The sequence below is a fragment of the Papaver somniferum genome, chromosome 10, assembly GCF_003573695.1.
Source record: "Papaver somniferum cultivar HN1 chromosome 10, ASM357369v1, whole genome shotgun sequence".
Taxonomy (NCBI): Eukaryota; Viridiplantae; Streptophyta; class Magnoliopsida; order Ranunculales; family Papaveraceae; genus Papaver; species Papaver somniferum.
The window spans coordinates 27,154,789-27,226,877 of record NC_039367.1 but is presented as its reverse complement, the minus strand read 5'-3'; the positions used below and the strand labels follow the sequence as shown (position 1 = coordinate 27,226,877).

At 35.6% G+C, this 72,089-nt stretch overlaps 3 protein-coding genes and 1 long non-coding RNA gene across 10 annotated transcripts; 3 read left to right on the top strand and 1 right to left on the bottom strand.

Moving 5' to 3' along the window:
• Positions 1 to 6,237: 6,237 nt before the first annotated feature.
• Positions 6,238 to 7,176, top strand: LOC113318865 (SKP1-like protein 1). Its single transcript, XM_026567144.1, has one exon. It carries the CDS (start codon positions 6,503 to 6,505, stop codon positions 6,977 to 6,979), a length of 477 nt encoding a protein of 158 aa, XP_026422929.1. The 5' UTR covers positions 6,238 to 6,502; the 3' UTR covers positions 6,980 to 7,176.
• Positions 7,177 to 25,333: 18,157 nt separating this feature from the next.
• On the top strand, positions 25,334 to 29,748 carry LOC113317710. Of its 7 annotated transcripts, XR_003343881.1 has the most exons (10): positions 25,334 to 25,685; positions 25,808 to 25,844; positions 25,977 to 26,014; positions 26,996 to 27,296; positions 27,383 to 27,443; positions 27,596 to 27,705; positions 28,437 to 28,557; positions 28,734 to 28,921; positions 29,168 to 29,244; positions 29,416 to 29,748. It is a non-coding gene; the product is annotated as an uncharacterized LOC113317710 (long non-coding RNA). The 7 variants fall into 7 exon arrangements; XR_003343882.1 differs by lacking the exon at positions 28,437 to 28,557; XR_003343880.1 differs by having other exon boundaries at positions 28,437 to 28,921.
• An 18,501-nt stretch (positions 29,749 to 48,249) lies between these two features.
• LOC113319694 (F-box/FBD/LRR-repeat protein At1g78750-like) lies at positions 48,250 to 49,780 on the top strand. Its single transcript, XM_026567936.1, has 2 exons — positions 48,250 to 48,396; positions 48,743 to 49,780. Exon 2 carries the CDS (start codon positions 48,892 to 48,894, stop codon positions 49,714 to 49,716), a length of 825 nt encoding a protein of 274 aa, XP_026423721.1. The 5' UTR covers positions 48,250 to 48,396; positions 48,743 to 48,891; the 3' UTR covers positions 49,717 to 49,780.
• An 8,858-nt stretch (positions 49,781 to 58,638) lies between these two features.
• Positions 58,639 to 61,801, bottom strand: LOC113315168 (serine/threonine-protein kinase D6PK-like). Its single transcript, XM_026563469.1, has 2 exons — positions 60,847 to 61,801; positions 58,639 to 59,630 (listed from the first exon to the last, which is right to left on the bottom strand). Exons 1-2 carry the CDS (start codon positions 61,632 to 61,634, stop codon positions 58,754 to 58,756), a joined length of 1,665 nt encoding a protein of 554 aa, XP_026419254.1. The 5' UTR covers positions 61,635 to 61,801; the 3' UTR covers positions 58,639 to 58,753.
• Between the last annotated feature and the right edge of the window lie 10,288 nt (positions 61,802 to 72,089).

The window sequence follows — 72,089 nt, the reverse complement described above, 5'->3', positions numbered from 1 at the left end:
ATGTCGTGGACTTCCTCAAGGCCATTCCCATTAGTGGGATAAATAAAGAAGTTGGGCCTCGACAATTCATCTCCATACTCAAATATTGACATCTAGTTGTGACCATGCCATGGATGTCTTCCGCGATCATGTTATACATTGTGTTAAAGAAATAGAGCTAAATTCAGGCACGATTTAGCTACAGATGTCCTGGAAGACATGTGTTACATAACAGGTGTCGCTGCAAGAAAGGAGGTGTCTTTGGTTTTTTTGTTTAATAACGAAAGCGCCTAGAAACCCGCTGATATTTTAGAGTATAATTGGGAGAATGGGAAAGATATGTGTTTTGATGTCATAAGAGTTTTACCTATCACGAGTGGCAGGACTCGCAACCGCACACAGGGTCACGCAGTTTCACCTGCAGTCACTCATAAATGCAATAAATATCTTGACAAATGTATTGCCCATAGATTTGATGTGTTATCTTTTCTAACATTAGTTGAACTCGGGGCTGAAAAAATTTCATTTCTGAAGATATTGAGAAACTTCTTAGCAAACAATGATGCCAATCATAAAATAGGCGGTTCTCTTTTAAATAGGCTAGGTATTGTTATTCAAAAAGGTGTTAGTTCCCAGCTTGTTGCTCGGATACCCACCGCCGATGTGTAAAGCACATCTCTTTGTGTTCTAATAAAATGACCTAAGTGGCAATAATAATAATGTAGAATATATTGGGACAATTGGATCGCTATGATACCAATTATTGCGCTAAAACCCGCGGAAGCGTTAAGTCTTCACAACTGCTACGATATTCCAATATTTCCTATAACACAATTGAAAAAGCGGGGGTCTAACAACCACCCCCAATATTTCGTTAGGCAATCTGTATGGACTAGCTCCAATATAATTCCAAGAGAATCAACTAGAGAGTTAGACTTAATCAAGGAAATATATTCAAGAGTTATATCTTTGTTTCTCAATGTAATTAGCAAATCAAACAGATAGAATCTGTGAGCCTGATTATTATGAGAAACAACTTGAATGGTACCAAAGATCAATGTTCAAGTGTCAATCAATTCCAATAAACAACCAAATGTTGGATTTACCAATTGATTGAACTACGCACAACTTATGATATTTAAATTATTAATGCGGAAAAGAAATAACGTAGACACCAGAAGTTTTGTTTACAAGGAAACCGCAAATGCAGAAAAATCTCGGGACCTAGTCCAGATTTGGAAACCACAGTGTATTAAGCCGCTGCAGACTCTAGACTACTACAAGTTTACTTCAGACTGGAATGTATTTGATCCCTAACCAATATCACACTGATTAAGGTACAGTCGAGTTCCTTACGCCTATGAATCCCAGCAGGAATCTACGCACTTGATTCCCTTTGATGATCTCACCCATAACTAAGAGTTGATATGACTCAAAGTTGAAGACTTAATAAACAAATCTGTCTCCCACAGAAAATTATATTTTGATAGATAAATCTGTCTCCCACAAATACCTACGACGTTTTTTCTGTATTTTGATAAATCAAGGTGAACATGAACCAATTGATAATCCGGTCTTATAAGAATGGCCTAGAAATATCAATCACCTCACAATAACTTAACTATATATGGTAGTAGGAATGAGACGAAGATCTTTGTGATTACTTTTTATATCTTACCTATGGGAGAAATCTCGAGAAAATCTTAGAGAAGATAGTACTCACTACGATAGAACAAGTAAGATCAGAGCATGTAACTACAAAGAAAATAGTTGGTCTGGCTTCAGAATCCCAATAAAGTCTTTAAGTCGTTAACCTATAATGGATTTAAAAAAAACCTAGGTTAAAGGAGAATCTACTCTAGTCGCACTTAATATCACACATGAGGTGTGGAAATTAGGTTCCCAGTTGCTAGAGTTCTCCCTTATATAGTCTTCAAATCAGGGTTTGATAACTTTGGAACAAAGCAATCAATATTCACCGTTATATGCACTTAGCTTGTTACACACAAATGAAATATACCTTCATTTAGATATGGTTAACCGCACCTAAACGTGTATATTGAGTTGGCTCAATAACAGTTAACCGAAGTTATCCATATGAACACTTTTGTATTAACCATGTTCATCTTAACACTTCTAGATCAATTGATAATCAAATGAATCTAATTGTGTACTCATGGAGTTGTTCAATTGTTTATATTTTCATAGAAGTATACAACACAAAATTGAAATAAAATCGGATTGATTCAAAAGAATCAATTCATGAATATTTTAGCCACGGTTTGCAAAGATTGCATTCCTTAATATACAAATGTATTTATTCTTGAGTATGAAATCATACTTAAATGATTTTAGAACTTGAACCACCTAAGTTTGTAAACTTAAGTTCTGGACATTGGTCACGAGCCGACATTTTGCAAACGGTTACGCAAACGTTAGCTCCGGACAGAACTTAGTTGAAACCGTTTGCTAACAGGTACGCGAACTTGGTTCCCGGACTTTAACAGTTAAATCAGTTTGTAAACGGGTATGCAAACTTAAGTACTCTGACTTAAACAGTTGAATAAGTTTGCGAACGAGTATGCAAACTTAACTTCCGGTCCTGAATTCCAACAAAATAGTCCGTACAATTAGTGCACAAACCATAATGTGTTAGACATGGGTTTTAGATCTTAACTCTCATTTCAATCATTGAAACATTCTTAGAAGACGACAATAGCTGTCTCACACAAACTATTAGCTTATAAGCAATTTTCAAGTGATATCGAATGATCAACATGAAACATTCCGAGTCTACATCAAATGACTATCTCACACAAATTATGTAAGATGTTACTAGGTGATTTTCACATTATCATCTTTTTACTTTCGTCAAGAATAATGATGAACGTAGTTAAAGCTAAAATCTTTCCAACACATATTTAGAGAAAGATATAAGTGAGTTAAACTCAGCTTGAAACATCAAATGCGTATAATGTAAAGTCTATATAGCCATACGAATTTGTCTCAATAGGAGATAGAATAGAATAGACTTCTGAGTGATAGATGAGTTCAAGTCTCCACATACCTTTTGTTGATAAAGTTCCACAAGATCCCCTTAGTAGTTCTTCGTCTCCAATCAATGAACGTCGTGAATTCTAAAGATCAACTACACATTTTATTTTAATCCGAGACATAGCTGTAAGTAGACTAGAAATCAGGACTTATAATTTTGACACCTAAACTTGACAAAGAGCTTGAGATAGCAACGCTTGCGAGTTCAACCGAGCAGTGCTCTAACAACTAGGATCTGTTATACGTTATTATGGAAATACTTGTGATCAACCACACCAGACACTAGGATCAGTTACAATAGTTAAAAGGATCGGTTATGTATTCCCATGGTATTGCTTATGATCGGCATACCAGTTACCAGGACCGGTGACTGGTAACCAATTACCAGGATCGATTACACAACACTTGTGATCGATCACACCAATTACTAAGATAGGTTATACCGATTAATAAAAACCAGTCATACCAAATCATAAGTCAGGGATTGTGATTATTATAACGAGATACATAACCAAGTTTAAGATCGATTCTACCATCTCACACAAATTGGTCATCCAAAGATTTGCAATGAATAACCGAACCAATAAGCCTAATAATTTCCCTTTCGATTCACGAAATAATTTCATGAATTACTTCCTTTAAACAAATGTAAAAAATTGTCTCCTATGATGAAATCTTAACCATAATCCATTCACATAATCATAACAGTATATACAAGAGATAAGTGTTATACTTCGCAGTCTAATTCCATAATACTATGGTCATACAATTATGACCATGTCACATCACTAGAGTATTATACAATATATACATCCTCGCAGTTATGCTTTCAATATAGCACGACTTGAAAGATACATTAGGAATGAAACATTTCAAGTAAATATTACTAACCTCAAGTGGAATGATGATGTCTCCGTCGTAGTCCGTTACTTCTTCACATTCTTTAGGTCTTCAGAGTAATACTTGTATGTATCAACATTCCTAGACTTTCTAGTCTAACCTAAACGAAGTTGACTCTAGTAAATAAACAAGCGACTTTAGATGAGTTTTGACACACTAAAATATGACAACCAAACTTGACATACCAATGCTTGGTGAGTTCAACCGAGCTATGCTCTAACACATAGGTTGTATGTTAATCAATGAAAGTAGATATATTCATCCTTGTTTGTTGGATACGACTTGATTGAGTCCTGGATATTGATCTTTCGAATCGTCCAAGTACTCTCACATATAATCAGGTTCACGGATTTGCTTCTGTAAACTTTTTGATTGTGATCGGAAGAGATATAAGCTCTTCATATAATTCCTTAAATGAGATTCATTAAGTTGAACTCTCGGAATTATATTTGAGTTTAGTCCATATTGGTTTCTTAAGAAAAAGTTGGTGGTGTAATAAAAGTTTAGTCCATACAGGTTGACAATAAAACATAAGAATTGTATTCATGTCTAAATCATGTCGACATCCAGACCTTTCCTATTTAGCGAACCCTAATTCCAAACTCACACAAAACCTTGAAGTAATATATGAACATGAAGGATCGGTTTTCCTCCGGTTCTACCATGACTCCTAACATAGGTTAAGATCGGTTCTACAGAGTCACCAAATATAGGTAGGGATCGGTTCTACCATGACTCCCAACAACAGATAAGATCATTTCTACCAAGTATCCCAATATATATAAGGACTGGTTATACCAAAACTCTCAACAATAGTTAAGATACCATGTATCCCAAAATGGGTAATGATCAGTTCTACCAAGGCTCTCAATATAAGTCAAGATCGGTTCTACCGCATATCCTAAACTAGGTAAAGATTGGTTTTACCATATCTTTCAACATAAGTCAAGATCGGTTTTACCAAAGATATTACCTTGGTTTGAATTGGTCATCCAATAGATCTTCAATGAAAATCGGACCAAAATGCCTATTGATTTCCTTTCGATTACGAAACAAGTTTCGTATATGTACTTCCTTTAAACATATATAATCAAACATAGTTTCCTAGTATGAAATCACACCTATATCCAATACACAATCAAGTAACGAGATACATAAATTATGTCGATGTCACATTTACGAAGTTCAAAAGATAAACATTATACTTCGTATCAAATATTCTTCCTTGACATTTTGACCATAATAAAATGACCAAGTAAATACTAGAGAATTAAATATAACCTTGCATGTTATGTTTTGAATTTTAAACGACTTGAAAGCAACGATATGAATGGAAACAAGTCAAGTCAGTATCATAGTACCTCAAGTGGAAGGATGATGTCTTCGTTGTAGTCGATAAGTCTTCATAATCTTCAGGTCTTCACGGTAATACTTGTATATCTCAACATTCCTAGACTTTATAGTCTAACCTAAACGAAGTTGACTTTAGTACATTTAATCAAGCGACTCTAACTGAGTTTCATATTAAAATACTAAAATATGACAACCAACCTTGACATACCAACGCTTGGTGGGTTCAATCGAGCAATGCTCTAACACCACTAGACTCATGTTAGAAAGGAAGTCAGTCAAAACTGAGAAAACTGATTCTGCAACAGAAACTTATAATGATAATACAACAATGAAAGTCATAGTCAACGACAATATCTACGTGATTGCAACTAGAAGAACTTGTCACGAAGACCCAAGCCATTTGAGCAGTCTTCTCGAGTCATGAGCAGTCCATTCACGTCCAGTTATCTCGAATTTAACTCATTCCAGACATCTTATTGAACAAGTGTCGAAGCAACTGTCCCAAACAAAACTGCTAGTACCAGTCAAAAATATTTGTGACCTTTCAACTCCAGATTCATGCTTAAATCAATCCAGAGATATACCCACCAGAATTGCACAGAGTAACAATAAGCCAAGACCCGAAACAAAGATATCAAACGTAAACATCAACAACAGTGCAAAGACAAGTTTTAGAGAATCTTCTTAAGGATTACTCTTCCAATAAACCTTAAGAAAATGGGCAAAATGTAGTGCCAAACTATCTAAGGAACTTGTGGTCAAAAATTATGGCGAAAATAACTTAGTCAGATACAACCATGTATAGGACATCATACCTCTTTACTACTTCTTATCTTAACTAGTCAGCCCTAAGGGCTCTACTGTAGCTTGATGTACATCCTTTTTCCCTTAAAAGAGAAAGTGAGACATGTTTGTAGGCTTCCTTATTCTCTACTAACCTTGGAATTCACTAGGATGTGGTTGTTGGATTTTCCACAACTACAATGACAATTATCTTCCAAAACAAATTTTGGTCCTCCTGTGGCAACTATCACTGTGATTCCCTATTAGCCTGAGTTTCTAGAAGGTCCGGTTTTAATAGCTTTCCTAATGTGAGTTGCACTATTGTTTCATCCATCGCATATAAATACGCACCACATCCGTCTAATTTTTCACAATTCATCAACTCAAAGAGGTCTGTGCATTCAACACTGTGTATTTTGTTTATCTATCTATCATGTCGAAGATGATATCACTAAGAAGTTCGGACGGCGATATTTTTGAAATAGATGAAATCAGCGCACACCAATCACTGACCATTAAGCATATGATCGAAGATGGTTGCGCTGATGATGCAATCCCTTTGCATAACGTAACTAGCAAAATCTTGGAAAAGGTTATCGAATACTGCAACAAGCACGGCGAGAGTACTACTGCCGGCGGTGACTCCATTATTAGTAAGGCCGATAAGGAGGCTTTGGAAAAGTGGGACAAGGAGTTTGTGAAACTCGATCAAGCAATACTTTCCGGTCTAATCAAGGCTGCAAATTATCTGAACATAAAAAGCTTGCTAGACTTGACTTGTATTACAATTGCAGACATGATAAGAGGTAAAACTGTAGAAGAGATTCGAAAGACGTTCAACATTAGGAACGACTTCACCCCTGAGGAAGAAGAAGCGGTTCGTCGCGAAAATCAATGGACTTTCAATTAGGTGAAATAATCAGCAGCCGGACTACTTCTCCATCTTGATGTGTTATTATTTATCTATTTTCCTTTCCAAAGTAAATGGTGCCATACTGCACACCTGGTGTTCGATAAATTGCCTGAAAGAACAGCATAGAGGTTAAATGTTCTTATAGCTTTCCTTGCATATTTTTATATAAATTGGTTTGATTTTAGTTTCGTTTAGACTTGAGAAACTCTATCTTGTGGGATGTTGAGATGCCATTTTTACTTATGGAAACTTGGTAGCATGTTTAGCTCCTAACCTTAAACTCATTCTTTGGTGTAGCCACATAACATGCATAGGATTGAGCATTTCAGATGGCTGTAAATTTCGAAATTGGACGATTCATCATTCTTTTGAGTAAACAAGAATAATATAGTATGTAGTAGTAATTTCCATTAGCTGTTTTGTTTTCTTACGAAACTTAGGTGACAATGAACTCCAAGGCTTTCACATGAAGATCAAGATAATTTAGTGGAATGGTTATTGAACAGCAAGAAAGTCTTCTCAAGACTCGAGCAATAGATCTGCTATCATCAAATTTCCCTCCTAAGATTGCTAGTTTCACTTGGTTGTTGTTTCAGAAAAATCTTGCAACAAGAGAGTAGATCCATAGGAAAATTGTAGTCCCAGATAATTGTGCCTTTTGGGGTGTTCCTGAAACTTCAAGTCATTTGATTTTGCCTCTTGTGGTGTCTGGCACTTCTTCCTGAAGCAACAAGTGGTTGCTTTTGTCTGCCGCAGAGGCGAGAGACATAGCTGCTGCTTCCTGTGCTACTCAGCCGTATGGTTAAAGACAATAGATATAAATGTACTGCACGCTGACTGCTAATATCCTGGAACTACCATATTTTCATAAGAAAATGTATGTACTATCAGTCTTAATTCATCTGAGCAGCAATTTTCAGTAAAACTTATGTTGGCTCACAATTACAAGTTTGATAAGCTCGCGACTTATCAAATACGGATCATGGTGAAAGTGGACTGATACAAACTAACAGATGAAAGGGTCAAGACCAGGCTAGAAACAACATTCACTTCATCGTTCATAAAAATCCACTTCATTACATTATCCATGTATTATAATGGATTGTAAGAACATTCATTCATAGCTAATAACTACTCACTAACAAACACAAGCTATGTGATATAGAATTATAGAAAAGGTTACCCAAACCACTTAATATCTCTTATAGGATGAACTAAATACCGGACATATTGAAGACATTTGCCATTAACCGTGCAAATCAGCCGATTCTTCAAACTTCCGGTACTTGCTCTAACTGAACGTATTTAGGGACCTCTAACTGAGCCGAAACGGTAGATATGTCCTCGTTGTGGTAAGATTTGCAGACGAAGTAAAGGACAGTGTGAACCACAAGCAGGAAATGAATGCAAATAGCCACCAACAGATGAAAACCAATTCCCACAACTAGTTTACCCACCAAACACATGTTATCATCTCCATAAACAAACAGGTAATAAGTGAAAGATATACCAGTAAATGCGATTCCAAGCAAACCAAAGACAGCACGAGAAACCCATTATTTGCCATCAATGAGTGTCATACTCTTCCCCAAGGCTTCTCTACCATAGCAATCCTCTTCTAATACTGTAATCACTGTTGCGATATTAAACAACCATCGCGTAAGTTAATTCGGTGAAGAAAGGAATAGCCAAACAAATTATAAATAAGAATAATTTATAATCCTTTCTTGTGATCACGTAAGCTAACACAGCTCTAATCCTTTGTTCCTCGGATCGAAACAAGACAAACAAGTAACCCAGAACCAGAGAGGTGCATACAACCAAGAACAAGAAGCACCATAAGAATGTGACCATAAGTCTCCCCCATAACTCTAGAGGTGTACCAGTAACCTTCTCATAAGTGATATCTTTGGAGGTATAGAAACAAGCAACGCTATATATGATACTTGAAGTTGAATAGAGAGTAAAAATAACCAGCGTGAATAAATTAAGGATTTGGGCTATAGTTAAGCCATAATCGAGCCATCCAGGAGTTTCTTCTTTCGAGTAAGTTGAGATTCTTATTTCAGACAAGTAAGCGAAGGCTAAAGGGAGAAGAATGGTTAAGGTGATTTGTGCAAAGATTTTCTTGTTTGATGCTGTGAGTTTGTATGCTTCCTTGTAGATGCCAAAGAAGCCCATTGATTTGTTTGCTGGTTCTTTCTTCATGATTCTTCTTCAATCCTAGAGAGTAAGACAGACAGAGAGGATTGTTGAAGAGAGAGTGATGAATTGGAGATATTAGAATTGGATGAATAAAGAATGGGTGGAGTGGATGATATAATGCGATGACGAAATCGTGAAACTGAGAATAAAATGACTTTCACTCTGGGTGCGGACTACTTTTGACTTTAATTTTACTACTTACAGTACAGTTCCTATTCACACTGCAACAGAAGAAAGTACTGCCATTGCCATTTGCAGTGAAACCTCCAAACGCGTAGGTACGCGGAGAAATTTCTCTGAAATTACTTTATTTTTATCTTAAGAGTGAAGAAATGCCATCAGATGGAAACCTCCCATATACGTGAGCTGAGACATTTCTAAGAAATTTCTTTCTTTTTATCCAAAATAGTCAAGAGTTGATGGAACTTGTCTGATTCCCTTTATAAGTAGGTGCAACAAGTATTCCTTGACCTTGCATTCAATTTCCATGTAGGTAAGAGGGTTTGGAATGGCACCTAACTGTAACCGCATCTCGTCGAAACGTCAAAAGCAATCTTCACAGAGACCATGTTTGGCTTAGGTTGTCAGCATAACAAGTGATCAACACCACTACATTCTTCTCCTTGGCTCTTCTGTATGAGGATTCCAAATACATATGGATTAAGGCATTATATATAACCCGGCAACAAGCATTCTATTGAGGCACAACCGTACAGATCTGGGAAAATAGTTGGCTACCGGAAGTTCCTCTTAAGGATGTCTACCCTCTTCCATATAATGCGGGCAGGTGACAGAATAAAAATGTATGTGATGCGTCTCGTTTGCAAAATGGTTCCCTGAATTGGAATTTGAATATCCGTCCCTAGCTAGAAGAGTGTTGTTGACTTGCCCCTTCAAATGTTAATGGTTGAGAATTTCCAGGAGAATTACCCAACCACAGCAAAGCTAGCTACCCATTCTCGAGGACATTTTACTGTGCTAGGCTAAACATAAACAAAAATAAAGCATATGAGTATTGGCACAATAAACTAAACCTTCCATGTTGTTTTGGGTCTCTGCACGTAAAAGAATCTGATACTTGGATTTTTCACCCATTTCATAATCGCTCATCTTCAACGAAGTATCTTTGGGGTGCGGAATTGGTGTACTTTATTATTTTTTGATTTTTTCCTTCGGATGCCTGAAGGCCCTGGACTGATGTTGTTTAATTTTTTGAAGTTCAAATTTGGGTGAAACCGTAAAACAAATAGGATAGGATATTTTTGGTCACCATGATTGAAATATCTGGTCCCAAATTTTAGACCCCTTGTAACAATCATCTTCCTTGGCCTGAGTTTTTTTTTTAGAAGGTGCGGTTTTAATAGGATTTCCTGATGTGAGTTGAACTTAAGGGTGCACACGGTACGGTTCGGGTCGGTTATTGCCGAGGCCGAGTACTTGTACCTCCCTAGCCTTGGTTCTCATATTTTGGACAGGTACATGTACCTGTGTCTTCGGTTCCGGTACCATTCGGGACAAGTACGGTACCAGGCACGGTTCGGTACCAGTCGGGACTTTTCTTGCTGATTCTCGAACACAATTTCTTGTTGTACTTCACATCAACAGTAGCAGCTTCATCATCTTCTCATACCCAGGTTCAAATCCATTTAATCTTCTTCCTGCGATTTCATCCATCAAACACATTTATCAATCGAAATCCATTATTTATCAACCATATTTCTTCATCTGGAATCTCAGAAAACCCTGAATTTGAGTTCAAAACCGAGTTTTTCACAAAATACAAAGGCGGCGTTACACGGTTTGTATACGTAAAAATGAGGCAAAATATATTTTGGATCATTTTATAGGATATTGTTTCATTGATTGTAAGCTTTATAACTAGCCATCATTTCTCTAGTTCTGACTTGAATTGATGGTCTCATTATCCAAATCGAGTTTTTCACAAAATACAAAGGCTGCGGTACACGGTCTGTATCCGCAAAAATGAGGCAAAATATATTTTGGTTCATTTTATAAGATATTGTTCCATTGATTGTAAGCTATCATCAAGAACACCTTCAGCAATTTCAAAGTCAAACCATAACCATCTTGAATCTGTTGCATATCCACCGTCTTATTATTCTATCAATCCACCACCAACCCTTCTTCTCGATTTCACAGATCCAATTCAAAACCCCATCGACAGACTTCAATCCATCATCTCTTCTCTGTAAGTTCCATTCATTCAAAACCCTTGAATCATCCACGGCAGAAACAGATCCAGCTTCTTCATCTATGAATCGCACCATCAACAAGACCTTATTCCATTTCGATCTGCTTCTACTCTCGTATTTAACCTTGAACAATCATCCCTAGCTAATTTTTCTATATAATTAAATCTCTAAATCTAATGGTCAGTATTAGTCGGTACAAACGGACAGGACGGGGCATGCATAGAACCGTGTACCTGTACCTCCAGAGGTCGGTTCCCAATTTTTGGACCGGTACCTGTACCTCCTTCCTCGATTCGGTACAAAACCAGGTACGGTTCCACTGGTTCCGACACGGTTCGGTTTTTCGGCTCGGTTCCTGTGCACCCTTGGTTGAACAACTATTATTTCGGGATGAGCGTGGACTTTTTCTCTCTCTAGGCGAAAAATCGGGCAAAAAACATGTCAACTCACTATCCTCCGATTTCCTCAAGAAATCGTTCGAAGTTCAATCGAGACGAAGATTTCAACTTTCATGATAATAGTTATCGTTTAGAAATTTAGTCAATCAGATGAGTGATAAGTTTATGTGGTGAATTCATTTAGATTAGCTTTTGATTTGTCAAAGTTTTATCAGTTCGATTTTTTTGGGTTTTTGAAATTTGATTTGAAATAGGTTTTTCAATCTGGATTTCTTTTCAGCCTAATTCTTAGGAGCTTTGGGAAAGATTTCCTTAGGAGCTTTTTCAAAGATTTCCGTCGTAAAATCTTTGGATTACCCTTACCGGGTTCCATGGCTGAGTCTGCTTAGCAATTGGCTAGCAAATGCAGAATTTTAAATTATGATATGTCTCCACTTGATCGAAGTAGATCTACACGTGTAAGATTTTCTAAAAGGTGGAACAATATTCTATTGAGAATAGATTGCATGCGGTGGAGATTTTGCAGGTCAATAATCATGAGCTTCTGCAGGATTCTGATTTTACCTAGTTTAGATAAAGTTTTGGTTTTGTTTCTTGTACGCAATATGGGTTTTTGCTTGTATATTATAGAAGAAGTTTTCTTCCATGCAGCAAAGGAAGAAGAAATAGAGAGCATTAGAGTTTTTTGTTATACAAGTATAAAAGAAATTGGGAAAGAAGTTTTTTTTTGTCTCATAACCACTTATTCTCTATTTGCTCTACACACACTGTGTTTTGATTTTATCAATAGTGTATCACAGAAGATGGATGATCCAATTATCCCTGAAGGTTTAAGCACAATAGCAAAGTTAATGGAACAACATGCAAATCTCAATGATTTAGGGAACCGTAAATTATTAAAATTCATAAAGAAAGCTTCTGCATGCATTAGAAAAAATGAATCTTTGGAACCAGTGGGAAAGGTATTTCCAGAAGAAAGATTATATAGTTCTAACACATGGCATGATCAAGTGAAAAGGGAACTGAAGAGCAAACGGCACTTGCAATTTAAACTTGAAGTAAGAGAAACAAAAACAAAACACCTGTATTTCTTTTCTTTTGAGGATCCTGAAGAATTTGCAAAGGTGGTAATGTCAGATGCTTAAGACACTCTGATCTTAACTTCACCAAATATGTGTTTTGGACAGCTTTTAAATTTAGTAGCTTTATATCTGGAAGAGTTTATATGGCTAGGAAATTTGCTAAAAAACTAGGTAAAATGCTGATAATGATTGGTCCACACAATGGAGAATATAAAATTTTGGTCATAGTAGACTTGGGTAAGCCACTAGTTAAAAGAGTTGATATGATCATGGAAGATTTGGGAAGGTCTTCCAGCAAAAGTATGTATAAAATGCATGTGGATAGCTCATCTTGCTGACTATGATTGCAAAAACCAAGCTCCTAAAGTTCGTACTGTTTTGGGGACAAAACAAGAAGCGAAAGTATACTTAGAGCTGAAGAAAAATAAGGCTAAACAATGGAAGAAGACTGATCAATTTTCAACTGAGTTTATTAATTTGATAGATAAGGATGCAGTTACTAAATTAAATGGAAAGAGACAAAGAATGGAGATTGATTGGCAATGCCCAAACCCAGGGATGAAGGCTAGAGAAGTAACAATTAAAGAGACTGAAGATAACGGTAAACAAAAATAAGTGTTAGAGAATAAAACTGAAACAGAAGATATGGTGAAAAATAAGGAAAAAGAGATGTACTTGCAGAAGCTCATAGAAGGAAAGTTATATCTTCAGGGGTATGCTTGGTTATTGGCTGAGTACAAAGATCTGGGCAGAGCTACACCAAGTGAGATGTCTTTACAGCTCTTACATCATATGAAGGGGATGCGGAACCTAAAAACTCAACACCATTAGCAGCTGCAGAGGATGTTTTAAATGAAGATGATATCGTCTCTGAGAAGGTTCAGGATCTAAATAATATTAAGTACCAAAAGCTCACTTTCGGTTAGTTTTTATTTTTTTTCTTTTTGATCTTCCTGTTTTGTGGTGTGATATTTTTTCTTTGTGATTGGGCGTTTATCGCATGATGTTTTGGTAGAACTAGTCATTTACTTTCTCCTATAGTTTTTTGTTTGTGTGTTATTCCTCGAATAGGTTCTCAGAGTCTAGTTATTCTAAACATGATTATTTTATCTTGGAATGCTCAGGGTTGCAATAACCTAAAAAATTTCAATCATCTTCGGTTTCTAATTCATAAACACAAACCCCATACGGTTTTTATTTCTGAAACAAAAATGTCACTTGAAAAAATGAAAATGTCGGCTGGAAACTGAATTTTAAGAACTGGATTATTATCCATCAATAGGAAAATCAAGAGGTCAGATTGTTGCTTGGTTTTAAATTTAGAGGTTCAATTAAGGGAAATTCAATTAAACATAATTACTGTCACTTTCAAGGTTAGAGGGGTGTTGTGTTATACATCTTGTATGTATGGTGCTCTAAGTTCTCAGGGTAAAGAAAATCAATGGGAATACATTCAATCTTTAGCATCTCAAATTAATCGTCCCTGGATGATTGTTGGTGATGTAAATTTTGTTTTACATAACAGTGAAAAAGAAGGGGGAAATGAATATACTTCTAGTGTTGCCTCGGTCATTCAATATGTAATCCAAACTGTTAGTCTTATAGATTTGAAGTTTACAGGTGATCCTTTTACTTGGTCCAATCAAAGAGAAGGAGTGGAAAATATTAGAGAAAGGGTTGATAGGAGTCTTGTAAATATGAACTGGTTTGAATGTTTTCCCGATGCTTTGGTTCATCACCTTACAAGGACTGCCTCTGATCACAATCCTTTACTTATAGAATTTGATCCAATTAGAGTCAAACAGGACATGCCTTATAAAACTTTTAGAGGATGAATGGAACATAAGGAGTATAGAACTTTCATAGAGAATGCTTGGAATGTTCATAAGTTGCAAAATAATGATAATTTACAGGATTTGTTGAAAGTTCTTGCTGCGGATTTAAAAACTAGAATTATTTTTTTTTCAAAAATGTTAGAGCACTGCTTGGTAAAACTCGCAAGCGTTGCTATCTCAAGCTTGTTTATCAAGTTTATTGATCAAAACTTTAAGTCTTGATTTCTAGTCTACTTATAGCTATGTCTCGGACTAGGGTAGAATATGTAGTTGAGCTTTAGACTTCACGACGTTCATCAAGTGAATATGAAGAACTACTAAGGAGAGATTATGGAACTTCATCAACAAAAGGTATTTGGAGACTGAAACTCATGTATCACTCCGAAGTCTATTTTTACTCTATCTCCTATTTGAGACAAAAGTAGTATAGCTATATAGACTTCATATTCTACACATTTGATATTTCAAGTTGAGTTTAACTCGCTTACATATTTCTTGAAATATGTATTGGTAAGATTTCGCTTTAGACAAGTTCATTTTATATACTTGAAGAAAGTCAAAATATGATCATGTGAAAATCCCCTGGTAACATCTTACATCATTTGTGTGAGACATTCATTTGATGTAGACTCGGAATGTTTCGTATTGATCATTCGATCACTTGAAAATTGCTTTGAAGATAATAGTTTGTGTGAGACAGCTATTGTCTTTTTCTAATAATGTTTCAACGATTGAAATGGGAGTATAGAACACTTAACCATGATTGGATTATAAGCACATTACGCGTACTTGCATATGTGTTGATCCAAGACTGGAATGTAGTATGCATACCCGTATACGTACTGGCGAGGTCAGGTAAAGTCCGGGAGCTAGAGTATGCATACCTGTACGCGTACTGGCGAAGTCAGTTGATGTCCGGGTACCATAGTATGCTTGCCTGTACACGTACTGGATTCAACTAAAGCTTGGAAGTGTACGACAGTATGCGTACCCGTTTTCATATACTGGCGAACACAGTCCAAGTCCGTCTACTTAAGTATACGTACCCGTTTGCATACTTGAGTGAGTTATGTTCTAGAATCGGTTGTGTCATGAACAAATACTGTTAGAGCATTTCTCGGTCGAACTCGCATGCGTTGCTACCTCAAGCATGTTTGTCAATATTAGTGATAGAAATATAAGTCTTGATTTCAATTCTACTATAGCTAAGGTATCGGACTAGGATAGAAAGTGTAGTTGAGCTCAATAACTCCATGGAAATCATCATACAAGACGAAGTACTACTCAAGGAACTGGTGGATCTTCATCGACTAAAAGGTATGTGGATACTTGAACTTATCTATCACTCAAAAGTCTATTTATCTCATATCTTGAGACAAAAGTCGTTTTGCTATATAGACTTTGATTATACACATTTGGTATTTCGAGACGAGTATATCTTGTTTATCTATTTCTCGAAATTTGTGTTGGTAAGTGCTCGCTTTAGCCAAATTCAATCTTTACCTAGTGACGAAAGTCATGTTATGTTTCAATCACTTTGAAAAGTGTTCTAACGAAAAATAGTCTGTGAATAACAACTATATGATAACGTCCTCTGAGAATGTTTTTATGAGTGAAATGAGAGTTTATATAATATAACCATTGGTGGATATAATCATTGTTGTGGAAAAGCATACGTATAAGACATATTCCTTGAAGCGAAGTTTGCGAACTTTGTTGATCAAGAGAACCGGAATAGTGGTGTGAGCTAAGTCCGCAAACTGGCGGAAGTTCTCGACCCGAGAAAATCTGCTGGAGTTTGTGAACTCCTTCCGGGAACTTAAGTCCGCGAACCCAGACCATGAACTTGAGATGGTTATATCAAAAAACAGTTGTTCTTGAACTCATGTAAAAATAAACTAAGGAATTCTTTTGCAAACCGTGGCTATAAAGTTCATGAACCGATTCGAGTGAATCAAATCGTTTTTGCTTCGATTGTGTCTTGTGTAGTTACATAAAGATCTAATCAATTGAACAACTCTCTAACTAGTTCATTTGAGTCATTTGAACTAGTTATGGTGAAGAAAAATATGGTTGATATGAAATTTCTCATATGGATAACCATCTGGTTAACTATTGTTGAACCAACAAATGTACATGTTTGGGTACAGATACACAAGCCTAGAAACGTGCATTTCATTTGTGTATAACAAGTTAAGTTTTTGATCTAACGGTTGAGAAATATTAGCTTAAATCTAATCAGGTTTTCATCCAACGGTGAATATTGAATGCTTTGTTACCAAGCTAACATTGATTACAAACCCTGATTTGAAAGACTATACAAGGGAAAACTCTAGCAACCGGGAAACCTAATCCCCACACCTTACGTGTGATACTAGATGCATAAGTTAGAGCCGATTATCCTTTAACCTTTGGTTTCTTCTCTAAACCAGGTTAACGACTTAAAAACTTCATTGGGATTGTGAAGCCAGACCGATACTACTTTCTCGTAGTTGTGTGATCTGATGTTGTTGTTTCTATCGTACGAGTACAATCGTAAGAATTGGCTTGAGATTGATATCTTCATTGGGAAGGTGATTCAGATATTGATAGAGATGTTGATGAGGAAGTCTCTGAGTATGTGAAGGTTTTGAATTCGTTAGAAGAAGATGACAACTTCTCATGTCACTTCTTTTCTGACTCCTATCTGTCGTGAAAACAAGAAATTGAGAAGGTGTTAGGAAGGTTTTTATGTTTCGAATCGTTCCAACGAATCGATCATCAAGGATTCTGAGGAAAACCTACGTATGAAGTAAATTGAATATGATAATCTTTATCAAAAGTACAGTAAAACTTCGATAAATTAATAACATTGGGACCAAAGAAAATTATTATTTTAGCGAATTTATTAATTAACGAGTTAAAATTTAGCTTATACAAACCTAGTTGGGACCAGAAAATTTTATTATTTTAGCGAAGTAATTAATTTATCGAGGATTAATTTATCAAAGTTCTAGTGAATTGTTTGTTGAAAGAGAAACTTGCCGAATCTTAAGCAAAGATTAACTCTCAACAAACAAGTTTTGACGACAGAGAAAGCGCTTATCTCACTCGAGAAAAATGCCTTGAGGCTGATTTAGTTGCTGCTCTTGATAAAATCAAGATGTTGGAAGATGACTTGAAAAATTTCAATACTAGTTCAAGCAAATTAACACTATGCTAGGAGCAAGTAAAAATCATCGTGATACACGAGGATTGGGCTATATGGGAATACATGCTCCAAGTATTAGCAAAGAGATAAAATTTGTCAAGGCTAGTGATTCTTCTCAAAAAAATGTTTCCACTGATGGCAAAGTGAAATACCTAAACCGACAATTAAGGTTCAAAAGAGCAAAGTATATCAACCTCCAAAGTCATCACACACGGATTGAAGTAAGAACATTCCTTATGTTTGCCACTAATGCGGAAATAAAGGTCACCTGGAAAGGAGGTGTCGTTTTCGTATAAGGAATGAGAAATGTCACGTTTGCTACTTATGTTTATCAATCTCAATAGACTTTTCTGTATAAGACAGATTTTTTTATCAAGTCTTCAACTTTGGGTCTTAGCAACCTTAGTTGTGGGTGAGATCAGCTAAGGGAATCAAGTGCGTAGAGTCTTGTCGGGATTCAGATACGTAAGGAGCGCAACTGTACCTTGATCAGTGTGAGATTGATTACGGATAAGCTACATTACAGTCTAAAGTTAACTTGTAGTAAGCTAGTCTGTCTTAATACAGTGTGGTGTTCAAAGATGGACTAGGTCCCGGGGTTTTTCTGCATTTGTGGTTTCCTCGTTAATAAAATTCTGGTGTATGTGTTATTTTTTTCCGCATTATATTTTCTATATAATTGAAATATCACAGGTTGTGCGTAAGTTCAATCTGAAAAAGCGGGGGTCCAACAACCACACCCAATATTTCGCTTAGCAATCTGTATGGACAAACTCCAATATACTTTCTAGAGAATCAACGAGACAATCAAACTCAATCTAGATTAAAGGTATATCAAAGAGTTTATATCTCAATCTCTCGATTTGATCTTTACTCAAGCAAATAGAAATCTGCACGTCTTTATCAAAGAGAGATAACTTGGATGGTACCAAAGACCAATATCCAAGTGTCAACCAATTTAAATCAAAAAGTATCAATCAATTTAAATCAACAACCAATTTAATCTTTTTTTGTTGTTACTGGTGTATCCGCCTATCGGAGAGGAGAGTAATCTAATTAGGTGAAATCTCTTACGGCCGCTCAGTTTAAAGTCTTCTTAGGGATTGAGAAGCTCTAGCGCGAACCGTTGGTGGGAAACTAGATAATTACAGTTTATCTTTGTTTTCGATTGATTTGATTGACTAACGGTGGTTGAAATCTGATTGCACCTAGTTTGTTTATTCTTGATAATCTGATTGCACCTAGTTCGGATTAAAGGTGTTGTTGTCTTAATCTTAATCGGTTACCTTTGGGTGATTGAACATAAGATATATTTAGACCTGACGAAGGAGTTTATGTTGAGATAAACGGAAGAGCCTTTGTCCGACTCATATCACTTGGTTGAATAGAGTTGATACCAAACATATTTCTTGTTCCTTTATTGTTTGGAATACGAACCAAAGAGATTGATCCAAGTACGTGACTTATTCATAAGTTGGAGGCGTGGGAATACAGACAGAACTAGGTGAACTATAAAGTTAATTACTTGGTCTCAACTATACGAAGTTAGGTGTAATTTTGTGTAGCGGCTTAATCCTGAGAGTATTCAATTCTGGACTAGGTTCCGGGATTTTTCTGCATTTGCGGTTTCCTCGTTGACAAAATCTTGATGTGTCATTTACTTTTATATTCCACATTATAATTGTTTTATTATAATTAAAGTAAATTACACAAACGTTAATTCCTATTTACTTAATAAGCAATCCTATTGTGTTTGATTAAGTCCGAACCTTTATATCAAATAAACATACTTCGTTGTTGTATTGTCTCGATCTCGTATCCATAGAAGATCACACGAAGTGTGAACCGATTAGTTTTATTGTCTCGACTCAGTCCATAGACAATCACTTTTGGATAAATGACTTATAGGTAGGAAAAGTTTTAGCTTGAGGTATATTTGGGTACCCTCACCTTTTCAAGTACGAACATTACCGTTAGCATCTCTACCCCATACCCAATGTTAGAGCATTGCTCGGTCGAACTCGCATGCGTTGCTATCTCAAGCATGTTTGTCAATATTAGTGATTAATAGCTGATAGACACATTTATGTGTCTAATTTGTCTCAATTGTATGTATTGTTAGTACTCGATTTTCTATTTATTTTGTTATTTTATGTCTTTGTAGGTATTTTTAGAGAAATAAGCTCTTGCGGAAAAATTGGCTCGAAAAGTGGTGTTTTACACCCCAGGATAGAGTACTCAAGGCACCCAAGAAATGCACCGGAGGAACCCAAAAAAAGTGCTGAAAACATCCCAAAAAAATTACTATTTACGCCCAAAAATTACTATTTGCACCCCATAGCAAGTGCTAAAGGGACACCCGTACAGGATTAGGGGGAGGACACTTTCTTCTCAAATTCAAAAAAGTATTTTGGCTGGAAAATATTCCATATCACTGGCAGAGTTTCAATCGATGATTTGAAGGAGTTATGGATAGACTAAAGGGCTGAAATTTGTTGGGTAGTTGTGATATATCATAACTAAGCTATTATGGGTGATGGGGTCAACTAGAAATTCCTGTAATCTTCGCATCAAAGGAAAACAGGGAGTTGGAGAAAAATATGAGTTGCACGAGTTGTGGGAAATTTGAGTGTGATTGGAGGGTGTTGGAAGCTTCTAAAGTGTGTATTGGGCGTGAATGACTGCGTATGATGTGTGCACCACGAAATTCGACACGTGATTAAGCTAAAAATATGGACTCTTATTCTTTGCCAATATAGATTCTCAAAATATTAGTTATAAATCGTAAGCATGGGACATCAAACATGTAAGCAAGCATGACCCATCAAATAAAATGACAACTAATTAATTCGAACCATAAATCAATTAAAAACAAGTGCAAAAGTCATAAAAGAATTATTAAAACAAAACATGATACAAAAACCCAAGGTGACCATGTATTGTAGACAAAAACTCCAACCATATGTTGAGATTTATAAGAACTCCATTTCCACCAAAAGTGATACAAAAACCCCAAATATTTTAAAATAGGTAAATTAGATCCATTTTATTTTTAAGATATACCTAACCTACCCTCACATTTTGTTGCTTCTTTGTATATGAGACTTATCTCCTCTTCTTTTTTATCGTCGCGCCCTCCTCTTATTTCATTTCTTTTCTCCACCGCCTCGTGTTGTCCGGCCACTACCATTAGGAGAACCTCCTCTTATTCGTTCCACACCACCACCAAATCGACGACCATTTCCTGGTCCTCCGTCAACACCATCTCCTCCCCCAACCAAGACCACCATCACCTCATCCTTATCTTCTTTTAATTTGTAAATTTACAGTGAGAACTTAGGGTTTATTTGTTCCTCCGTCAACACCATCTCACTGTGGAACTTAGGGTTTCAAATCACTTGAAATAGAAGAAGAAAAGGAGGAATTGGATGTCAGTAAAATAACAACAAATCAACAAAATTTTTAATTATTGTTTGGCGAATTGGGAATTTTGGTGCTCATCTCTTCATCCATTGATTCACTTCTTCAATAGTGGTTGTACAACCACAAACCAAGATTTAGGTACTAATTTTATACTTGATTTCGTTCGAGTTGTTGTTGAATTATAATTGTATATGAGTTTCTGTTGAATCTATTTGATTTTTTATTTTCAAATTGAGATAAAATTTTCACTTATGTTGAATCTGTCATTGGGTTTATATTTTTACGATGGTTTGGACCCGATTTTGGCTTTTTGGGTTGAATTGATTTTATATTCCAACAAATTTTGGATCTGAATTTGAAGTCATGATTGTTTCAGTTTGATTGATTTATTGTGTTTAATGATAATTTTGGATCAAGCATTTACATGAGATGATGTTTGAGATAAATGCTTGTGACAAATTTTCGAGGAAATAAACTGTATTTCCCATGGATCATCCGGAGAGAATATCCAATAATTATTAAGGAGACACTTTTGTTCAGCTATAAACTGAAACAGAAATCTCTTCAAAAATATATGTGAATCAACTCGATTATAGCTATCACAGTTCTTTATCACATGACGTCGGTGTATAATTTAGGGGGTGAGATTTGTTGGTGTTGTATTATTATGTGAACTAATCTCCCCAGACTGTTTTGTATAGAAATTGGGAAGAGTAGAATGAAATCTCAAGAGTAAGGAGCGTATAATATTTGTTGAGCTATGTCAAGGTATATTTACTCTCTTTGACTCATTTTTTTGTGTCACGATCTGTGGTTAGCGCAATGGCAGTGGTGTTTTTAAGTGTTTGTAAGATGGTTCATGTAATGGTTGTTGGTCTAATTAGGTTCCAGATTTCATTCTGCCTTAGCTTATATGGGTGTTAAATTGCAATCTCATTATGAAATGCCAGTGTTTATCAACTGATTACATTGAATTTTACCTAATTTTGAAACACTCAAGAGTAAATTTATGATGAAACCAATTTTGGTTTCATCTAAATTTGGTGAAACCGATTTTGGTTTCATATAATTTTGTTATATTTTTTTTTTGAACTTTTATCGATGAAACCAACGTTGTTGGTGATAAATAATTTTCTATTGACACAAGTTTGGTTTCATCTGAATTTACTTTTAAGCGAGAATGTTATTGGCTTGGGATGGAAATATATACACCACCACAATAGTTCTTAGAAAAATTTTGAGTCCGCAAAGTGAATTTGTGTGAAATATTTTTGAGTTTGTTGTTTTCTGTTGGTATCTACCACAATGTAGTATCTAGATGAGCTGATAACCTGTTGTAATGCATCGCCACTATCGGTTTCAGTTCCAGCTTCTCCTTCAGCAACTGCAGAGTATTGAAATGAAAGGCATATAGCTCCACCACCTGTTTCTGGTGCTGATCATCAAGTTCATTTGAGCACCAACACCAAATGGTTCAACTACCTGATCAAGAGTATTACGCTCTTACACCACCTATAACAACCGGTTTATAATATCGCGCCGCAGCAATCACAACAACAAGTGCATCCGAGAATCGTGGTATTGGAAGATGGGAGTTATACACAAGTGTGGTTGGTATATATGATATTTCTTTGGAGACAATCGGCATATTAAATTTATGTTGGTGATATGGTAAGTTCGGTTGCAACCAGGTTTGTTTCACTGACTTTTATCATCGAAACCAATGTTTGTTGGAGACAAGTACGTTTTGGTTAAATCCAGTTATGGTTTTAACTGACTATATAATTGATGGATGTGCAGTTTTATAGTTTTGTCTAATAAGTCCACCATTTTTTCTAAGAATCTAAATAACGAGCAGTCTACGACAGGTATGTATAATTGAATCATGCCTTTCATAATTTCGATTTCACTTTGTTGGTCCACCATTTTATCATCGTTTTGTCTAATGAATCTAACTACCGAGCAGTCTACGACAAGTATGCCTTACATTGGTTCAACTGAATATCTTGTCATCACATGGTAAAGATTTCAGAAAACGTTTGTACTTACTACACTAATATCTTCTGAACCTAATTAATTGGTTGATAACCATTGAACACATAACCATCTTGTGCATTTCCCATCAATATGACACAATCGAAGCCTTCATTTGAGTCATTTGAACTAGTTATGGTGAAGAAGAATAAGGTTGATATGAGAGTAATCATATGGCTAGCCATTTGGTTGACTTGTTGAACCAACAAATGTTAATGTTTGGGTACAGTTCATAAATCCAAAATTGAACATTTCGTTTGTGTGGAACAAGCTAAGTTTTCGATCTAACGGTTGAGGAATATTAGCTTAAATCTAATCAGGTTTTCATCTGACGGTGAATATTGAATACTTTGTTACTAAGCTAACATTGATTGCAAACCCATTGAAAGTGTATATAAGGGAGAACTCTAGCAACTGGGAAACCTAATCCCCACACCTTACGTGTGATACTAGTTGTATAGATAGAGTCAATTCTCCTTTAACCTTTTGTTTCTTCTTCTAAAACCAGGTTAACGACTTAAAGACTTCATTGGGATTGTGAAGCCAGATTGATACTACTTTTCTTGTAGTTGTGTGATCTGATCTTGCAGTTTTTATCGTACAAGTACAATTGTAATAATTGGCTTGAGATTGATATAGGAAAGATAGAAAATAAATCACAAACACTTCGTCTCATCGTTTGTGATACCACAATATATTTTTTCGCTGCGTCGATTCAGATTATTGTGAGGTGATCAATAATACTAGGCTGTTCTTCGGGAATATAAGTCCGGGTTATTGATTGGTTCATGTTCACCTTGATTTATCAAAAGAAGGAACAAAACTCGTAGATATATTCGTGGGAGACGAATTTATCTATTACCGTAGGCTTTTCTGTGTGATACATATTTGTTTATTAAAGTCTTCGACTTTGGGTCATAGAAACTCTTAGTTGTGGGTGAGATCAGATTAGGGAATCATGTGCGCAGTATCCTGCTGGGATCAAAGGCGTAGAGAGCATAATTGAACCTTGTATCAGTGTGAGATTGATTGGGGTTCAACTACAGTCTAGACCGAAGTTAGTTTGCAGTAGGCTATTGTTTGTAGCGGCTTAATACAGTGTGTTAAATCTGGACTAGGTCCCGGAGTTTTTCTGCATTTGCGGTTTCCTCGTTAACAAAATTATGGTGTCTGTGTTATTTCTATTCCGTATTATATTTGTTTATATAATTGAAATAATACATGTTGTGCGTTGTTCAATCAATTAGAATATCAGACCTTTTGGGTTGTTGATTTAAATTGATTGAGACTTGGATATTGGTCTTTGGTACCATCCGAGTTATTTCTCTTTGATAAAGACTCGCAGATTTCTATTTGCTTGAGTAAAGATCAAATCGAGAGATTAAGATATAAACTATTTGATATACTTTTTATCTAGATTGAGTCTGACTGTCTAGTTGATTCTCTAGAAAGTATATTGCAGTTTTTCCATACAGATTGCTAATCGAATTGTTGGGTGTAGTTGTTAGACCCCCACTTTTTCAATTGGTATCAGAGCAGGCAAACACGTTTAAGACCTTATAAGTCTTTGTTTGTAGCGATCTGACTCTATGGACAGAGGTGTTATCTCAATAAATGTACCACCTGTCTTCGATGACTCTAATTCCTTATGATGGAAAATTAATATGCGAGCTTTTCTTCAAGCACGTGATTTTCAGTCATGGATATATGCTGTTAACACTAGTGGAAAATGGAATTATTAAGTCTGATTGGGCTTTATAAAAAGGACTTTTGAAGCCTTTCTTTTTATATTGGGCATTCGAAAACAGACTGTTATATAATAAAAAAAAAATGGACAGGAAAACCTAGTTTCCAAACCAGACTGAATGCAAGGGACTAGATTAGGGAATCAAATACTCTTCCACGTGGATTTCAGATAAGTCTGCCGAAAGAAATTGTTTTTATAGTTCCAGTTTTAGGCGGGAGTTGTCCGGGTTTTCCCTCCAGAAGAAGGGTCAGATGTAATTCCTCGAAAAATGTGGATGGTGATGATAAAACTTCCTCGTTTCTAACGAAATATCTTATCCTTTTTTATTACAGTAGATCTAACCATTTCTCGTTTTTTTATCAGTTTCAGACAACCTTTATTTTATTTTGTTTAGAGCTCCAGAGAAAAAACTCAGATGATGATCTGATTAGAGCAAACCAGCAAGCTTCACAACCCTAAAAGCCATATTTCTCTTCATATCTAAAAGCCTTTTTTCTTTTCCCGAAAACCCTATTTATATTTATAACTTCATAATCCTATTCGTGAAACCCTATTTTAATTTTCAATCTTTATCAGGTAAAGTATTGATTCTTCAGTATTGTTGTTTTCTTCTTCAATTTTCTGATGTTGGGTTTTGACAAATTTTTTTCTTCAATTTTCTGATGTTGGGTTTTAATCAATTTTTTTTTCTGAAGTAGAATACCTTCCGGCCAGTGTAGTTGGGTTTATCTTCAGGTATACCATATACATCATTTGATTCGATCTGAATTGAATTTCTACAAGTTAATCTTGTATTAGATTTTCATGTTTCCATTTTCAATTTCTTTGTCAAGGTTTTAATTATTTTTGTTATTTTTTTTAATGCAGAAGACTTTAAGTCAGTTGGATTTATCAAATAACTACAGGTATAACACCTGATCTGATTTGATTCGATATGATATGAATTTCAGTTACTTTTCTCTTATAAAATCCTTAGATGATTTGTTTTTCTTTTTTATTTGAAGTAATGGGATTTCTCTTTAGATGCTGACTGTTAAAAAAAATTGTATCTGTTGAAAGCTCAAGCATTCCCTGTCCTACTCAATCTCTATAAGTATTCTATTTTTTTTTATATGTTCAGTAGGTTAACTATTTGGTAATTTGTGCTACTGAATCCAAAGTTGTTTCAATCAACTTTCACTAATTTCAGTAGGTTAAGTGTTTGATGAATTGTGTTATGTTTTTCTCAAATTTTATTATTCTTCGGTTAAGTGTTTGATCAATTTATATCCCCGACATGATGCATTTCTATACTTTTTTTAGTTCACTAGTATGTATCTAGGTTAACGGTTTGATGAATTTTACTCAACGAGTAAGCAAAGAATCACAATATCCATTGTGCTTATTTTTCTTTTTGTTAGTGTATATTGAGCTAACAACATCCCTCTTTTAACAACAATCTTAATGGTTATTAATCTTTTTTTAGCACCGGAATGCAATCAAATTTTCGCTGCTTCTCATATAGCGTAGGACCTTGTAATCTTCACTTTTTCTCTCCATCATAAGTTGTTTGAGATTTTTAATTTTTTCAGAAGTGTTGTTATTTACTCGTGGTGATACCAGTTCTGTCAGTTACATACATTTTATATAATGATCTGTTTCCGTACTTTCTTGTTAGTATCAACTCTGGAGTTAGCATTCATAGGGTAATATCTAAACATAAATGATGCGTAAAATGCTTTTGGTTCATTATGAGCCAAACACATTCATAGGGTAATATCTGAACGATGGGATGTCCCTGTCATTATGTTATCTGATTCTCTTTAAGCTTGTGTACTGCGTTTGATTTCTGATATGGGTGTATGTGTTCTAAAAGGTACTTATTATGGATTTTTTGATTTGATTAGATAACTATGGCTAGGGGTCCTGCAAGTAGCAGCAGATCTCGTCGTGCTTCAAGTCCTAGCACAAATCCAGCATCTACTTGGCGTCCTTTGGTTGATACACGAAGATATTCATCAAATGATGGTGACAGTCATGGAAGTCCATCTGCAAGTAATGGGCATAGGTCTCTTCCATCATATGAGGGTCACTATTCACCTAGTCATGGTCAGGGGAGTCTATTGTCTGGGGGTGAGCCATGGCCTGAGGCTTTACAGCGGACAAACAACGATAGTGAAGCTTACAATAGTGAAGAAAGCGTAATTGGTAATGTGACGAGCTGTTTTCTTTTACTTCCCTCAATATATCAAGCTTTGTAGAACCTATAATGATTTTTCTATTGTTTTGTGTAGGTGATTAACGTCTTCCAATTGACGTTTAGGAAATGCAAAGGGAGAGCAAAATGTCTGCAAGGTATTTAATGTTTAGCTTGCATTTTGTTTGTGCATATATTTTTTCAATTGTTTTACAGGTTATAGGTGTGTTAACATACTGAGTTGGTTTACATATATATTTGTCTAAATCACTGAACAGAATTAAAAATCTGTGTATTTACTTCTTTCCAGAAAAAAAGTTCGGAGAAACATATTACCAAGGCTAACACTCTCCGTTACATTTTTCGTTGTTATTGTAATATGCAACAGAGCTCTAATGAGTACTCTTCGATCTCCATTCAGTAAGGATTCAATTACATTTTTATTGAAACTATGTCCACAAGCACCTTTTATTGTGTTTCCGTTTAATATTTCAATTGGACTTACGTTAGAATCTTTGTGATTTGTTTGAGCATCATGGGGATTAGAGGGTAATTAAACATGTTTTTGGTTGATATAAAACTGATAATAGGTCGATAAATGAATGTGGCAGGATAGATTTCATGAGTAGCATTTCTAAAGTGCTTAAAAGAATATCAAAAGAGGTTTATACTATTCATTTTGGTTTCTCGCGAAGCTATCTAGTTATTGTATTCCATTTTCTTGGAATAAATAGGTAGTTTTGTTGTCCTCCACTATTTTTTTTGGTCCTTAGAAGGAAGAGAAGGATACAATATGTTTCGAGTCTGTTATATTTCAATGGAAAATAGAATTTGGTGTGGGTTCAAAATGTTATAGGGTATTGTATCCCTATTGTTTTCTACAGAATTAAGCATCACTCGAAATTTACCACTCACAAGATTTAAGATCGCGTTGTTTGATAGCTCAAGTAAATGCTTGATGATGATTATATAAAAATAACAACTATTTCATTCACTTACCAATTGAGCGATTGCATTTGAAACTTTCATTTGAAGTCAGCTTGTTCATACACACTCTTGCTATTTGAGCGATTAGCTTTCTAGACACCGCTAAAGAATAAAATTAATCATTTGTGTATGCTATTGTAAGTTGGGAAGTCCATGTTTTGTAGGTGAAAAGAAAAGGTTACAATTTGTGGAACTCCCTGATATGATTTTAGTGTCCTGATTGATGCTGCAAAGTATACCTATGTTGTGTTGTTACTGGTTGATGCAAGTTATGGGTTTGAAGTGGTGAGATGAATTTTTACAACCTGTAATTGGTTGTTTTTGTTTAATATGGTGATGTTATTGTTGATACATTGAGGAGGTTACTTCTATTAATATCTTCCAGCTCTGTACCTGACTCCATGTTGTTGTTTTTACTTACCAACTAGTCCTTATACCTGACTTAGCTCATTTGGTACTAGTTGAAAGTTCTGGCTCAGAAGTTGTGGTTGCAAAAGCAAGAAACCTTGAAGACTCTGGTGTTGAAATGCAATTGTTTGCCAGAAGTTGAACTTAATAATTGCGAATCTCTGATGAATTCTATTTATGGAATTTTTAGTGATATGGTGATTGTACGGTGCTCTAGTCACTGGCCCTCGACAATTGCGAGGTTTGTAAACTAATAGATAATGATCTTAACATGATTAATGGTCGATTTATTTGTACTTGCTGAACATGATTTCTTTTTTACAGAGTCTAACGACAGTAAGATTCAGCAGTACATCCCTGGTTTTTCTTTCTTTATGAGTCTTCATTCAACAAATTTTATTATGTATATGATATATTTGTTTGCAGTTCTCCTTGTCCATTTAGAATCTACTAACGGACCAGATCTTTTCTTCCTTTCCTATTGTAGGTTGGTATCTGGTATCTTAATTTTGGTATATCCCCTAAATTGGAAGCACTTGCCATTGCAACACCATAGAATTGAAGGTATGTGGTGTTTTATCCAAAGCATCTATTCATGGTTCCCGTCTGATAATGTTAGATGCTTCTTTTTATGGGTGATGCTCTTTCTTTTCTCTTCATTTACTTTTGTTTTTCATTAAGGTGTTGTTTTCACTCTAATATCTCTAATTTGACAGCCAACTCCCTTTTATGCAGAAAATGATTTGATGTCCTGCCAAACTGTTGGTCATGATGGCCTCTCCGATGTTGGCTATCACATTTGACATTCCTTGATTTATCATATACTTTCTCGTTGAACTAGCAACCTGTTTGCGATTCCTGCTTGCAATTGAAAGTAGATTTCAACTTTGATCCCTTAAACGAAGGCATGGATGGTGAAGTCTTGCCTTCAACTTTTTGGTTGTTAAGCTTGTAATAGAAAAATAAATTTTATGCATTTGAAGTGTCCTTAGTTGGAAACTGTAAAAAAGAAATTCAGTTTCGATCAATGTAATTTTTTGATTAATACAGTTTAAAGTAAACATTAATTTAATCCTGATTCAGATTTTACTTTTCATTCAGCTGATTCAGCTCTTGATTCAGCAAAATCATTTTCATTTTTTTTTGTAAAATTTGTTCAATATAAAAGTCTGTTTCTATCAGTCATACCAAATTACTATTCAGGGTAGTCGTTTCTGTAAAGATTCAAGTGCTCCCAGGTACAGTCGTTTTGATAAAAAAAGACTACAGATTTAGGGCTCCCAGAAGCAGTCCCTGTTAGTGATTGTAAGGCTTTTTCTGACAGACTTTTTTTTTTAATTTCTACTAGTGTAATGGCTATGATCCTCCCGTTGTGGTAGTTGGAAACGTAAACGTTCCCAAGAATATTGTGGAATACTGCCCTGCTAAGATACTTGCTGCAAAGCAAAATTCCGACGGCTTGAATACGATCATACATGCCATTATCCCAAATCTTCAGCACCATGTTACAAACTGCACTAAGTCGCAAGAATCTTGGGATATCTTAGAAACTGTTTTTGAAGGTAATACCAGTGAAAAGGAAGCTAGGCTTCAAAACCTTAATTCCGATTGGGAAAACCTTCGTATGGCAGATGAAGAAACATTTGATGAGTTTAATCACAAAGTGTCTGAAATTGTTAATGCATCTTCTGCATTGGGTAAGACTATTCCTGAAAATGACATTGTGGTGAAAATTCTCAGATCCCTGCTATCTAGATAAGATTCTAAGAATCATGCCATTGTTGAGGGAAATAACCTTGATACTTTATCCAGAAATACCCTAACTGGAAAGTTGAATTTTTCGATCTTGAACTTGAACAAAGAGAGAAACGTTAGCAGATTAGCAACCATGTTACTATATCTGATCGTAAGTCTCGACGTTCTAAATTGACTGAAAAAAAGGATGAGAATTGCTTTAATTCGACTCTGTCACATTTTATACAACAACTGAAGAAATCTCTTAGACAGAGAAAAAGAAAGTCTCAAAAGAAAGCTCAGTCAATCAATAAAAAGGTTCCGAAAAACTATGTTAACAATTCTAGTTTCATGTGCTATAGAAGTATTCAAAATAATTCTAATTTTCCAGATACAGAAACAAATGAGATAACGAAAGCATGGATGGATACTCTTGATTACTGTACAGAGGATGATGTCTATGATGGTTCTCTTAATCTCTTTGCTGATAATCACGTATGTCCTCCTAACATCCTTACTATTCCATACTAAACAATCTTACTTCCTCTGAAACTCATCTTGAAAATGAAGCCTTACTTAAAAGGATTGAAAATCTGGAATACCAACTGTCTAAATTAAAATTGGAGTTGATCAATCGTGATTCTTACAAAACATATCGAACTTCTTCGACTATGAATTTTCAGCAAATTTATCATGATTTCATATGTCACATTGACGACAAGGATCATATAGAAAATAACGAGAATTTATCTACTCATGTGATTCCCTCACATATTTATCAGGATAATCTTAAAACCTGTAGCACTTTGAAACAAGAAAAGTTCCTCTCTGTCACAAAACATTTTTTGAAGAGGAAAAATAAATCTCCTATAAAACCCTCATTCTTTGTAAAAGAGATTTCCAATGGACTGCATAGTTTACGAAAATCAACAATCAAGGTATTCAAATTTTTTATAAAAGAAAGAAAGAATGATGAAGATAACTTTTCTTTCTCAAAAGTTAAATAGAAACAAGGTATATCACATACTGCCTCCTCTCAAAAGAAGCTATCCAATTCTTCAGAAAATTGGAATAACTACAGTTTGTAATACTGTATTAAAGATTTTTGTTTATCCCTCATAGAAAAAAATCATAATCTTCCAGAGGGGAGTAATAAACGTTTTCTGTTATGTAGCCTAGACTTTTGGTTGTTCAAACGGTTTTGGTTAAAATATTTTCTGAGGATATTTTTTTGGGTTTTGGTCAAAGGTCATTTTTGATATTTATATCATATCCTCGGTTTCTTTTAGAATGAAGTTTTTCTCCTTAGCGTAAACATTTACTATATCTTCTCTATCATGTCTTCTCCAAGTCTTTCGAGTAAAGAAGGTGGTGTTTGAGCTGTTCTCTTTCCTTCTAAGAAGATACGATTCGATTCTTCTGATAATGTGATGAGCCTGATATTCACGGTTCCTCTCTGGACGGGAACATCTCTGTCCCTCAGTTTGATAAGCTCTCTCTAACTATGAATCTCGTCTTAGAACAAGTTCGTTGCCTAAAAGATGAACTTGAAGCTTCATCCAAGAAACTCGACGAAAAGATGGATCATCTGGAATCAAAGATTGATTTAATTGAAGATGAGCTTGATGAATACAAAGAGTTTGAGAAAACTATTGAAAGTAAGTGAAATGCTTTTACGAGTTTATTTTATATAGTAAATCTTCTATTTTTCTATTTTTTTTAAGAAGAATAACTAGAGATTGGAATAGCCATTATTGTGATTACACATAGCTATGTCCAATGTTTTCATCTTCCTTATTTTTAGATTTATTGGTTTATTGTTTGAAAGATGATTTTTGCAGTATTAATCATTATGGTTTTATATATTGCAATCATTTATAGGATATGTTTGTTTGCGTCCGTGAACTATGATTGTCCCATAACTTGTTTAAAGTAAAGTCGTTCATGAATTGATATGCATGTATTGATGAAAGTGTTAGAGCATAGCTTGGTCAAACTTGCATGCGTTGCTATCTCAGGCATGTTTGTCAATGTTAGTGATCAAAACTATAAGTCTTGATTTCTAGTCTCTTATAGCTAAGTCTCGAACTAGGATAATAAGTGCAGTTGAGATCAAGGACTTCATGGAGATTCATCATACAAGTAGAAGATCTATTCAAGGAACCGGTGGAACTTCTCGACTAAAAGGTATGTGGAGACTTGAACTTATCTGTCACTCAAAAGTCTATCTATTCTATCTCATACTCTTTGATACAAAAGTCGTATGCGATATATATAGACTAGATCATACACATTTGGTATTTCGATCCGAGTATACCTCGCATATCTATATCTCGAAATATGCGTTGGTAAGTTTTTCGATTCAACCAAGTTTATCTTTGCCTAGTGACAAAATTCATGATAAGTTTCAATCACTTTGAAAATTGCTCTGACGAAAAATGTTTGTGAATAACAAACTATATAACGTTCTCTGAGAATGTTTCAATGATTGAATTGAGAGTTTAAACTATATAATCAATGTATTCCTTGAACCGAAGTCTGCGAACTTTGTTGATCAAGAGAACCGGAGAAGTGTGTGAGACAAGTCTGCGAACCCAGTCTGCGAACTGGCAGAAGTTCTCGTCCGAGAATATCTGCTGGAGTTTTGAGAACTCCATCCGGGAACTTAAGTCCGTGAACCCAGTCCGCGAACTTGAGTAGGTTATGTCTAAAAACGATTGTTCTTGAACTCATCTTTATTTAACTAAGAAATGCTTTTGTAAACCGTGGCTATAAAGTCCATGAACTGATTCGAGTGAATCAAATCGTTTTTGCTTCAATTGTGTCTTGTGTAATTACATAAGATTTCCTTGTAATTGAAGAAATTCTCTAGTTAGTTCATTTGAGTCATTTGAACCAGTTATGGTGAAGAAGAACATGGTTAGTATGAAATGCTCATATGGTTAACCTTTCGGTTAGACTATTGTTGAACCAACAATGTACACGTATGGGTGCAGTTAACAAACCTAGAAGCGTATAGTCATTTGTGTATGACAAGCTAATTTTTCGATCTAACGATTGAGAAATATTAGCTTGGATCTAAATCAGGTTTTCATCTAACGGTGGATATTGATTGCTTTGTAACTAAGGCAAAACCCTAATTTGAAAGACTATATAAGGGGACATCTAGCAACTCTGGAAAACTAATACCCGCACGTCCGTGTGATACTAGTTTGCGTGCTAGAGTCGATTCTCCTTTTACCTTTGGTTTTCTTCTTCTAAAACCAGGTTAACGACTTAAAGACTTTATTGGGATTGTGAAGCCATGCCGATACTAATTTTATCGTAGTTGTGTGATCTGATCTTGCTTCTTCTATCGTACGAGTACAATAATATTGATTGGCTTGAGATCGTGAGAGTTATCCGATAGGCAAGATATAAAAAGTAATCACAAACACCTTTGTCTCATTGTTTGTGATTCCACGACATCTTGTTTCGCTACCATACGATTAAGATTGTTGTGAGGTGATTGATTAATCTAGGCTGTTCTTCGGGAATATAAGACCGGATTATCAATTGGTTCTTGTTCACCTTGATTATTATAAAAATAAGGAACAAACTCTTTTAGGGTTTATCTGTGGGAGACAGATTTATCCTTTGATAGACTTGTCTGTGTGAGACAGATTTGTTTATTGTTAAAGCCTGCTATTTTGGATCGTAGCAACTCTTAGTTGTGGGTGAGATCATCTAAGGGAATCAAGTGCCCAGTATCCTGCTGGGATCAGAGGCGTAGAGAGTGAAACTGTACCTTGGATCAGTGGGAGACTGATTAGGGTTCAACTACGGTGCAGTATGAAGTTAGCTTGGAGTAGGCTAGTGTCTGTAGCGGCTTAATACAGTGTGTATTAAATCTGGACTAGATCCCGAGGTTTTTATGCATTTTCGGTTTCCTAGTTAACAAAACTTCTGGTGTCTGTGTTATTTCTATTTCCGCGTTATATTTGTTATATAATTGAAATAATACAGGTTGTGCGTCATTTTGTATAATCCGACCTTTGGTTTTTGATTATCATTGATTGATCCTTGGACATTGGTCTTTGGTACCATCCAAGTTATTCCTTGTGTTTGATTATAGACTCGTTGTTTCTTTTAGATTGAGTAAATCAAAACAAGAGAGAGATATTAACTCCTTGAGATACTTTTACCTCGATTGAGTCTGACTGTCTAGTTGATTCTCTTGAAAGTATTTCGGAGTTAGTCCATACATATTTCTAAGCAAAATATTGGGTGGTGTTGTTAGACCCCCGCTTTTTCAATTGGTACCAGAGCAGGCAAACATGTTTAAGACCTCAAAAGTCTGGGTTTGTAGCGATCTAACTATATGGACTATAAAGTCTCAATTGACGCTTCACCAGAATTAAAAAATAACCGTAGAAAAAATCTGTTAAACTGGTTACTCTTCAGAAGGGGTTGGATGAACAAATCCGGATCAACTCTGATCTTGTTGCAGAAATTGCACTTCTTTAGGATTTGATATCTGGTAATAGTTCCTTGATGAATCTGAGTAACTCCAGTTTAAAGGATAGTCGTAAATCAGATATTAATCAACAAATTGTTGATGTAAAAACTTATGTGACTAGGAACCACTCAGACAAACTTCAAAGTTGTGACCCATATTGTTGTTGTGATTCTTCCAATCATGTTCAACAAGGTTGTATGTTATTCCAAAAGAGTCTGAACGTTGCATTTAATCTTTGTAAGAAAACTAAACAATGTTTTGATACTCTAAAAGGACATACAAAACTATCAGGAAATTCTAAACAGAGAAGTACTAATAGTATGGGTGCCTTTGCTTTAAGGTCTATGTCACCTTTTCAATGGTTTCTTGATAGTGGTTGTAGTATACATATGACAGGTGATCTCACATGGTTCATCTCATCCATTGACTATGAGAGAGGTCCTGTAACGTTTGGATATGGGAGTTGTTGCTATATCAGCAAGAAGGGAACGATCAAATTGCCTGGTGTTCCAGAAATCCATGTTGTAGTGTACGTAAAATGTATGGCTGTTAATCTTCTTTATATTAGTCAAATTTGTGACAAAGGTCACCGAGTGATCTTCAATGCAAATGGATGTGACATTGTTGACAAAACTGGAAAAGTAATTTTTCAAGGAACTCGTGGTAAAAACAACTGTTATCTACTTGATACTCAGTTTAGCAATCGTTGCAATTTGACTAAGGTGGAATCTACACATCTTTGGCATGAACGTTTTGGTCACATCAATTATCGTCTTCTAACTAAGATCATTAACAAAGAACTTGTTAGAGGCATTCCCAAAATCAATGCAAAGATTGAAGGTGTATATGGAGCCTGTCAAAAGGGTAAGCAAACGAAAGTTCACCACGAATCATCTCGAGATATTCTCACTAAAGCTCCACTTGATTTAATTCATATGGACCTCTTCGGACCAATTCAACAACCCATTGTTGCTGGTAAGAAGTATGCTTTAGTTATGGTAGATAATTACACCAGATTTATTTGGGTTGCATTCTTATCTCATAAGAATGAAACTCTTAGTGAATTCAAGATTATTGTTAAAAGGATCCAGAACGAACAAGGTCGCAAACTAAATAAAATTAGAAGCGATCGTGGAACTGAATTCAAAGACACCAAGGTATTTGAATTATGTGACGAACTGGGAATCATTCAACAATAATTACCACCTATCACTCCTCAAGTTAATGGAGTTGTTTAAAGAAAGAACATGAACATTCAGGAAATGGCCAGGGTAATGTTCCATAAAAAAAACTTACCTTTAATATTTTGGGGAGAAGATGTTTTTACAGCATGCTATTTGATAAACTGTGTGTATTTGCGGTCTAAAACCCTTAACACTCCTTATGAGTTGTGGTATGAAAGGAAACCAAACCTACACTATCTTAGGGTGTTTGGAAGTAAGTGTTATATTCTGAAAGATCGAGAACATAAAGGGAAATTCGACACCAAAAGTGATGAAGGTATCTTTCTTGGCTATGCTTCTGATAGTCGTGGTTTTCGATCGTTTAATCTCATAACACAAGTCATGATAGAATTTGCTAATGTTATCATTGACAACATTAGTAACTTTCGTCAGGATAATCCTCCAGCTAAATTACCTCCAACCGAGGCAATTGAGAAAGTCAAAGAAATTCCAGAATCAGTTGAAGTTATTCCAACTCTTACTGATCCTGAAATTTTTAGTGACGAGGAGAAGAGCACTGATCAAGCCGTACCTGATGAAAAATAACGTGTACCTCCACGGCATCTCTGGGTTCAAAGGAATCATGATCAAAACAGTATTATTGGAGGAAGAGATTCTACAGCTAGAACTATAGGAAAACTTCAAAATATATGCAATTTTGGTTGTTATCTTTCGGAAGTATAACCAAGGAATATTGATGAAGCTCTGAAAGATCCCTTTTGGTTGAATGCAATTCATGAATAGTTAAATCAATTCCAAAGACAAGATGTGTGGGAACTAGTACCTTGTCCTTCAAATATCAATATTGTTGGTACCAAATGGATATTCAAGAACAAGTCTGATAAATTTGGCACAATTTTCAGAAACAAATCTAGACTTGTCACTCAAGGATATTCACGTATTTAAGGAATTTACTTTGACGAGACCTTCGCTCCTGTGGCACGCCTTGAGTCCATTCGTCTCTTGTTAGATCACGCTTGTTTTCTTAAGGTTAGGCTGTTTCAAATGAACATAAAATCCGCGTTCCTTAACGGAATTTTAAAGGAAGAAGTCTATGTTGCTCAACCTAAGGGGTTTGAAAATCCTCATTTCCCAGATCATGTGCTAAAACTCAAAAAGGCTTTGTATGGGTTGAAACAAGCACCTAGAGCCTGGTTTGAAAAACATCCCACTTCTCTTATTAGAAAAGGTTTTTGAAGAGTCGGAGCTGATAAAACCTTGTTTACCAAATGGAGTGGGAAAGATGTGGTTATTGCTCAAATCTATGTATATGATATCATCTATGGATCAACTTCTGAAATATTTGCAAAGGACTTTCAAGTCTCTCTTGCTAAGGAATTTGAAATGAGCAATGTTGGTGAATTAAAATTCTTTTTAGGATTACTGATTCAACAACATAAGGATGAAATTTACTTATCCCAAGAGAAGTATGCTCATAATATTGTGACAAGGTTCGGCATGGATAAGGGTTCTCCGAAATTGACACCTATGCCCGCTACTGGTAAACTACATAGAGATGAGAAAGGAGCAAGAGTAGATCAGAAGTTATATCGATCTATTATCGGTAGCCTTTTGTATCTTACAACTACTAGACCTGATATTTCCTTCAGTGTGGGTTGTTGTGCTAGGTTTCAGGCAAATCCAAAGGAGTCTCATCTTGCAGCTGCAAAAAGGATCATTTGATATATTTATCACACTGTTGGGTGTGGTTTATCCTACACTTTTGACACTAACACTGATTTTTCAGCTTATTCTGATGCTGATTGGGCAGGATGTGTGGAAGACAAAAATAGTACATCAGGGGGTTTCTACTATGTAAGACTAAATCTTGTTGCTTGGCATAGAAAAAAGCAAAATTATCAATCCCTTTCTATATGTGAAGAAAAATATATTGATGTTGGATGTTGATGTACTCAACTCCTATGGATGAAACAAATGATAGCTGATTATGGAGTTGATACTGGAATAATGAAGATCTTCTGATAACTCTAGTGCGATTCGAATCTCTGAGAATCCCATTGAGCACTCAAGAAAAAAGCACATTGACATAAGGTACCATTTTATTCGTGATCTATATGAAAATGGTATCATCAATATGGAATTTGTGCCTTCCGAAAAACAATTGGCTGATATTCTCACCAAACTATTAGACACTGCTACATTTCAACACTTGCGGCATTCTATTGGTGTTGTTTTGGTTCATTAAGCGTTTTTATAACTCTTTCCCCTATGCTTATCTATATCTTTTGGGAAATTGAGTTTGAAACTCCAGTAGGTCACTTCAATTCAGTTCCTGTAGGGTTATTTTATGTCTTGTTAGTGTCATTTTTTTAGTGTGTGTGTCAAAATCCTTTCTCTTGAAATTAAGGTTGCTCGTTATTGTTACCTTGGGAATGACATCAAATGGGGGAGAGTTCTTTTGAACTTGTGCTTAATGGTCATATCTTCAAGGGTGTGCGGCTGTGGAATTTTAGAGGGGTTATCTTGTATCTTTAAATTCCTTGATGAATGCTCTTAGCTTCGGCTATATGATTGCATCTAAATAAGTTTATGTGTGTTCTTTTTTTTTGTCATGAAATGTCTGTTACAAAAATTTCATTATGATCCCCTTCTTTTTACCTTTGCCAATTTTATTGACAAAAAGGGGGAGAATTAATATGTAGTTCACACTACAAATACATATGGTTTTCGGATCATTGTGTAAGGGGGAGTGGTTTCCGTGATTGAGATGGAGTATTGACTAAGGGGGAGTGAAACATATCACCATAGTATTATAGTTGAAGTTGTGATACAATTGAACTTTGACACTGTGTAATAATAATATGACACTGTATAACAATGATTGGGAATTATGTTTTCTCATTGTTATAGCCACGGATATTCAACAACGGTGATTCTAAACTTACAACCTTTGGGATCATTGGAGTACTTGGAAGCGGCGAAGATTTCGAGTAATGTTGAAGATTAGACTTATGGAATATGAGCTATTAAAGTTTTATTATCTTTTTTGTATTCCATGTGTATTGATAGTTTTGTCACTAAAATTGACAAAGGGGGAGATTGTTAGAGCATAGCTCGGTAAAACTCGCATGCGTTGCTATCTCAAGCATGTTTGTTAGTGATCAAAACTATAAGTCTTGATTTCTAGTCTCTTATAGCTAAGTCTCGAACTAGGATAATAAGTGCAGTTGAGATCAAGGACTTCATGGAGATTCATCATACAAGTAGAGATCTATTCAAGGAACCGGTGGAACTTCTCGACTAAAAGGTATGTGGAGACTTGAACTTATCTGTCACTCAAAAGTCTATCTATTCTATCTCATACTCTTTGAGACAAAAGTCGTATGCTATATATATATACTAGATCATACACATTTGGTATTTCGAGCCGAATATATCTCACCTATCTATATCTCGAAATATGTGTTTGTAAGCTTTTCGCTTCAACAAAGTTTATCTTTGCCTAGTGACGAAAGTCATGATAAGTTTCAATCACTTTGAAAAATACTCTGAAGAAAAATGGTTTGTGAATAAAAAACTATATAACGTTCTCTGAGAATGTTTCAATGATTGAAATGAGAGTTTAGACTGTATAACCAATGTATTCCTTGAACCGAAGTCTGCGAACTTTCAAGAGAGCCGGAGAAGTGCGTGAGCCAAGTACGCGAACTCAGTCCACGAACCCAGTCTGCGAACTGGCGGAAGTTCTCGTCCGAGAATATATGCTGGAGTTTTGAGAACTCCATCCGGGAATTTAAATCCGCGAACCTAGTCTGCGAACTTGATTAGGTTATGTCTAAAAACGATTGTTATTGAACTCATATTTATTTAACTAAGGAATGCTTTTGCAAACCGTGGTTATAAAGTTCATGAACCGATTCGAGTGAATCAAATTGTTTTTGCTTCAATTGTGTCTTGTGTAATTACATAAGATTTCCTTGCAATTGAACAACTCTCTAACTAGTTCATTTGAGTTATTTGAACTAGTTATGGTGAAGAAGAACATGGTTGGTATGAAATGCTCATATGGTTAACCTTTCGGTTAGACTATTGTTGAACCAACAATGTACACGTTTGGGTGTGGTTAACAAACCTAGAAGCGTACATTCATTTGTGTATGACAAGATAAGTTTTCGATCTAACGGTTGAGAAATATTAGCTTGGATCTAAATCAGGTTTTCATCTAACGTTGGATATTGATTGCTTTGTAATTAAGGCAAAACCCTAATTTGAAAGATTATATAAAGGAACATCTAACAACTCTGCAAAACTAATCCCCACACGTCCGTGTGATACTAGTTTGCGTGCTAGAGTAGATTCTCCTTTAACCTTTGGTTTTCTTCTTCTAAAACCACGTTAACGACATAAAGACTTCATTGGGATTTTGAAGCCAAACTGATACTACTTTTATCGTAGTTGTGTGATCTGATCTTGCATCTTCTATCGTACAAGTACAATCATATTGATTGGCTTGAGATCATGAGATTTCTTAGATAGGAAAGATATTTAAAAAGTAATCACAAACACCTTCGTCTCATTGTTTGTGATTCCACGAAATCTTGTTTCGCTACCATACGATTAAGATTATTGTGACGTGATTGATTAATCTAGGCTTTTCTTGGGGAATATAAGACCGGATTATCAATTGGTTCCTGTTCACCTTGACTATTATCAAAATACAAAATAAACTCTTTTCGGGTTTATCTGTGGGAGACAGATTTATCCTTTGATAGACTTTTCTGTGTGAGACATATTTGTTTATTGTTAAAGCATGCGATTTTGGATTGTAGCAACTCTTAGTTGTGGGTGAGATCAGCTAAGAGAATCAAGTGTGCAGTATCCTGCTTGGATCATAGGCATAGGGAGTGCAACTGTACCTTGGATCAGTGGGAGACTGATTGGGGTTCAACTACGGTCCAATCCGAAGTTAGCTTGGAGTAGGCTAGTGTCTGTAGCGGCTTAATACAGTGTGTATTCAATATGGACTAGGTCCCGGGGTTTTTATGCATTTGCGGTTTCCTCATTAACAAAACTTCTGGTGTCTGTGTTATTTCTATTTCCGCATTATATTTGTTATATAATTGAAATAATACAGGTTGTGCGTCGTGATCATCAGTTTGTATAATCTGACCTTTGGTTGTTGATTATCATTGATTGATCCTTGGACATTGGTCTTTGGTATCGTCCAAGTTATTCCTTGTGTTTGATTATAGACTCGCTGATTTCTATTAGCTTGAGTAAATCAAAACAAGAGAGAGATATTAACTCCTTGAGATACTTTTACCTAGATTGAGTCTGACTGTCTAGTTGATTCTCTATAAAGTATTTCGGAGTTAGTCCATACAGATTGCTAAGAGAAATATTGGGTGTTGTTGTTAGACCCCCACTTTTTCATAAAGAATGAATGGACTTTTGACAAATACAAAAGTTAAGCCTATATTGTAAACTATTGATGAATCCTTGTGTATTCCGCAGTAATTGATCTTCCCTGATCCATCTTTTATGTATTACTGTGTGGCTCCGTAATGTGTCTTTTGTAGAGCACGAAACAACCAAGTTGACTATTTTTATGATTATCTTTGTTGTTGTTGCATAAGGTATTTTACGTTGAGCATTTCAGACTAAATTAATCATCTTGTTTGGTTATTTAGTTATGACTCCATAAGCAATCTTATGTTTGAGCGTTTTTGATTGGGTTGATTATTTTCATGATTAACTTAGTCATTGCTTCATAGACTCTCTTATCTGAGTATGGCCAATTAAATTGATTACTTTTGTGATTAGTTTGATTGTGTATGTCAATTAGATTGATTATGGGTTTACTTGTGATTAATCTAATTGGCGCTCTTAAGTCTCCATAAGTTTACTTGTGTTGAGCATTTTCGGTTAAATGCATTATGAATTTCTTGTGGTTAATTTAATATTTTTGGATTCAAATTCATACTTGTATGTGATTTTTTATGTCCAAAGAAATCCTTCTTTTCTCTCGAAATTAAGGTCGCTCTTGTTGTTCCCTTGGGAATGACATATTATGGGGGAGAGTTCTTTTTGAACTTGCGCTTAATTACCAAATCTTTGTGGGGAGTGCGGTTATGGAATATTGTAGGGGTTATATTGTATCTTTAAACTCCTTGATGAATGCATTTAGATTCGGTTTTATGATTGTATCTAAATAAGATGATATGTGTTCTTACTTTTGGTCATGAAATGTCTCTCTCGGAAATTTCATTAGGATCCCTTTCTTGTACCTTTGCCAATTTTATTGACAAAAAGGGGGAGAATTAATATGTAGTTCACACTACAAATATATATGGTTTTCGGATCAATATGTAAGGGGGAGTGGTTTCCATGTGAGATGGAGTATTGACTAAGGGGAGTGATACATATCACCATAGTATTGTTGTTAACGTTGTGATACAATTGAACTTTGACATTGTATAATGATACTATGACACTTTATAACAATGATTGAGAACTCATGTTTTCTTGTTGTTATAGCTACGGATTTTCAACAACGGTGATGCTAAACTTACAACCTTTGGGATCATTGGAGTACTTGGAAGTGACGAAGATTTCAAGTAATGTTGAAGATTAGTCATGTGGAATAGGAGTTACAAAAGTTAATTTATTTATTTTTTGTATTTCATATGTATTAATAGTTTTGCCACTAAAATTGACAAAGGGGGAGATTGTTAGAGTATTACTCGGTCGAACTCGGATGTGTTTCTATCTCAAGCATGTTTGTCAATATTAGTGATCAAAACTATAAGTATTGATTACTAGCCTATTAGTGTTAAAGGTCTAGGACTAGGATAAAAAGTGTAGTTGAGCTGAAGACTCCATGGAAATCATCATATGAGACGAAGGACTACTCAAGGAACTGGTGGATCTTCATAGACTAAAAGGTATGTGGAGACTTGAACTTATATGTCACTCAAAAATATATTTATCTCATACTCTTGAGAAAAAAGTCGTTTTGGTATATAGACTTTCACTATACACATTTGTTATTTCGAGCCGAGTTTACCTCGCCTATATATTTCTCGAAATGTGTGTTGGTAAGCTTTCGCTTTAGCCGATTTCATCTTTACCAAGTGACGAAAGCCATGTTATGTTTCAATCACTTTGAAAATTGCTCTGAAGAAAAATAGTCTGTGAATAACGACTATATAACGCCCTCTGAGAATGTTTCAATGATTGAAATGAGAGTTTAGATTACATAACCATTGGTGGATATAAGCATTATTTTGAAAACACATATATGCATAAGTCATATTCCTTGAACCAAAGTATGCGTAAGTCTGCAAACTTTGTTGATCAAGAGAAGTTGGAAGTGGCGTGAGCCAAGTCCACGAACTCAGTCTGTGAACTTGTGGAACTTCTCGGCCCGAGATTTTCTGCTGAAGTTTGCGTACTCCTTCCATGAGTTTAAGTCCGCGAACCCAGTCAGCGAACTTGAGAAGGTTATATCTAAAGTCGGTTGTTCTTGAACTAATGTTTAAATAAACTAAGGAATGATTTGGAAAACCATGGCTATAAAGTTCATGAACCGATTCGAGTGAATCAAAAAAAATTTGCTTCAATTGTGTCTTGTGTAGGTACATAAGATTTTCTTGCAATTGAACAACTATCTAACTAGATCTTTTGAGTCATTTGAACTAGTTATAGTGAAGAAGAATAAGGTTGATATGAGAGTAATCGTATGGCTAGTTGACTTGTTGAACCAGCAAATGTTAATGTTTGGGTACGGTTCATAAACCCAAAATTGAACATTTCATTTATGTGTAACAAGCTAAGTTTTCGATCTAACGGTTGAGAAATATTAGCTTGAATCTCATCAGGTTTTCATCTAATGGTGAATATTAAATGCTTTGTTACTAATCTAACATTGAATGCAACCCTGATTTGAAAGTGTATATAAGGGAGAACTCTAGTAACTGGGAAACATAATCCCCACACCTTACATGTGATACTATCTGTATAGCTAGAGTCGATTCTCCTTTAACCTTTGGTTTCTTCTTCTAAAACCAGGTTAACGACTTAAAGACTTCATTGAGATTGTGAAGCCAGGCCGATATTACTTTTCTTGTAGTTGTGTGATCTGATCTTGCTGTTTTTATCGTACGAGTACAATTATAATAATTCGATTGAGATTGATATCTCCGATAGGAAAGATAGAAAAGAAATCACAAACACTTCGTCTCATCGTTTGTGATTTCAAAATATCTTTTTTCGCTGCATCGATTAAAATTATTGTGAGGTGATCAATAATACTAGGCTGTTCTTCGGGAATATAAGTCCGGGTTATTGATTGGTTCCTGTTCACCTTGATTTATCAAAAGACGGAACAAAACTCATAGGTATATTCGTGGGAGATGGATTTATCTATTACCGTATACTTTTCTGTGTGATACAGATTTGTTTATTAAAGTCTTCGACTTTGGGTCATAACAACTCTTAGTTGTGGGTGAGATCATCTAAGGGAATCAAGTGTGCAATATTCTTATGAGATCAGAGGCGTGGGGAGCATAACTGTAACTTGGATCAGTTTGAGATTGATTGGGATTCAACTACAGTCCAAACCGAAGTTAGTTTGCAATAGGCTAGTGTCTGTAGCGGCTTAATACAGTGTGTGTTCAATCTGGACTAGGTCCCGGGGGTTTTCTGCATTTGCGGTTTCCTCGTTAACAAAATTCTAGTGTCTGTGTTATTTTTATTTCGCATTATATTTGTTTATATAATTGAAATAATACAGGTTGTGCGTTGTTCAATCAATTAGAATATCCGACCTTTTTGGTTGTTGATTTAAATTGATTGAGACTTGGATATTGGTCTTTGGTACCATCCAAGTTATCTCTCTTTGATAAAGACTCGCAGATTTCTATTTGCTTGAGTAAAGATCAAATCGAGAGATTGAAATATAAACTTTATGATATACTTTTTATCTAGATTGAGTCTGAATGTCTAGTTGATTCTCTAGAAAGTATATTGGAGTTTTTCCATACAGATTGTTAATCGAATTGTTGGGTGTGGTTGTTAGACTCCCGATTTTTCACCCAAATACCTTCAAGTATGAGAGGATACATGATCCAATCTTCTTCATTGAAAAGGCGGAGACGATAAACATCTTGGAGCAACATTCGATCACAATCTTCCAAAAAAATTCAATTGAAGCGAATTTCCCACTCCTAATATCTTCGCTTCTTCGAGTCGTGGACAGAGTAATTCTCGGTGAAGGACTCAACAGTATACTTCGTAGGGGTGTCGGATTTTGCAAACTTCGGAACTTGAAAGAGGTCAGTACCTTTCGAGCGAAGTACAAACTCGTTCAGAATACAGATGAAATTTCCACTCAATTGGAAAATCCCTCGCTGAACTTTGGCAAGAGCTTCGTAAAAGAGTGGATTAGCAGGATTATGCAAAGGAATCGGTAGACCATCCCTCAACTTCCCCAATGAAATTACAACCCTCTAAGAAGACCAGGATTCCGTGGAAATCCACTCATAATGCAGTTCCATGTTCTTCACAGACCTAGGAGCAGGAGAAAGGGTAAAACCCTTCACTGCCAACTCTTTTTGAAAATATTCGAAGCCTTCAGATGATGATAACGAAGGATTCTTCTTAGGGGCCATTGAGTTACAGATAATGAAGTTGAATGGGTTAACAAAGGGGTTCAGATGATAAGATGGTAAGAAGGAGGTTTTGATCTGGAAAAAAAATGATGAAGAACAATAGCAGAGAAAGTCGAAAGAAAATGAATGGAAGAAGAAGAGTAAAAACTTTCTCTTTCTAAGACATACATATACGAATATGGGAAGACCAACCGGCCAAAGTGGTTAAAAGTAAAAGGAGAGGTTAAAATCAACATGTGTCAGTCAAAAGGAGATCTTAATAACGCGTGGAAGAAAGAATGGCGAGAATTCCGGGGACGCGGCGGTTGCAATAACTGAAGGAGTAATTTTTTTTACACTATTTTCAATCGAGCGAAAAGAGAAAAGGCAAAATGTGGATACGAAAAATATCTTCGCCACGTGTAGGAACGGGATTAACAAACAGATCTCTTAAAAGATATTATCACCAAAAACCGAGATAAAGCATTTATTAAGATGCTCTATAGGTCAAATCAACAGACGAAAAGGTACATCGAAACTTCTATGAAAATGGGAGATGTGAAGTAGTAGATACGAAGTATAGAAGTTAGCGAAGGAATATATGCAAGAAGGAACGAAGATATCTAACGAATAAAAGAACTCGTCCAAACAATCCAATGAAGAATATCTGAGCGAAGAAAAAAATGACTTCCAGCGAAGAAAAATTGTTGAACAAGAAATATTGACAGCTGTACAGACAAGAAACCGAGGTTATCGCCGATATTATAGTAACACTTTATGATGAAAATGGAAGTAGCGAAGTAAAAAGTAAAATCACGTAAAAAGTGTGAATGTTAGCGAAGTAAATATGAGTAGTACTCCACTTCACTGGTTGCCTATAAAAGGAAATCTTAGGGCATTGTAAGAGGGGTTGAGTAATTTTCTACGGTGAGAGTTATACTGTGAGAAAGATTTTTTATATTCCATATTAGGGTTTTGTTGTAAACTTAAGGAAATATCAATTAGATCATCATTGATTCATCACTTCGTTTTCTAAAATTAATATGATATCTTAGTTTATTTTCTATTTCGATACTTTGGGTGTACTACTGGATTTTCAGTAGCTATATGAGGTATTGAAGTGGCAACAAACACAATAAACTGATCAAATCCACGCTTGAGAGAGCAAAGCAGAGCATCTCCTTCCCATATCAAAGCAATGTGGGAGAAGGCATCACCGTGGCAAGTATAGCAAAATTTAAGCTCAATATTGTCTCCCCCTGGTTACATTGTTGATGATGCATCATCTTACAACGAAATGTTGACTAGATATCATACTGGTCCAAGTGACGTGATATCGATCATCTGTCGAAATTCCATGACAAACTTTCTCAACATAAGACAAGTATGAGGATTCCAAATACATATGGATCGGGAGATTATCTACAACGCAGCAACAAGCATTTTGTTGAGGCACAACTCGTATAGTTTTGGGAGGATAGTAGGCTACCAGAAGTAGTAAGGCAGGTGTAAAAATATGGATGACACTTTTTATTCGATGATGACCTTGAATCCTCCATTATGTATGCTTATGTGTAAAAAAATGCAGGTGCGGATGGTTCTTGAAAATGAGAATTTGCAAGTTTAGGTGGTAGAAAATAGTGTGAAAGAAGGTGTTTTTATAGGTAATAATGACCAACAATCATTTTTTTGAAAAGACAAAATCAGACCGTTATATCTGGAGAATTTGAATCGTACAATAAAATTATAGACATGTGAGTTTTTAAGCTTTTTCTTTTTGATAGGAAAAGAAAATTAATTAATAATTTTTAAGAAATGATTACACTCAGTTCATCTCTGATAAGAAACTTCATCCAAGTTGGAAATGTTGTAAAACATTCATTGTTGCTAGAAATTCTAGCCCTTTTGGCTAAGCTATTTGCCACTTCATTCGATTCTCCATGCACAGAAGTGCATTTCCAATCTTGAAAAAACTGGCTTAAAGATTCCTACAATCTTGAATTACATTATTATTTGTCCATCGGACACTTCCTACTCTACCATTTGAAGCATTAACTACATTGATGCAATCTCCCTCCAGGTGTAGCTTTTCAACAGCAATAGTTTTTGCCCACTTTATAGCTTCTAGTGCTGCTAGAGTTTATATCTGTTCCTCATCTTGCTCTAACCCTGAGATTGACTGCATCAGAGAACAACATAAGTCATATACCCATATGTTTGTTAACTTTCAAAAAAGAAACATCAAAGTTCAATTTGTGAAACCCATTCTGGCAAATGCCAGGATATCACAGTCCATGGCGCCGTTAGCGTTATTAAATATTCTTTTTTAAAATAATTACTAAAAAAGTCGAGATATAAATTATAAATTAGTCAACGCGCGTCAACATTTTGTCCAAATATCAAGCCACTAAAGTTAGATATAACTTGGACAAAAATTATCTCAATTAAAATCGTTCGGCTTGAGAGAGAATTATTTCTTTCTTTTCTTTTTAAATGCCTTCTTATTTCCTTCCTTGGGACTTGGGAGTTGTTATGAGTACTCTTCTTCACTTTTCATTCTCAGAATCAACCGGGACGAGTCGTATGTTGGTTGGCTTAGCTTGCTGATACTCCTCTATTCATAAAACCTAACTTCTTTAAATTTCTTCAGGTAAAGCTGCTTTTACTCTCTTTTGCTTTGATTCATGTGTTTGGAAATCGGTCTGAATCCAGAACCCTAAACTCTCTTTTCACAACTATAAACATTTTGAATTAACAACTGGTAGTCAGAGAGGGTCAAAATTGGCCTTGATAATATAAATTTTAAGTCCATTTCAAAGTAGTTGATTTGAAGTTTGTTCTGTTGATTGCTAAACCCCCTTGGGTTTTTCATTTAATGCACCCAATCTGTTTGATGAAATGAGTAGAATAGTTTGTTGCCATGGTCTAGGATTTTTCAGTGGAAAATTTACTGGTCATCATCTTTTATACCAACTCCCGTTCAATTACTTTTTCAGGAAAATTCAAGTGGAATCATGGAGTTGGAAACAAGAAGAAACCCACAATTTTGAACAGCAACAATGTGGGTGTGGGAGAGGATAAGATAAGTAATTTACCTGATGCACTTATTCATCACATTCTTTCTTTCCTTCCAACCAAATGTGGCATGTCTACCTGCGTTTTATCCAAAAGATGGAAGTGTGTATCCAACTCTATACCCACTCTTGATTTTCGTGGGTGTGAGGCTGGCAATCGTACTGTTAAAGAAAAACGTTTGAAAACCCAACAATTTATGGATTTTTTGGATACAGTGTTATGTCTTCATGAGAAACCCAATATTCAGAAATTCTATCTCTCTTGGGATGAATTTTTTAATCCTTCCCGAGTAAATAAATGGATCAGCATTGTTATAAAGCGTAAAGTTGAAGAACTTTTTCTTTCAGTGCCCTCAGAAACATACTACTTCATATTTCCCCTATCGTTATTTACATGTGATTCGTTGGCCGTGTTGGAGTTGGACTTAGACGGATTAAGACTCAATGTTCCAACCACGATTTCTTTTCCAAGACTCAAGTTACTTCGGCTAAGACGTATGAAATTCGTGAATGGGATCTCGATTGAAAAACTAGTTTCTAAGTGTCCCATTCTTGAAGAATTAAGTTTGAGAGACTGTCGGGGTTTGGAGTCGGAAGTTTTATGCATTGCAAATCTTGCACTGAAGAACTTGTACATTAGTCACTGGCATTTTAGAGAATCTACATTGAAGATTTGTTCACCCAATCTGTCGACCATCAGTTATGGATATCTGGCACCAGCAGACTTTGTAATTGACAACTTTTCATCACTAGTTGAGGCAGATATTGACATAACATTCTTCAAGAATGACGGCAGTGAAAAATTTATCTTAATTGAGCTTCTTAAGAAACTTGCTAGTGTAAAGCTTCTTAAAATATTTGATTGGAAAATTTCTTGTTTGGTCCTAAGCCCATAAGATTATTTATAGCAGGGTCCAGCTAGATTTTACTCTTATTCTAAGGTCCAAAGTTATTTGAAAACATGGAAATGACTAATATACCCCACTGTTAAGTACGTGTGAAATAACATACTTCTATCAAATCGGGATTTTATTTATCTGGAGGTCCAAATTTAATTAAAACATATAAAGGACCATAGATTTGTTTACAAATTTGAGTACATATCTGCCACACTGCTTACAAATATGAGTACATATCTGCTACACTACTTAGGAATCTGAGTACTCCTCAATTCACTTTACTTTATTGCAGCACCAGCACCTCTGCAGTCAACCATTCACCACTGCCTTCAGCTCCATCTTCTCAGTAATCTTCTATCTTGCTGCATCACAATCTTCTTAGCTTAAACCACAACTGCAACAGCTACATCAACACCATTGTCATTTCAATTCAGCTGCAACACAGACTTGTTCTTCTTCCCTGTTTAAACAGCACTACCATCTTCATAAACCCATTGAGACGAACATCTCATCCACTGATTTTGTTCACAGTAATCACCACCTACAATTCCTCCTCTATCTCATCTGTATCTTCAGTTTACATCAGCAACCCAACCTTCTATGTTCCTCCAAGTCCATTTGCAGCACACCTTCTTTCAAACACACATCACAACCAATTTGTAACTTCATCAAGACCACCACCAATTTCACAAGCTTGCAAATCTGAACCAACAACAACTCCTGTTCCTATCATTCAAAATCTGTCATTTCTTGCAATAAGTTCTGAACTGCAGCTCCAGATCATCTCCATATCCAATTCCAGTACTGAATCAAACGTAACAAAGAGCATCTATTTCAGTATTTCATATACGTACTGAATCAAACATAACAAGGAGCACTTCCTATCAGTATGCGATATATGTACTGAAGATTCATGAACTACAAATCAACAGTATGACAACAACATGTGACAAATCTATGAAAAATAAGAGAATCGAAAGACATATTACAGTATTTCACATAAGTACTGAAGGGAAAGACTAAAAAAGGAGCAAAAACACAGCTAATAGCAAAAAAATTGGACCTATCAGTATTATACATACATACTCATGGATCGAACCAAAAAAATTGGAAAAACTTCAAATAAAACAAAATTAGAAGAGTTTTGTATCAGTACGCCATATATGTACTGTCAATTCATACACGAAAAACAACTGTAACAGACCTAAAAACCATAAAAGAGTCAATCAAATCGATTTGATTATCATAATACAATCAAAAAAACAAATCAAAAGAAGAAAAACCGAACAAAATAATCAAACAAGATGATTAGAAAGCATACCTGGAAACAGAAAACAAATATTCTCCTCGTAAATCATAACGATTCACCATCTTGTTCTTCTTCTTCTTAAAAGTAGACTAGGTTTCTGTCAGTACGGGATATACGTACCGTTGGTTCATACACAAGAATCAGCTGCATGTCAAAAATAATTAACGAATCCATGAAAAAACAGTATTGAAACACTTCTATTTCAATATTCCATATATGTACTTCTGAATCAAATAAAAAAAGGTCTTCAAAACTAGGTTTCTGTCAGTACTGCAGATACGTATTGTTGGTTCATACACAAAAATAAACCGAAACACATCTAAAACCAACAAAATGAAACTGATATGATCAGATCTAGTGAAGAAATTGACAAAAAACATGATTATCCATATAGATCTGAACTATTTTTTAATAAAATAAATTAAACAATCAAACAAGGAGATCAAAACATAATCAAACATCCATTAAACTCTGAATATAACCGAATCAAAGAAGATATTTCAGTATTACATATACATACTCATGGATCGAACCCAAAAATCAATTAAAAAATGCGGTGCAACACAAACACACTCAGAGATCATACCAAATCGACGAAAGTAAACTCTTCCAGTTTACTATCAACATCAGATCTAATACCTAAACATTAGATTTTGCTATAAACATGAAAATTTCTCTAATCCGAGAAGAAAAAAACCTAAATTAAAATAAGCTTTTGAAGAAGAAAGGAAAAATGAAAACCTAAACTATACCAACAGTAAGGAAGTGAACCTACCGATTAATCTTAGTTTGAGTTCACGAATTGATCAACACCTCAGAAGATCTTCATAGCCGGAGCTCTTCACCGAACCACAGATGAGAAAATGAAGAAGAAGAAGAAGAAGAATAGATCGAGAAAATGAAGAAGAAATGGATTTGGTTACTGCTTTTATATACTTGAGGGTGTTTTCGGTATTTAAAAATACGTCCCCATATGTTCCACATGTGTGCAGGACCAGGGCTTAAAAAATTTGGTCCATTTTTCTGTTTTCTTTTTATTATGGACCTCCGATTACTGGGCTTTAGTGGGTGGACCTGCCACTAAGTAGGAACACTATAATAGGATCTATAGGTAATTCCTACTTCTGGTATGCCTAGATTTGTTGTTTAAATTTAATTAATATTGCATTTCTGAAGTATAATGTTATTGTGCCTATGGTGTTTCTGACTCTTGTGCACTGGTTTACCCTTATTGATTCTCTTAATGATTAGGTTCTAAGTGAGGCGGATATGCTCCTAAACAATTTGCCTGCATTTAACAATTTGATACATCTGGAAGTTAGTTCAAGATTTGATTGCACGAGTTCTGGTTCAGTTTCATCTTCGAAGGTGAAAATTTTATTCAGGTTTCTCCAGCTCTTGCCTAATCTGGAATTGATTGTCTTTGCTCAGGCAAGTCACTCACCTCTTACCTCTCAACAGAATAAAACATTAAAAAGTATCTCTTTTTTTTCAGCATAGGAATTCACTGTATTTTCTCAACTGAAAACTGGTGTTACAATATGTGGTAAAAGAAGTTGATTTGGATTGTAAATCATCAGTTACTTAAACTGAAATCACTCGTCTTCTCTGTTGGAAGTCACTAATATTTACTCCCTCCGTCCCTCATTAGATGACCTACTTGGTTTTAAGTTTTGTCCCATAAATAGATGACCTATTTTCTTTACTATAAGAAATATGTATAATTTGATAGTTATGTTTATATTCGTTGCGTAGGTGTTTTAAAATGCTTTTCAACGATATAAAGTTTACGAAAAACCGTGGTATGGTTTAAGAGATAAATCATTTCTAAGTTTACTAATATCCTTGTCTTAAAAATTGTGCAAACTATAACTAGGTCATCTAATTAGGGACGGAGGGAGTATTAGTTTGGATTGTAAGACATACTTTAGCCCACGCATTTTTTACAATTCCATGGAAACAGATTTCTGACCAAACGACGGAATACACGTTATTTCCATGGAAAGATGTTGACTATTTCCATGGAATTGACTCCTATCAAGCACAGCCTAATCTTTCATTAGTTATATAAGTAGCTTAATAACTAATGGAAAGATGAACCCTGAACCCTAATATTTCATTAGTTTTGTTTTCCATACCCCATTAGGGCTATCTTTATAAGAATATATATAAGTAGCTTATGTTTGTGTTAGCATCACACCTTAGTTCTTTTTTCTTATTGTTTTATCGTATTTTGCTGAACTTTTGCTTCAATTGCTGCAGAGCATTTACTTCTTAGAGGGAGAAATTTATGACTGTTGGTCACTTGATCCTAAATGTTCACTACAACACCTCAAGTCAATCAAATTCATGCATCTTAACGGGTCCAATGGAGCTGAATGTGATTAAATTCTTTCTGAAGTATGGTAGATATCTTGAGACTGTAACCATCGTAGCTCTTCCATTGCTCTCCAAAGACCACAAAGAACAAACAAATGTAATGAAGCTGTTGGAAATGTTTCCAAAACCCACAGATTGTGTGATTAAGTTGTCGACGTGTCCTGAAAAGTTTTACGATACTTTTAGTATGTCATTGTTGTTATTTTCTAGTATTTATGAGGATCGTTCTAGAAGTCGCCATGTGAGTGTTACAAGGTACTGCCAGTTTTCTCTTTTCTGGACTATCTGGAGACTGGTGTAATTCCCTTAACCATCAAGGCGACCAACATGTTTTGCTTCTGCCCCCATTTTATGTTTCTTTGTATTATCTTGGCTTCAGTTTCTGGTCTGCTTTAGATATTTCACAGAACTTAATTTAAACTTCAGCTAAGTTAAGTTCTGGACATGGTATTATATCTTCATGAGAGCAACTGCAGTCATACGACTATAACCAAAGACTAAATACCAAATGAAAACTGAAAAAATGGGTTTAGTCAGTGCTGAGACGTTACGGTACTGGAGTAAATTTGATGGAGCGGATGTATAAGAGTTCGTCTGATATGGGGCGTAGGTATAAATTGCGCTTGGGTGGGACGTAACTCTAATTTACGCCTGACGCCGGGCGTAGCCTAAAATTGCGTTTGGTGTGGAGCGTAAATATATAAAACCGTCCCATGGAGAGACGTAACTTGTAACTACGCCTGACGGGGCGGAATTAATAAATACGCCTGACGGGGACGTAACTTGAAACTACGCCTGATGCTTAACGGGGCGCAACCATTTAAACCCGCCTGAAGGGGCGGAACTTCCTTCTTCCCCCCCCCCCCACACACACAGGCATTAAATATAGTTGCAACTTCAGGCATTCTATCTTCACTAAATATTTTAGTTAAGCATTTCAGGCGACTTCACGCAACCCGCCTGATGCTTAACAGATTCAATTTTCCAAATTTTAGTTATTTTAAAAAATGAAGGGGCGGGTTTAAATGGTTCCGCCCAGGCATTAAATATTTAATCATCCTAATATCATTCGATTGTTTGATATTATTGAGATATGTTTTTCTGTTTCAGTGTCAAAGTTTTGATTTTTATGATTTTGTACTGATTATTAAATATGGGCTTTCAACTATACAACTATATTTATCCCAGAATACCAGAAGATACAACGTCATGAAAGAATACCAGAAGATACTGCAAAACATTTTATGAAACAGCTAGGTTTTATCTTAGCTATGTGTTAATGAAATTCTTAATATTTGTGGTTATGGGTTGAATTCATCTGTTATATTTTATTGTGCTAACAGCTGCTGGTTTGCAAATCCTTCATCTGTAACTACTATTTTTGTTGGGTGTACCACTGAGTCTGGGTTGGATTTGTTCTATTCTACTGGTCTTCTGTTACTATGCTAGTATGCTCTTAGAGCATCCACAGTGGGCGAGTATAACCAAAAATTTGGGATGAGATCGTGACGCAGTGGGACGGAGTAAAGATCAAATCTCAGCCAAAGATCAAATTCCAGACCATATTTGGTCGCGACCAAATACCAAATCCTAATATAGTCGGGCGTAAATTTAAAGTACGCTTGTTGCTGGGCGTAAATTTAAAAGTACGCTTGTTAACGGGCGGAGATTTAAATTATGCCCGATGAAAATTCAAATTAAAAAAAAAAAAAAAAAAAAATGAGGCGTAAACTTAAAGTACGCCTGTTGACAGGCGTAAACTTAAAGTCCGCCTGGTGATTGATTGGGCGGACATTTGAGATACGCCCGATGAAATTTTTTTGGGGCGGATCTTTAAATTACGCGCGACCAAATTTTAATCGCCACCGTTACGTGACAACACGGACTAAACCCAAAATTTGATCTTTTTTTTGATCTTTGATCTTTGGTTTTGATCGCACCACTGCAATTGCTCTTACAAACCCATCATTGTATTAGGCGGAACTGTTAATTGCGCCCCATTTAGTATTAGGCGGAACTGGTATAGTCTTTAAAGTTACGTCCGATCGGGCGCAATTTAAACATACCGCCTGGTTGAGGTGGAATTGAACCATACCGCCCGATATATCAGGCGCAAATGTAAACTACGTTCCATCGGGCGTAGATTAAAGTTACGTTTGAAACAGACGAAGCTATTATTTGCGCCTGACTAACGAGCGGAAATTAAAATTATGCCTCACTCGAAACGCAATTAATATTTGCGCCTGATGACTACGCCCGACCAAAACCAAACTATCGACCAAATATAGTTTGGTTTTTGGTTATAGTCTGGTATTTGATCGATACTCTTCTTCATAGCGTCTGGGTTTTCGACCAAATTTTTAGTTATAGTCGATGACTGTGGTTGCTCTGAGAAACCTAACATTCAGAAATTCTGTCTCAGTTGGATGACCTAGCATATAAATGGATCTTTATTCTTATAAAGCGTAAATTCGAAGATCTTTTTCTTTTTGCAGTGGGATTCCAAGCATGGGGTAAACCAACTTTTAAGTTTCTACATTAGCTTCTTTGATGTATTTATTCAGGTTCTTGACCACTGCTGGTAATAATCACAACAGTTCAGGTGGTCAAAAAGAGTTTATTGCACTTCTTTTTTGGTTTACAAACTCTGGCTACAATATGCAATTCAGATTCACAAGGTTATGATCAGCTGGAATCTGGCTTCATCACAACTGGTGCATCAGTTTCTTTAGAGGGGGTTATTGTTGCTAGTCAGGGATCTAAGCAGAAAATTGAATTGAAAGTAACAAATGTCAACACAATTGGGAAGAGAGAGGGACAACAGCAGCCTAGAAAGTAAAAGAACTCACAGCAAGCAAAGAGAGAAAGAACATAATAATCTACTTCATTACATTATCCATGTATTGTAAGAAACTACTCGCCAACCAAAAACAAACTATCTGATATAGAATTATAGAAAAGGTTACCCAAACTACTTAATATCTCTTACAGGATGAACTAAATACCCCAGACATTGAAGACGTTTGCAATTAACCGTGCAAATCAGACGATTCTTCAAACTTCGGGTACTCGCTCTAACTGAACGTCTTTCTCCCAACCCAAATGGTCAACAGGGACCTCTAAGTGAGCCAAAACAGTAGATGTGTCTTCCTTGTGGTAATATTTGCAGACGAAGTAAAGCACCGTGTGAACAACAAGCAGGAAATGAATGCAAATCAACAGATGAAAGCCAATTCCCACAACTAGTTCACCCACCAAATACGTTATATCTCCATAAACAAACAGGTAATAAGTGAAAGATATACCAGTAAATGCGATTCCAAGCAAACCAAAGACAGCTCGAGAAACCCATTCTTTGCCATCAATGAGTGTCATACAAGGCTTCTGTACCATAACAGTCCTCTTCTAATACCGTAATTACTATTGCGATGTTACAAACAACCATCAAGTAAGCTAGTTCGGCGAAGAAAGGAATAGCCAAACAAATTATTAATATCGAAGGCCAAATCCTGCGCTCCTCGGCTCGAAACACTAACAACGAGAAACCCAGAGCCAGAGAGGTGTATATAGCCAAGAACAAGAAGCAGCATAAGAATGTGACAATAAGTCTCCCCCATAACTCTAGAGGTGTACCAGTAACCTTCTTATAACTGATATCTTTGGAGGTATACAAACAAGCAACGCTATACACGATGCTAGAAGTTGACATGAGAGTAAAAATAACCAGCGTGAATAAATGAAGGTATTGGGCTATAGTTAACAAATCGAGCCATCCAAGAGTTTCTTCTTTTGAGAAAGTCGAGGTTCGTATTTCAGACAAGTAAGCCAAGGCTAAAGGAATGAGAATGGTTAAGGTGATTTGTGAAAAGATTTTCTTGTTTGATGCTGTAAGTTTGTAGGCTTCCTTATAGATGCCAAAGAAACCCATCGATTTGTTTGCTGGTTCTCTATTCATGATTCTTCAATCCTACAGAGAAAGATAAGAAATTGAAGATTGTTGCTGAAGAGAACTAAAATTTAGTGATGGACTGGAGATATTAGAATTGAATGGTTTCAATAAAGAATGGGTGGAATGGACAATGTATATATTGCGATGATGCAAGTGAGAATAGAATGACTTTCTCACTTTGTGGTGTGCACTACTTTTGCCTTTAATTTTTCTACTTGCAGTAGAGTTCCATTTCAGTGCAAGTGAAGAAAGTAGTGTCATTGCCATTTGCAGGAAAACCTCCAAATGCCTACTCTAAGAAATTTCTGTGAAATTACTTTCTTTCTATCTAAAGAGTAAAGGAGTGGGTACAGAAATTAATTAGATGCAACAATAATGTAATGGAAACAAGTTGTCTGCTACCTTTTGTAAGTAAGGGGTAAGAAGTATTCTTTACCTTACATTCTATTTCTAGTAGTTGGCCTTATGAATAATGCCCTATCTAAAACTCTCAAAGAGTAGTAAATGGGAAACCCACCTTCTGACACAAAATTGACACACTATGACTTTACTGCATAACCCCTCAGCTTATCTGTCCAAATTCCTTGAAAACATTTTCTCAGCATAAGACAAGCATGAGGATTCCAAATACATAGGAAAATTACCTTGGATTCCACAACCAGAAATACTAATAACCCCTCCGCATTATCTACAACCAGAAATGCTAGAAAATCCCCAAAGTTGGATTCCAAAAAAAAAATACCTTGCATATATGTCGGAACTGGCGGTTCACCCGATCTACAATGCAGCAACAAGCGTTTTATTCAGGCAGCAATGTTTAGTTCTGGAAGCTACAGTGAGTTGATCAGCATGGATAATCCCAATACTGAGACCAACAAATTTGCTGGCATCTGCAAAACAAATTTGCGTCTTGTGGTGTTTCTGAAACTTAAACTCATTTTTTGCAAAACCCCTTCTCTTGTGATGTCTAGAACTTCTTGAAGAATCTACAGTGGCATTTCACCTTTCCATCTTCAGTTGAAGCGGCTTTTCATGCATTACAATTTCTACTCAATTGGAACTTTTGTTCTACCTGCAATATACTGATGGCACTGGTAAGGGAGGAACCTGCGCATCTTTAGCTTGAATGAACCAAAATACTACTCCAGTTAAAGATGCGCGCACTCCTCTCTAGAAAAAACCTGATGAACTATCTGAATCCTGTCCAAGCTGTAGATATCAAAGAAAATGTGCAGTATCCTGGAGCATGTGATTCCACTAGAAATGAAATGAAAATGGGGAACAAAAAGATTTCATTGATGAAATAAATATACAAGAGCTCTGTCAACCTAATTAACTCAACAACAACAACAGAAACTAAAAAGAAAAAAGTTAATCTCATTTTTCGCCAAAATTTTCTAGAAAAACTCAAAATCTAGGTAAGGACCTGATGAACTATCTGAATCAGCAGCTCCAGTGTCAGTTGGTGACCTAATTTTTTGATCAACAAAACTCAGTTCAACTGGTTTTGGTATTTCTGGAGGATGAGTACTGCGTATAAGAGCCCAGTTAACATTTTCGAAGAAAGGATGCTGTTTGATCTCTGTTGCACCCCTTTTGTATCCTAATCTATGTTGCGGGTCCTTCACAAGCAAACCCCTAATTAAATCTTTAGCAGCAAAACTGATGTTGGATCCTTCTGGGAATTTCAGTGGATGACTGACAACATTGAACAATGTTTCACGGTTACTACTCCCTCTGAATGGTGTTCTACCGTGAACCAATTCATATAGGAAAATGCCGAATGTCCACCAATCTACAGCACTTCCATGACCATTCCCTTTAATGATCTCAGGAGCTAAATACTCATGTGTCCCCACAAATGACATTGATCTGGCATCGGTTGGTTCTGCAATAAGAACAGGAAGAGAATCCATATTATGGTGGTTCATGTTTGTACCTTCATTCTTATTCTTCCCTTTCTTTGATTTTGACTTGAAGATTCGGGGCGTTAAGCATGAGGGTTGCAAACAAGCTGGTTCCACACAAACTGGCAGTTTGCATGATGGATCTATGCAGGCTGGCTGTATACAATAGGCAGAGATTCTTCTAGATGATTCTGTACCGGCCTTTATGAGGGTTGGGTTCACGAGACATCTCAATGATAAGTCGAAATCCGTAAGCATGATATGGCCATCCTCCCTCACCAGAACATTTTCAGGCTTTAAGTCCCTGTACACCACACCCATCATGTGTAGGTACTGTAGAGCAAGAAGCACTTCTGAAACATAAAACCTGCAATACAAAAACAAAGAGCTCCATTAAAGATTTAGAGTTAATGAATCAGTTACACCAGCCGAGAGCAAAGACACTGCAAATGATTGTAAAGTGTTACGAGTCTTTCAACATAGCACGTCAAGGGAAGAATTTAGAGGCATGTGTTTGACATGAAACAGACTGAACTTACTACCCATACCTTAAGAGACTGACTCTTGGGAAACAAACTTAGCTTTGAGCACCTGAAAGACTAATTACCTTGAAGCATATAAGGCAACAACAGAACCATAGAAGAGACATCTATAGGATCTAAACAAATAAATCAGAAGCACAAGTTCATTTGCAGCAAAACCTAAGAAAGTAACCTGATGTTTATCCTAAAGCTTTCATCATTACATGTAAGGACTATCGAACACAATAGGTTAATTGTAGTCTAGAGCTTGACAAAAGACAGACTATTATGCTGGACAATAGCTTAATGGTGGGGTGTCAATCTAGGCTAGAGATATTTCTTCAAAATTGCTTGAGACGGGGAACTTAACTTCTTTGTTACGGACGTTAATGCCTAGAGAGCTCCTAGATTTATTCCTGGGGCCTTTTAGATATACAAATTCCTGATTATGAAAACATATTTCAATTCCTCAGGTGAATAACAAACTGGACACACCAAATCGACTGCACAAAGGGAATCATGGTTTTACCAAACACGAGGTGCTAACACGAACCTTTGTTATTCCTAGAAAATACATTTGAAAGGAATAAAAACTCGAAACAGAAAATACCCAGTGGTTTCCCCAACGATTAAGTTTTAAAAGAAAAATGGCTTTCAATTTAGACTATGAAGAACATTCTCAAGGAAAATTATCTCCTCTATCAAGTTATATCTATAAGATATTTGAGAGAACAATTCTAAAAGATAAAAACAACATGCATTCTGAAGATGCTTCTTCTCCTTTGGATGGAACCCCAATATTTCATATCAATCCAGTGTACAAATTCCTAAAATAAGGATGGGGGAAGGCCTAATTCTCAATTAAAAAGCAATGATGATCCACTGAAACCATTGTTTTGGCAACACAATAGAGAATTGGTCTCCCTCAACCTTAAGATAAATAGAGACATCAACTTGTAATACTAAATAGTTTAAAGATTTATCAACAAAATAAAATCCACTCCATAAATGAAAACAAAGTACCCAAAAATGAAAATTACAATGATACAAAGAACTACTAACCTTGCGGCGAGCTCCGTAAAATGTTTCCCAGGCTGTCTCTGCCGAAGCGTATGTAAATCCCCACCACTACAAAACTCCATAAGCAAACAAGAGAATTTCTCCGTCTCAATATGTGAATAAAGAGTAGGAAGAAATGGATGATCCAACAACCCTAAAATTTCCTTCTCAGTTTGAGCTCTCAATAACTTTTTCCTACCTTCTAATAACCCTTTATCCATAACTTTCATAGCAAATAAACAACCCATACCCCTTAACTCTGCTAAATAAACACTACCAATATCCCCACAACCAAGTTTCTTCAAAAGCCTAAAATTACTTAACCCTAAAACCCCAGAAGAAGATTTTACACATTGTATTGCATCCCATCTCAAATCATTACCTTTATGAGGCTTACTAGGACAAAAATTGTTCCTCTGATCATCAATACTGAAGCTACTACTAGAAATCAAACTATTCTTTTCACTTTCTTGTTGGTAATCTAAAAACAACTGCTGCCCCCCATTTTGATTAGCATTTTCTTCAATCTCAGATTCATCAAATTTCTTCCCCCCAGAATCAAAAAAACACCCATCACTAGTTTTATAACTACTGATACTAAAATTACTAGAAGAATTAGTATTAGTAAAATTAGTAGTGTTAGTAGTAGTAGAACTGCTTAAACTAGTTTTAAAAGTAAGAAGATCTTCTAAACTAGAACTCAAACTTGATGATCTTAATGGACCACTTTTACTTACTATGACTGAATCTGCATCTTCATTACCACCACCACCACCACCACTATCGGCCATCTTTTTTTCTGGAGAAGAGAAAAGGGTTTGTTATTTTTCAGTTTTCACTGTTCAAATAGAAATGTGTTTGATAAAAGGTCCCAAAGAGAGGAACTTTTATTTTAGTAAGGAGGAGGGTTGAGATGTCGAGGTGGTCAAAGAGAGATAAAAATTGCTGTTTTGAAATTCAAAAATTAAGCGGGTTTTGGTTGGTGTAGAGAAACTCAACTCCCAATGGGGGAGGCATATGACTTGTATCAACGTTGGGTTGAACCCTAGAAATTTTGGCAAGCAGCTTAGAGACAAACAAAAGTAGTAATAGACAGTGTCAGATTTATTAGTCAGTGAGTCAGATAAGACTCTTGGGAATTACGAGTGAGCACGACAAAGCTTTTTTTTGAGTCTCTCTCCTAAACCGTTATTTGTCGAAACTTGTAACAAATGATGTTACACCCCACCCACCGGATAAAATTACGAGAGCCATTTGGTGAATCTTTTTCTGATTCGTCTGACTCATGAATCCGACTCAAAATTTATTTGTATACAATGGTGATGGATTTTTTTAATGAAACAACGAATAATCTGACATCTGATTCAGATTGGGTCGGATCCAAATAATTCGACTTTTTCACCCTTTGGATCTAGCCGTGAAATTTTCTACCATCAATCTAGAAGTGTTGTTGAGAATACCTCAATTTTATTTATTGAGAGATATTCACGGTTCTTAATTTATTTAGCTGAGCAACAATTACCTTATTCAATTACTCCCATCTGTACCTATTATATAGGCGGAGAAATGGTATTCTCTTAGAATAAGAAAATATTTAGTTTTCATAATTTCCTTCTATTTTCTAAATTTATCCTTACCTTGTTCCAATACAAATATTATTATATATATCTCTATCTCACATGTAAAATTAGATTGTATGATAATCATACATCATTAATAGGAATGTATGTGGAAAAAATAACTTTGGAAGTGAAATTCCGTCTATCTAATAGTACTACAAAAATTTTAAACTCCGATTATATAATAGTCAGGGAGGGAGTAGTTACCTTAAAGAACACAAAGTGTAATTTAAAGTTTTAGAGTTGAAAGTTTCGGATTTAAATTTTTGTGAGTTGGTCAAAGATTTGAACAGAGACCCTCTTAATAACGATATATTTTCCGGTCACAGACTTGCAGTTTCCAAAAATTCTAAGCTAATCTTAATGGCATAATTTGCATATCAGATGGTGATACTAAATTTCATTAAACACACTGTGAAAGTACAACCATATCAAACCATTAACGACATAAAGTACTTTGTACTTATGTGGTAGGTATTCTAGACCAACAAATGAAATAATAGCTCTAATTATTTCATGTACCTATAATATTTGTTTTTTGTGCCAACACTCCCAAATGCTCGAAGCATCGTTGGTGGCCCATTTTTGGAACTGGCAGCATATACTCTTTAAGGGTCGCCGTGCATGAGTTTTTTTTTTTCTTCAGAAAACGGATCATTTGTCCAAATATTTTTAAAACATGGTTCAAATAGACCGGTTTCATTCTGACGTAAACTTAAAAAATAGTAAAGATGAAACTGGATGTATACTGATGTAAATTAAAAATAAAAAAAAGTATTTGAAATGGGTAGGATGAAACTGTTTACATCCTGGCTATTTTTAAATTTTTGTTCATTTAAAAACAGTATCAAAATCTAGATGTCCTTTTCACCCAAGAATTATTGATTTTGGTCTTTTTAACCAATTTTGTGTTTTTTTCATTGATTTTCAAAAAAAAAAAACTCTTTTGTAAGAAATGCCTTTTACCAAAAATTACCGGTAAAGAAGAAAGAAAGAAAAACATTCAGGTGCTACAAAATGAAAATCGAGGGAAATGAGAAATAAAAGAAGAAAAAGAAATCCCCTTTGAAAGGAAAATGGGAAATCTCATTTATCAATAATATTTATCAATAAGAAAAAGAGATCCCTTGGAGCATCCACAATGGTGCGATCAAAACCAAAGACCAAAAACCACGACCAAATTTGAGTTTAGCCCGTAGTATGACGCTACGGTAGCGAGTATATTTAGTCGAGCGGACGTATAATCAACGTCTGATAGTGGAGCGTTGATATAATACACGCCCAGTTGGGGCGGAGATATAGTTAACTCCGGATGTGGGGCATTGATATAGTAAACGCCGGATGTGGGGCGGTCATATAATTTACGCCTGTACATGGGACGGTGATATAATGCACGCCCGATGGGGCGTTTATATAGTTTCCGCCGGTCCAAGGCGTACATATACTATCCGCCCCACTTAACACACGTAACCAACACGTGTGAACGGGCGAACATTATATCTCCACCTCCACGTAAACCCCTTTACGTGTTACACGTTTATCCTAATCTTTTCTTCTCGGTCTTCTTCTTTTCTACCTCTTTGTTTCTACCGCCATCAAAACAGCTCCTCTATCTTTCACTCTCATTCTCAAACCCAGTAACGAGTAGGAAAGGAAGAAAAAAAAAAGAAAAATAGCAACGAGATAGATTCCATGAGAGGTAATATAGTTTTCTTAATCTCTTCTGTATATCTATATTCTTGTATAATTTATTTAGGGTTTTAGTTTGTTAAAATTAAGTTTTAATTTATGTATGGTTTTAGTTTGTTAAAATTAGGTTTTAGAAAATTGGGTATTGACAAATAATTATGAATATGATATTGTATGTGAACAGATTTGAGTACGTATGTTGTATGTAGATTTGGTTAAATATGAAATTGGGTTTTAAGATGAGCTAATTTATGTGTTTTTTCATAAATTTGGATTAAGATGTGTTTTTACATTTCTTGTGGTTATGTGACAAATTGTGGTTATGTGAATTTTGTGTGTTATATATGCATAATAGCTAATTTATATGTATGTAAATGGGGTTAAAAGTAATTGATTTTGTAGTGATTTTTATGGAATGTTGAAGTGATTAAATTGAGTTGTTATGAGGTATATTTTTTTGGTTTCTAATATGTTCTACATACATAGGTGACGATTTAATTTGTGTTTGTGGAATTATAGAATTTGGAATTAATATAGTTTGTGTTAAGGATTTATAGTATTTGGAATATAAGTGGAATTATAGAATTTGGAATTAATATAGTTTGTGTTAAGGATTTATAGCATTTGGAATATAAATGGTGATGGACTTATAAAAATATGGAATAATGAGGGTTGGTATTTAAAAATTGAGATTGCATCTATCTTGTGTGTGCACAGATGCTGAACAGACTCACAGCGCGGTTCAATGGTCGCATGAAGACGAACAAGAAACAAAAATCTTTAGCCGAAGAGGATTACAACATAATCTCTACTGGTAAAATTAAGGAGGTTGATATTCCCCGGTTAGGGCGGTTTCTTGTACTGCAAGATGATAAACCGCACGCTACTACAGACATTACATTTACAGGAGAGCAGAAATTAAAGTATCAACATCGTGGATCTCTGGCATCGGTAATTCATCACTATCAAACTATCTCACAATACTGTCGTAGAGCTAAATATATCATTGAAAAAGCGGGATGGCAAAGTTTACTGAACATACAACGTAGCGAAACCCAACATTCAATGGTTGATTATATTGTTGAGCGGTTTTGGGATACAACAAATACTTTTCACTTCCCATTGGGGAGATGGCATTTACCCCCTAGATTGGCTCATGTTGACTGGACTGAGTATCGGTGATGGGCCTGACGTTCTGTATGATTCTGGGAAGTATCAATTTGAATATGTTCGTGAGCGTGTCTTTCCGGATATCCAAGATGGCACGCTCTGTACAAAAGCTCCGTCGTGGGTTTCAAATTCAATTACAGTTAAATATTTAAGCTCATATTTCTTAGAAGACAAGTTGGTTGCGGCTGAAAATGATAGCACCCCTTGCTTATAGAGTAGCAATTGCCTTTTTCATGTATGTTTTGGGACATTTTTTCTTTTCTAATGCAAAGACCTATATTGATGTTGGATGGTTAGCTGCTTTTGAAAATCTTGATGTAGTATCCACGTATGACTGGGGTGGTGCCGCTTTTTCGAGATTGTATGCGTCACTCCGTTTAAATGGGAGGAGACAGAAGGCACTATGCGGTCCATTCCAAATATTATAGGTATTCTTTTAATCCAGTTTTTCTTCCTTTCATTGTTTATTTTGTTGTGAAGTTATTAAATTGGTTAGTTATTTTCATGGAGTAGTTTTGGGGGTATGAATACCTGGGAATATGTCGACCATATATCTCAAAGGGGAGTACAGAACAAAAATGGCATGTAACTTCTAAATGGAATGTACCGGAGAATACAAATGATATTTTCCGTCGTAGGGATTTACTGAGTAAGCTTACTGCTGAAGAAGTGACATGGCGCCCATGGGAATCATACAGAGAAGTTCTTTCATCTGATATGGGATGCACGGCTTCGAGACTATCAGACTCCAGATATATATTTTCTTACATGGGCATTGTGAGTTAATAATTAAATTTTATTCGACAATTGTTGCTAAATACCAATAACATTTTTTATTTTATTTTTCATGATTAAGTAGTATATATCATACTTACTACATTCGTATTCCCTTTCTAACTGTACAGCATAACATATACCTCGGAGAAAGGTGCTGGAGGAAAAACCATTATACTTTTGTTGTTCCCATAAAACTACACACGGTTATTGGGGATATCGGCAGTATTCAAGCAGAACGCCTAAAAAGTGAAGGTTTGCTCGATGCTACAGAGATAGTGCAAGTTATTAAAGATTATGATATATAGTACTTGAGAAATGTAACTAACTACAACGATTATGTGACTCATCCTAATTGGGAATACCAAACATATGGGCTTGTCGGTGACTTGTATACGGACCCAATTGAACACCCTGCTCAACATGTACCTATCCCTCCTCCACATCTATTATCCCATGTATGTTAACTTTCGACTTTTTCAAGAACGTTTGACATTTTATTATACATTTGTACTTATGTATTTTATTTTTTTCATGACAGCACGAAGCTTATACATTATTTCAAGAACATGTTGATTTTAATCAAAAATTTCGCAATTTTACATTAAAACAAACGAAGGAGAGGATGGACGTTATTATGGTGAAAGAAGCAGAAATACAAAGGCTGAATACTATGAATATAGATTTGCAGCAACAAATGTCTCTTTTCCGTCCGCCGCACGTTGTCCAACCTCCCCTTGGGTTCGGTTCCTTTTCCCAAACAATGCCACCGCAATTTTGGAGTTCTATGAGTCAAGGATCAGCTTCAACAATGTCCTCAGTCAATGCCACTCCGAAAATGCAGATGCCTTTTATGCCATCTCGATCGGCGCATTCGAATACTAATAGTTAATATCTTATCTTATCTTTCAGCGAGTAGTCATTTCAAGTCTACTCTCTCCACTATCCCTTTAGTTGTCCTCTCAAGCTTGAGAGTAGGCAGTGTATATAGAGTATAGTCATATCAGGCTACTGACAAACACTTTATCTTTTTTTGGAAAAAGCTTTTATTTTTTCAAGAAAATCATTATCTCTCACCATCTCCTTTTTTTTTATTAATGCTCTTGGATATAAATTAAAGACCTGATCACTCAATATATAAATGGAAACACCCCTCTTCTGCTTCAGATAGTAATAGAAAACTATGAGAAAACCGCTCATTATTGCTCTTCAGTTTCTTCTTCTTCTTCGTCTTCTAATAGTAGTTTTTATTCCTCTGATGATGATGCAATAACAATTATGCAAAATAACATGGCCGTTAGTTTGGGAGTCCTTGTTACAAATTCAAAATGGCCTCAAACTCGTATCAAAATACCCAGAAATCGTGATGCAGGAGCTGAACTTCTATGGAACGACTATTTTTCTCCGTACCCGAACCAACCACCCAATGTTTTTCACAGAAGATTCAGAATGCGTCGACAATAGTTTAACCGAATAGTGGAAGGTGTTACCAATGCAGACAGATATTTTGTTCAAAAGCCCGATGCTTGTGGAGTTGTAAGATTAAACCCTCATCAAAAAGTAACAGCAGCAGTAAGAATGTTAGCTTACGGATGTGCGACAGATGCAATAGACAAGTACTTACGCATAGGAGAAACCACTGTGTTGGAAGCTACTCGGAGGTTCTGTAAGACGATTGTCAACGTGTATGAGAAAGAATATTTGCGTGAACCAACTACTGGTGATGTTGAACTGTTTCTCAAGCAAAACAAAGACCGTGGATTTCCAGGGATGCTAGGTAGTCTAGATTGCATGCATTGGAAATGGGATAAATGTCCGTCGGCAGAGTCAGGGGCTTACACCGCATATAAATGAAGTTCAATATCATCCTTGATACGAGTCCACAACGCCGCCTCTGATTGATCAGTTCCAACACCAGGATCTTGAGATATTGATAAATTAATTTTACACATCGTTACATCTTCGATTGTCGTAAAATTTGGATCTCGTGCTATTCGTGGTGCCATTGTACGCGATTCGGTGAAAATTTCTTAATAAATGATTTGAAAGACGAAATAATACTTCTTCTGCTGCTGCTGATAGATAGAATGAATGAGTAATGTTTGGGGAAATATTAGAGGAATTCAAGTATATATATGGGTGTATGAAAGAGACCTAATTTCCGACGTTCGAAAATATCTTTCAAACTTTCCAATGTTCGAAAATGTCCAACGTTCCGTTTTCTCCAACGTTCGAAAATTACCAACGGTATAAACATTTTTGTCGATTATTTTCATCCGTTCAAACATGATAACATACGGAGTATAAGGTATAATGTCCGCTCGGTGTGGGGCGTGAGCTTTATGCATTCCTGAGTGGGGCGACCATAAAATGCACGCCTGAATAGGGCGAAGATTATACTCACGCCTGTCATCAGGCGAACATTATACTCACGCCTGATAGGGCGTACATTATAGCTTCGCCTCAGTGGGGCGTACTTTATATAAACGCCTGACTATGGGACGAGAAGTATACAACCGCTTCATCTGAAGCGTGCATTATATAAACGCCTGTTAACGGGTGAAGTTTATAATTTCGCTCGACCAAATTTGGTTTTGGTTCGTAGTCCAAACCAAATATAGTCTGAAATTTGAGTATAGTCTGGTTTTTGATCTTTACTCTGTTCGACTGCATCACGTATCCGGACCAACAATTTGGGTTTAGTCGTCAATTGCAGTTGCTCTTAAGAATTGTGCAAACTTGAACTAATTCATCTAATAATGGGACGGAGAGAGTATTATTATTGATATTTCATTTTTCTTTCATAAGGCAACAAATGGAAAAGAGTATTCTTTTTTTTTTTTTACAATTATACCTTTATGGATAATAACTTGTCAAATTTAGAAATGATTTATCTCACAAACGATACCATGGATTTTCGTAACTTTGTATCGTTGAAAGGCATTTTAAAACACTTACGTAGTGAATATAAACATGAATACCAAATTATACATATTTCTTATACTAACTATAATCAATTAAAAGGATAGTCTTGGAAATATCTTCCTTGTTTAACGAGATAAGTCAACTAATAATGGGACAAAATTTTAAACCAAGTAGATCATCTAATAGTGGGACGGAGGGAGTATTTGAGGAAAGCTGGGGAAGGAAGTTTATAAACAACGATAAGAATTAAGAAGCATTGCTATAATTTGGGTTCACATCAATGTAGGGACGGAATCATGACTTGCAACACATTATCCATCATCTATAATTTGGTAGTCAATTTTTGGCTCATGAAATTCATTGTCAACGACGAGATCAGGCCATATTGAATTCTTCAACAGCCTAATTAAGAGAAAGAATCAGAAAGGAAACAAATGATTTTCTAGCTGTCTTAATTGATAGGAGTAGTATCTTCCTGTTGCATTCCAACTTTGATGATAGCAACTGGTTCTCCGGCGGACTTTGATGATTTCTTGTGCACTTTAAATTTCTTTAATTAGGGTCAAGTTGAAAAGGAAAAAGATAAAGCCATGCATGAAGATACAAACATGAGCTTATTGAAAAAGAAAAGCACGAAACAAAGCAAAAAGATTAGCAGATTTCCGAGGCATATAGGTGCTTTATTAGAAGAGTGCGAATCCATTTACATTTTTATTCTTACACTATCTGAGTTTAAATAACTTGATTTTCAAAGTGGTAAATGGTGGTATTATACGTCTTGAAATGTACTCATATTTTTTGGGTATATAGAATTTTATAAAAGAAATTATCCCTAAAATATTAGCTTCAAATTCTCTAATATTTAGATTTTATTCAAAAAAAAAGAATGACGTCCAAAGTGTGAGAATAAAAGTATGAACGGATCATCCCTCTAGACTTATTAGACTCTTGGAGAAGAAAAAAAAACTCTCGTAATTTGTTCGTTTTCGTCCACGGAGAGCAAATCAACAACCGATGTGGCCAAGTATGGAGTAGTGAATACTTGCAATTAATTGAGAAATTGGGTCAATTGTCCAAATATTTTTAAAACATGGTTCTAATGGACGAGTAAAAATTAGTATGAGTCAAATGGATACCAAAAAAATAGTAAGAATGTATCTGGATTCATCATGGTTTAAACTTAAAAAATAGCGAGGGCGAAACTGGATGCATCCTGATTTAAATTAAAAATAAGAAAAGATATTTGAAAATGAATATAATGAAACTATTTACATCCTGACTATTTTTACATTCTCATCCATCTAAACAGTATCAAATTTTACGTGTCTTTTTCATCCAGAAAATGTCGTTATTAGGTTAATTGACCAATTTTATGCAATTAATTTGGGCAAGTCTGGTGAATTTGGACGCATATGTTATAAAATTAACTTTTTTAGCTATTCTGAGCGAACCAATGAAAATTTGTGGGAAAAAAATTTGACCGGATTATGTTGTTGGGACCTTTTTGATCTCGCAACATCATATAATTAACCAATGGAAATTACAAGCAACATTTAGCTAATCCATCTATGCTATATATATATATAAAAAAAATTGTGGACGCCTAGTTTAGGAAAAAATTCTTATTTTTTTTACAGATATCACCGCGACTAGCAATGCCTAAAATAATTGGATGTGACGTTACCAAATAAGAATATATAACATCATGCGAGGATTAAAATTCATCCTTTCTTATCAGATGGATAAAGTCGCATCACTGCAGGAGAAAACTTATGGCTCTTTAGTTTAGACATCCGAGCATCGGTTATACCACTCTTCCGCTAGGACCATTTTCCCCTTGCCATTCTTATTGGATAGATAAAGCAACGTCACTGACATTTACTCGCACTTGCGCCAAAATAGACCCCTGGGGAAAGTAAAACGGAGATTAGAAACCGGAACAAATCACCAAGAGATAAAGCCTAAAGGTGGTCAATTTTTTTCTTACACGATTCTTTCTTTCTCTTCTTGATATGCAAAACTTTTTATAAAAATCATCTTTCATCTCGGTGCTTCCAAGTCTTGAAAAGAAAAAGCAGATTCATTTGGAAAAAGTCATTAATAAGTAGACATGCATGCTTTTACTTCATAGTCATACCACATGCTTAAAACACATAAACGCTTAAAAAGGAGTGCACAACAAAAGAAAATGGAAAAGAATAAAACTTTTTGGTTATCATGCTTTGCCACATCAAATTTAAGGTGTAGCTAGGTTTTTGTCGCCTTACACCTGCGAGGAATAAGCCGGGAAATTGTTCAATAGGCCTTTGCTTTCGAGTTCTCTACGCATGTTTGTGCTGTACCTTGTTTTTATCTCCCACAAGCTTGCAACCAATAACCCAAGGTCTCCAACATACTTTACGTGTCTATAACCAGATAATGTAAGAGCTGCAATGGATATATATAATGGAAGCTGCTACATATCTACCGGTTTCATACACCGGATAGATACACCCCTGTGTGGCAGTGATATCCACCATTGCTTCCACACCCTATCCCGTCAGGAAAATCAGGGGGTCCCTTTTAAAGAATGAACCAATGCAAACTTGACACATAAATGGGGTATAATTTTGGTGTACAAATCCAGGATATAAGTAGCAGTTTCGATATATAATGTGCTTCATTTGAATTTTAAAAGAACGCGTCTACGTACAGTCTACGCACAATCTTTAGGAATTCCTAGAAGGCCGGCCTTGAGCCAAAGTTGAGGAAGGCATGAAGTGAAGAGGGACATCAAAAGTGTTACCTATAGTGAGGATTTTGCTTACAAGACACCAGTCTCTCTTAGATTTCCTTTGTATTTTGTAGCAACTACAACGGCAGCAAATTGGAAGTTTAAGAAGCAACAAATATGACTAACTGTAATGTATGGCCGCGTGCTAAGAGTACTTCCCTAATCTAGTTTGATGTTTTCAATTGTGTTATCTACAGTAAAATTAACTATGCATATGCCTATAATCTTAAACTACTCACTAATAAATAAATTACAGAAAGCAAAAAAGGAAAAAAACAACTATAGTTTTTTCTACT

Excerpts from the sequence above, each read along its gene's own strand:
- LOC113318865 (XM_026567144.1), top strand. The coding sequence starts at position 6,503 with ATGTCGAAGATGATATCACTAAGAAGTTCGGACGGCGATATTTTTGAA.
- LOC113319694 (XM_026567936.1), top strand. The coding sequence starts at position 48,892 with ATGTCTACCTGCGTTTTATCCAAAAGATGGAAGTGTGTATCCAACTCT.
- LOC113315168 (XM_026563469.1), bottom strand. The coding sequence starts at position 61,634 with ATGGCCGATAGTGGTGGTGGTGGTGGTGGTAATGAAGATGCAGATTCA. Across the intron at positions 59,631-60,846 it reads TTTACGGAGCTCGCCGCAAG|GTTTTATGTTTCAGAAGTGC; the intron begins GTTAGTAGTTCT and ends TTTGTATTGCAG.